This window comes from Prionailurus viverrinus, chromosome X (genome assembly GCF_022837055.1).
Source record: "Prionailurus viverrinus isolate Anna chromosome X, UM_Priviv_1.0, whole genome shotgun sequence".
Lineage (NCBI taxonomy): Eukaryota > Metazoa > Chordata > Mammalia > Carnivora > Felidae > Prionailurus > Prionailurus viverrinus.
Genome location: NC_062579.1, coordinates 75,322,110 through 75,394,198, shown reverse-complemented (window position 1 = coordinate 75,394,198; position 72,089 = coordinate 75,322,110). Strand labels below are relative to the sequence as shown.

Below are 72,089 nucleotides of genomic sequence, written 5' to 3'. Positions count from 1 at the left end.
TCACTCATCGTCTGGGAAATACAAATCAAAACCACCATGAGATACCACCTCACACCTGTAAGAATAGCTAACATTAACAACCCAGGCAACAATAGATGTTGGCAAAGAGGAAGAGAAAGAGGATCTCTTTTGCACTGCTGGTGGGAATGCAGACTGATACCTCCCCTCTGGAAAACAGTATGGAGGTTCCTCAAAAAATTAAAAATAGAACTACCTTATGATCCAGCAATTGCACTACTAGGTATTTATCCAAGGGATACAGGTATGCTGTTACAAAGGGACACATGCACACCAATGTTTATAGCAGCACTATCAACAATAGCCAAAGATGGAAGGAGCCCAAATGTCCATCAATGGATGAATGGGTAAAAACGAGTGGTACATATATACAATGGAGTATTACTTGGCAATCAAAAAGAATGAAATCTTGCCATTTGCAGCTACGTGTATGGAACTGGAGGGTATTATGCTAAGCAAAATTAGTCAGAAAGACAAATATTATGTGACTTCAGTCATATGAGTACTTTAAGACAGAGAACAGATGGCCATAAGGGAAGGGAAACAAAAATAATATAAAAACAGGGAGGGGGAAAAAACATAAGAGACTCTTAAATATGGAGAAGAGACAGAGGGTACTGGAGGGGTTATGGGTGGAGGGGATGGGCTAAATGGGCAAGGGGCCTTAAGGAATGTACACCTGAAATCTTTGTTGCACCATGTACTAACTAACTTAGATGTAAATTATATAAAATAAATATATAAAGTAAAAAAAAGTATTACACATCACTATTAAATTATTAGAGAATTGACTGACTATATATTTACACTTACTGGTGAGTCTTACATCTACATTCATACATTTTATGATGTTAATTAGCATTCTTTTATTTCTACTTGAATAGCTCACTTTAATGTTTCTTGTAAAACAGGTTAATCCAATTATTTCTGAGAAACGGAATATATACATGCATAGGAAAATACTGTTAGAATAGATGGTGAGTTTTATTTGCAGATGTTTCCCAAGGTTATTTTAAACGTTTATATTTTTTCTCACTTTTAGTTAATAATATGGTGTATATAGGGGCGCCTGGGTGGCGCAGTTGGTTAAGCGTCCGACTTCAGCCAGGTCACGATCTCGCGGTCCGGGAGTTCGAGCCCCACGTCAGGCTCTGGGCTGATGGCTCAGAGAGAGCCTGGAGCCTGTTTCCGATTCTGTGTCTCCCTCTCTCTCTGCCCCTCCCCCGTTCATGCTCTGTCTCTCTCTGTCCCAAATAAATAAATAAACGTTGAAAAAAAATTTTTTTTAAAAATAATATGGTGTATATATAAAACTTACATATAAACTCTTTGGGGTCCTGAATAATTTTTTAAAATGCAAAAGTCTCCTGAGACCAAAAGTTTGAGAACTGCTGCTCCAGGTGAATCTGAAGCATGCACGAGTTAGGTATCTGTGACATCCTCTAAGCCCTAGAGAAACAAGATCCTACACAAGATCCATGCCATGAGGTTGCAGGGACAGCAACTGGAGTAAGGATCAGAAGATCTATGAGTGCAAATGTCTGTGCCATTGCCATTATAGTGTGCACATAAGTTTGTTGTCTGGTATTCTAAGCCCCATAAAGACAATATATTATTACAAGAAACACAATGATAAATCTGCTGGGAAAGATGCTGGGGTAAGGGTCAGAAGAGTTTCCTAGGTCCTATAGCCAGAGGCATTGCCAATGACAAGACATTGAGTGAGTCAATTCCCTTTTACAGGTCCAAAGTAGGATGAGATCAGTTGGCCTTCCCAGTGGTCCTGGAGTGTTGTGAAGACCCACAAGATCCCAGCTAGGCAAGCACTTTTGCTTTCTCAGCAGGGTAGGAAGGAAGGGAAGAAGGAGCTCTGTTAAAGCCAAAGAATTATTTTAATTATGGATGAAACAGTTTAACAAAACAAAAGGAAAGTTACATTCAACTTTTACTCTGATATATTGATAGAAAGAAAGGAAGGAGCATTGAGGAGTGCAATGTCCCTATTAACTCTTATTACTAATGTTATTTATTGAGCTCCATTAATGCAAGTAGAATACAAAGGCCACCTAAAATAAGAATCCCCTTTCTTCTAGGGAATTAGGGAAAATCACCATTAACCAGGGAATGCTGCATGCTTTCTGTGAGTTTTCCACTTTATTATCACCAGGTTTTGAGAGGAAATTACGTTCTGACCATTCTTCTTTTCTCAGAGGTAATTTGTTTTTTTTAATCTTTTCCTTTGTCTCACGTTATTTTCAAGTCACTCCTCTTGAAGCAGTTGTTTTAAAGTTAGATGGGAGAGTTAATACGAGTATAATTGGCAAAAAAAAAATCCACATTTGGATTTTTTGCCTATTTTGGGAAACTGTGGGAAAAGGAGAAAAAAAATCTTAGGTTATTTTGCTATTTATTTATTTATTTGTTTATTTATTTATGTATTTATTTATAAGGTATAAGTGTTTTAGTTATTATTATTATTATTATTGCTGTATAGTTAATATACACTGTTATATTCATTTCAGGTTTAGAATATAGTGATTCAACACTTCCATACACCACCCAATGCTCATCACCACATGCACACTCCTAATCTCCATCACTTATTTCACCCATCCATCCACCCAACCCCCCTCAGATATCCATGATTTTTTTCTATGTTTCTTGGTTTGTCTCTCTCAACCTCTCTCTCTTTTTCCTTTGCTCATTTGTTTTGTTTCTTAAATTTGACACATAAGTGAAATCATATGGTATCTGTCTTTCTCTGATTGACTTATTTCATTTAGCATTACATATATACCACATCTTCTTTACCCATTCATCTACCCATGGACTGATTCCATAATGTGGCTTTTGTAAATAATGCTGCTATAAACACAGTGGTGCATGTATGCCTACAAATTAGTGCTTTTATTATCTTGGTGGTAGATATCCAGTAGTATGATTACTGGATCATATGTCCATTCTATTTTTAACTTTCTGAGGAATCTCTATAATCTCTATACTATTTTTTTTAACTTTTTTTTTTTAACGTTTACCTATCTTTGGGACAGAGAGAGACAGAGCATGAACGGGGGAGGGGCAGAGAGAGAGGGAGACACAGAATCGGAAACAGGCTCCAGGCTCTGAGCCATCAGCCCAGAGCCTGACGCGGGGCTCGAACTCACGGACCACGAGGTCGTGACCTGGCTGAAGTTGGACGCTTAACCGACTGCGCCACCCAGGCGCCCCTCTATACTATTTTTTACAGTGGCTGCCTCAGTTTGCATTCCTGCCAACAGTGCAGGAGGGTTCCTTTTCTCCACGCCTTTGTCAACACTTGTTGTTTCTTGTGTTTTTGATTTTAGTCATTCCGACAGATGTGAGGTGATATCTCATTGTAGTTTTGATTTGCATTTCCCTGATGATGGGTGATGTTGAGCATCTTTTTATGTGTCTGTTGGTTATCTGGATGTCTTCTCTGGATAAATGTTCATGTCTTCTGCTCATTTTTAAATTGGAATACTTTGGGGGTATTAAGTTGTGTAAGTTCCTTTTATATTTTGGATACTAACCCTTTATTAGTTATGTCATTTGCAAATATCGTTTCCCTTCAGGAGGTTGCCGTTTTGTTTTGTTGATTGTTTCTTTCACTGTACAGAAGATTTTTATTTTGCTATAGTCCCAACAGTCAATTTTGTTTTTGTTTTCCTTGCCTCAAAAGACATATAGAGAGAGATTTGTTATGGCCCATGTCAGAGAAATTATTTTCTGTGTTCTCTTGTAGAATGTTTATGGTTTCAGGTCTCACATTTAGGTGTTTAATCCATTTTGAGTTTATTTTTGTGTATAGTGTAAGAAAGTGGACCAGTTTCATTCTTTTCCATGTACCTAATCAGTTTCCCCAGCATCATTTGTTGTAGAGACTGAGTTTTTACCATTGGATAGTCTTTTCTGCTTTGTCAAAGATTAGTTGACCAAATAATTGTGGGTTTATTTCTGGGTTTTCTATTCTGTTCTAGTAATCTATGTGTTTATCTTTGTGCCAGTACCATACTGTTTTGATTACTACAGCTTTGTAATATAACTTGAAATCTGGAATTGTGAAATCTGGAATTCCAGCTTTGCTTTTCATTTTCAAAATTGCTTTGGCTATTCAGGGTCTTTTGTGGTTCCATGTAAATTTTGGGATTGTTTGTTGTAGTTCTGTGAAAAATTATATTGGTATTTTGATAGGGAATGCATTAAATGTGTAGATTTCTTTGAGTAGTACAGATATTTTGATAGTATTTGTTCTTCCAATCCATGATCATGGAATGTCTTCCCATTTCTTTGTGGTATCTTCAATTTCTTTCATCAATGTTTTAGTTTTCAGAGTACAGGTCTTTTCATGTCTTTTTAGGTTTATTCTTAGGTATCTTATTATTTTGGTGTAATTATAAATGAGATTGTTTTAATTTCTCTTTCTGCTGCTTCATTATTAATATATGGAGATGCAAAAGATTTCTGCACACTGATTTTGTATCCTATGACTGCACTGAATTAATTCATCAGTTCTGGTAGTTTTTTTTTTGCTGGAGTCTTTAGGGTTTTCTATGAGGTATCATGTCACCTGCAAATGGTGAAGGTTTTACTTCTTCCTTACCAATTTGGGTATTTTATTTATTTGTTTATTTATTTATTTAGTTAGTTAGTTAGTTGTTGTTGTTTTCTAATTGCTGTGGCTAGGACTTCCAATAGTATGCTGAATAAAAGTAGTGAAGATGGACATCTTTGTCTTATTCCTGACCTTAGGAGGAAAACTCTCAGTTTTTCCCCATTGAGGATGTCGTTCACCATGGGTTTTTCATATATGGTTTTTATTATGTTGAGGTATGTTCCCTTTAAACCTACTTTGTTGAGGGCTCTTACCATGAATGGTTGTTTACTTTGTCAAATGCTTTTTCTGTCTATTGACATGATCATATGGTTTTTATTTTTATTTTTTATTTATTTTTAGGGAGAGAGGATGGGAGAAAGGGATAGGGGGAACAAGAAAGAGAATCTCAAATAGGGCCACAGTCAGCGTGGGGCTCAATCCCATGACCCTGGGATCATGACCTGAGCCAAAATTAAGAGTTGGATGCTTTACCGACTGAGCCACCCAGGCACCCCTCATATGGGTTTTATCCTTTCTTTTATTGATGTGATGTATCATGCTGATTAATTTGCAAATATTGAACCAAACTTGCATCCCAGGAATAAATCCCACTCAATCTTGGTGAATGATTTTTTAAATGCATTGTTGGATTCTGTTTGCCAGTATTTTGTTGAGGATTTTTGCATCTATGTTCATCAGAGATATTGGACTACAGTTCCCTTTATTGTCATATCTTTATCTGGTTTTGATACCAGGGTGATACTGGCCCCATAGAATGAATTTACAAAATTCCCTTCTATTTTAGGGAATTGTTTGAGATGAATAGGTATTAACTCCTCATTAAATGTTTGGTAGAATTCACCTGTGAAGCCCTCTAGTCTTGGACTTCTGTTTGCTGGGAAATTATTTTTTTTACTAACTCAATCTCCTTGCTGGTAATTGGTCTGTTCAAATTTTCTATTTCTTCCTGCTTTGGTTTTTGTAGGTTATGTGTTTCTAGGAATTTATCCATTTTTTACATTGTCTAATTTGCTGGCATATGGTTCTTCATAATATTCTCTTACAATTGTTTGTAATTTCTGTGGTGTTGGCTGTTGTTTCTACTCTTCCATTTGTGATTTTGTTTATCTGAGTCCTCTCTCTTCTCTCTCTCTCTCTCTCTCTCTCTCTGATGAGTCTGACTATAGGTTTATCAATTTTGTTGATCTTTTCAAAGAACCAGCTCCTGGTTTCATTGATCTGTTCTTTTATTTTTGTAGTTTCTATATCATTTATTTCTGCTAATGATTTTTTGGATTTCTTTAGCGATATAATTGGATTCTTTATCTTTTGTGTGTCTATTACTATTTTGATTTCTGGTTACCATTTGTTTTATACATAACATCTTGTGCAAATAGTAGTCAGACCATTAAGCTGATGGTCACTTAATCTGAACTCATTCTTTATTCCTCTCCCCTCCATGTCTCAGATGTTTGGAATATTTTGCATCCTTTTATCTTATGAATCTCATGCATGATTTTTACAGAAATACTTTTACTGATTTTGTGTTGTTTTAATTTTCACACTCTCAATTATGGTGTTTCCTTTCCATTCAATGTCTACTGTACCACATTCAAAGAGTCCCCTTTAAGGGGCACCTGGGTAGCTCACTCAGTTAAACATAAGACTTGAGCTCAGGTCATGATCTTGTGGTTTCTGGGTTCAAGGCCCGTGTCAGGCTCTGTTCTGACAGCTCAGAGCCTGGAGCTACCTTCAGAGTCTGTCTCTCCCTCTCTCTCTGCCCCTCCCCTGCTCTCTTTCAAAAATAAATAAATATTAAAAAAATATAAAAAAAAAAACAGAGTCCCCTTTAATATTTCTTACAGTGCTAGTTTGCTCATCATGAACTCCTTTGGTTTTTGTTTGTTTGAGAAACTCTATCTCTCTTTCTATTTGAATGACAGCCTTGCTGGATACAGTATTCTTGGCTGTAGATTTCCCTTTCAGTACCTTGAATATATCATGCTACTCCTTTTTGGCCTGCAAAGTTTTTGCTGAAAAATCAGCTGATAGGTTTATGGAGCTTTTCTTTGTATGTAACTGTCATATTTTCTCTTGCAACCTTTAAAATTCTTTATCACTATTTTTTGCCATTTTAATTACTATGTGTCTTGGTATGTACCTCCTTAGGTTGGATTTGTTGGGAAATCTCTACCTGAATCTGAATCTCTGTTTCCTTCCCCAGATTTGGAAATTGTCAGCTATTATTTCTTCAAATACATATTCTGCCCCCTTTCTTTTTCTTCTCCTTCTGGGATCCTTATGATGAGAATGTTATTATTCTTGATGGAGTAACTAATTTCTCTGAGTCTGTTCTCATTATGCATTATATGTCTCTCATTTGTTTAGCTTGATTGCTTTCCATTACTCTATCTTCCAGGTCACTGTTATATTCCTTTGTTCCTGTGTGTTACTACTTATTCCATATATTTTATTTTTAATTTTACTTATTGAGTTCTTCATCTCTGATATGTTATGTCTTATCTCTGATGTCATTCACCTTTTTCTGAAGTCCAGTATCTTTATAATCATTACTTTAAATTCTCTATCAGGCATACCACTTATTCCTGGTTCACTTAGATCTCTTCCTGTGATTTTGTTGTGTTCTTTCATTTGGGACACATTTCTCTGTCTCATTTTATCTACCTCTCTGTCTGTTTCCCTGTGTTAGGAAAGTCAGCTATGTCTTCTGCTCTAGAAAGTAGTGGCTTTATGAAGAAGAGGTCCTGTAGGGCCTTGCAGTGCAGTGTCCCTTATTCACCATAACCTGGCACTTCAGTGTGTTTTGTGTCCTGATATTGCATCTGAGTCACTTTTCCTTTCAGTCCAGACTTCTGTACTGACTCCCTGCCTGTTATGGGCTGTGCTTGCTCTCTGTGTTGTTAGTGAGACCCAGGCAGGCCAGCTCTGAGGGGTTTTGACCACAGGAGGGCTGGAGAGCAGGACAGAGGTTTTAACAAAATTTTCACTGAGCTGCTAGACCTAGGCTTAATCCTTTGAGCACTGCTACAGTCAGGGGCATGGTGCACGTTAGTGGGAGTGGTGGCAGACATGGGTGTGCAATGCCTGAGCAAAGCATACATAGCATTAGCAAAATTTGTGCTGAGTCACTAGTCCTAGCCAGGATCCCCCAAATCATGATGGTTGCTGACACCTTGGCATGCAGAGGCAGGTGTTGTGCAGGGCACCCAGTGTTAAAAAGACTTGTGCTGAGCCCAAGGCCAAGGCCAGCAGGCTTGGAGTGGGTGAGTGCTCAGGCACACTGTTAGCAGGTTGGGTAACAAGTGTCTGTGCCTCCTGCAGGTGGCTCTGTGTTTATGCTGGGGAGCTGGGGAGGAAAATGGTGACTGCCAGCACCATTGTTCCAGGTAAAGTCCCCCAGCATGCTCTGAAACACTTATAAACAGATCACCCTCCAGTTTGCCCCAGTCGTTGTGCTATAGATTCTATGTTACCTCTTTTGGGCTGTGGTCTCTTTAAGGGTGGGGACCCAGGTATCACTGGCTTTCCAGGCTAGCTCAGTGATGAGTCAGCTGACTTTTAGAGCTCCAAGCTCCAAATCCTGCTGGTTATACAAACTCACAGAATTCATCCCCTGTGGTTTTCAAAGCCAGACATATTGGGGACTTGTTTTTCCCCTGTGGGCTTCCTGGGGCTTTCAGCTCTCCATGCCCCACAGCTCCCTCCCTCCAGCATGCAGCTCCTGGCCAGTTTCTGCCCTTCCTAAACCCTTTGATGTGGCTTCTTTTCTACATTTAGTTGTGAAGTTGTGGAGTCTTCAGATTGCTCTGCAGTTTATTTACTGGGATGTGAGTGATATCTAGTTGTAAGCATGGGATAAGTTGAGCTTACGGTCCTCTTACCCCACCATCTTCTGGACACCTTCATATTTTGTTGTTCAGTAGCATCTAATTTGTAGCCCATTCTTTGCACAATAAGTGAATTTCCCCATTTTTGTGATTCACCAGCCAGTAGATATCTACTGAGCATCCACCAGTGACAAAAGAGCAGTGAAAGATAACGTGATAAATGTAATACAAAATGTTTCAGGGTCATAAAAAATAATGATGTATCAGTTAGGCCTCCACTTATAGCTACATAACCTTGGGCAAACAACTTTGTTTCTAAAATAGTTTCCATTAGGGAATATAGATGAAAATGGTAAAATGAGATGCCATACATATAGTGCTTAGCATAGTACCTGGCATGTGGAAGATAATCAAGAAATCTGCTCTGCCCTCAACCTTGTTTTTTGTGATCTCATTGCTACATCTCCTGGTATTTGGGGAATATAAAATATGTCTCCCAGATTGAGTTAAGCACATTAACAGAATTGTCATTCTCCTAGGTTGTTTGAATATCTATGTTAATGATGCAGCATAGGCAGTATCAGCTAAGGTTTAAACCAGCCAGTACCTGGACCACAGAAAAACTCTACGTATATATAGGGAGAATTCATTGAGTGTTAAGAGCACAGTCATTGAAATTAAACAAAACTATATGGGAGTTCTGGCTGTCACTAATTAGCAATAACCTCTGAAAGTTTCCTTAACTTTGTTCAGCCTTAGTTTCTCCATCTATCAAATAAAGATAATAAATATATTAGAGATTTTGTAGTCAGGAAGGGAAATAAGCACACATTTACATTATATATAAACTTCACCATTTTTGTGTTGTAGGATGATTAGGGTGATATAAGTAGGGCAGGGATGAAAAAATCACCCATTTCCATGTAAAAGGTGTGTGTATATTCCTGTTTCCTGTTTTTGTACCCTCTTGGTCAGCAGCAGAGAAGCAAGAGAATTGAATGTTGGTTCTATCCTTCAAGTTACAGAAAGATAGAATCCTACAAAAGAAAAAAGCAAAATAATGATTTTACTAAACAAAACACCATGATGAAAGGCAGGAAACCTGGGTCCCAGGGCTATATTCACCACAATTTCACTTTATGATGAGAAAGTCACTCCACCACTCCTTACTTCCATCAGAAACACTAATATACTACCAGCTAGCCCTGAAGGTCATCGAGAAAAAGCATAATGAAGGGAAACTTGCTCTGCTTTATTCTAAAGTAATTACAAGGTTAGAATAATTAAGATTTATGCAAGTATATACAATTTAATAAAATAGAATAGAAAGCCCAGAAAGAGACCAAATTATATATAAGTTCTTATTATGATGAACGTGGCATTTCTTTTACAGTCTTGAGATATTTTATTTTATTTTATTTTTTTTACATTTATCATGGCATGAATTTATAGGGAATGGGTTCCAGCAGTTCAGGCTCCTTTCCATTGGTGCTCACAAAGTGTGCTTTTCTAGGTGGGGCAGGCTGGCACTTCAGTTGAACTCAAATACCTTTCTCTTTGGCTTCCTTCTTTTTCTGATCATTTTCCTTCATACGGTTCAGGAAGTTATTTCAGCTCTTTGAGTGCTTAATAGGCACCCTATGCACATTAATTCTCTTGTCAAGAATCTTGCATTTAACTTCTTTGTTTATGACAATGCCAATAGCATGCTGGATAACACTGTAGACTCTTCCAGTTTTGCCTGGGTGACATTTGTGGGGCATTCCATTTTGAATAGTGCCCATTCCCTTAATGTCCACAATATCGTATCACAGATTCATATGTATGTGGCCAAAGGAACAACTTCATGTTTTCTTTAAGCTTATTTATTTTATTTATTTTGAGAGAGAGAGAGAGAGAGAGGTGAAGTAAGAGAGACAGGGAGAATCCCAAGCAGGCTCCGTGCTGTCAGCACATAGCCCCACATGGGGCTCAATCCCATGAACCATGAGATCATGACCTGAGCCAAAACCAAGAGTCAGTCACTTAACCAACTGATCCACCAGGTGCCCTGACAACTCCATGCTTTCTAAAAGGCCTAGAGAACAGGAGCATCTGGGTGGCTCAGTCAGTTAAGAGCCCAACTTGGGCTCAGGTCCATGACTCAAGGTCCATGAGTTCGAGCCCCCTGTTGGCCTCTGTGCTGACAGCTTAGAGCCTGGAATCTGCTTTGGATTCTGTCCTCTCTCTGCCCCTCCCCACTCTTTCTCTCTCTCTCTCTCTCCCCTTTCTCACAAAAACAAATAAATATTAACAAAAAATAAAATTAAATTAAATAAAAGGCCTAGAGAACTTACAGTGGGTATCTCTCCTCTTTCCATTTGTGTTGGTCATTTGGCATATGGCTGGAAGATGGCAGTTCGAAAAGTGGCATTTTAAAATCATTGGGTAAAGAATGTTTAATTGTTTTATTAAATATTCAAAAGAAAGTAGTTAGATTTAATTCCTTACAGCATATTATGTAGGATATGTCAAATGATAAAAGTATTATTTAAAACAAAATATTAATTAAGATCCCAATATTTAATTTAAGGGGCACCTGGATGGCTCAGTTGGTTGAGCATTGGACTTAGGCTCAGGTCATGATCTCTTGGTTCATGAGTTTGAGCCCTGCATCGGGCTCCCTGCTATCAGTGCAGAGCCCACTTTGGATCCTCTGTCCCCTTCTCTCTCTGCTCTTCCTCCACTCATTCTCTCTCTCAAAAATAAATGTATTTTTTTAAAAAGATGCCAATATTTAATTTAAAAAAAGCAAACAAAACCTCTATTGTACCTATACATACAAAACATTTGGGAAGAAATTCACAATTGTAGTTTGAGTTGGTTTGTTTAATACATGAAATTTGCCTGATCAGTAATGTGATGTGTGAATGATTACTGAAGAAGGGAGCCACTCGAATTCAATGCATTGTTCCTATCACAGTTTGAAATATGTCAAAGACCATACATTTCACTCAAGAGATATTTGCATTTCTTGGTGGCAAAGGCTGTCCAAGAAACTAATATTTAGTTCTCAACTTACATTTTAAACATGAAGAAGTGAAAAAAAAAAGATGAAGAAGTGTTTTTTCAGTATCTACGGCCTTGCACTTCATTCATCCATTCAGTAAAGGAACATTCAGTTGACTAAGTGCTCAGTTTTTTTACACTGTAGAATTTTAGATAGTAAATGAAGATGTTATGGCAAGTATTAATAGTATTAATCAATAATGCCCCTTGATGCTGAAACCATATTATTGCCTTAATCAAAGAACGTAAAGAATGTCAGTTTCAGGGGAAAGAAGAGATGTCTTCATTAGTTACTTTTTATCCCAATCACAGAATAATCACAAATGTCTAGGGAGGTACAAGTTAACAAAAAGTCATAAGACATTCACCGATCAGTTGTTTCTGTGGCTGGTAAAATAAAGATAACACATAATGATTTTATTATCCTTTGCTTCTGACAAGATTTGATATGGTCACTTTTGTAGAAAGTCTGACGTCTGAATGTGGAATGATTCTTTGCATTGCCTAATATATTCAACAACCATCTACGAACTTCCACTTCCCTTGACCAACTCCCTCAGAGAACAAAGAAGCTTTTCTCTTCCCAATATATACTTATAGCGTTTGTGTCGATCAGGTTTTTTGAGTTCTGGCTGTTTTGTGAATGTATATATTCCTGTTAGCCTCCCAACACCTTGTAAGATTTTTTTTATAGTAGTTTTTATAGAAATGGATAAGCTGATTCTAAAGTTTATATGGAAAAGCAAAAATAAAAATAACCAAAATAACTGAAAAATAACAAAGTTTAAGGATTCACATTGCCTGACTTCAAGACATTATAAAGCTACAGTAATCAAGACAGTGTGGCACTGCAATCAAGATATACAAGTAGATCAATGAAACAGAATAAAGAGTCCAGAAACAGATCCATACATTCAAAGGACAACTGATTTTTTGACAAAGATGCAAAGACAACTCAAAAGAGAAAGAAGTCTTTTAGGCAAGTGATGCTGCAACAATTGGGTATCACTATGCCAAAATAAAGAACTTTATCCTATAACTTGGACCATACACAAAATCTCAAAATGGATCAGACCTAAATGTGAAACCTAAACTGTGAAGCTTTTAGAATATAGGATAAAATCTTTGTGATCTTGGTTAGGCAATGGTTTCTCCTATATAACAGCAAAATACAACTGGTAAAAAAATGTTCTTTATCAAAATTTAAAACTTCTACTCCTCAAAAGACACTCAAAAAATTTATTTATTTTAAGAAACAAAGCACAAGTGGGGAAGGGGCAGAGAGACAGAGAGAGAGAGAGAATCCCAAGCAGGTTCTGCACCATCAGCGCAGAGTCTGATGTGGGGCTCAAACTCACGAACCAGGAGATCATGACCTGAGCTGAAGTAGGACACTTTAATAGACTGAGACCCCAAGGGTTAATATCAAAAGACATTTTTAACAGTGAAAAAACAATCCATAGGCTGGGAAAAACTATTTGTTAAACATATATCTGTTAATAGACTTGTATTCAGTATATATAAAAACAACTCTTACAAATCAACACCAATAAAAATGAACAACCCAGTTAAAAAAAAAAAAGCAAAAGATTTACATAAACTTCACCTAATACATATAGATGACAAACATGCATATGAAAAGATGTTCCACACCACTGTCAATAGAGAAATGCAAATTAGAACTAAAAATAAGAAAGAAAACACAGGTGGGAAAGTCTTGGGTATCAGTCTGAGCAATATTTTTAGGGGTCTTTCTCCTTATTTTTGCAAGGAAAGCAAAAATAAAATAATGGGACTATATCAAACAAAAGCTTTTGCACAGCACAGGAGACCATCAACAAAACAAAAAGGCAACCTACTGAATGGGAAAAGACGTTTGCAAATGATATAACCAATAAGGGGTTAATATCCCAAATATATAAAGAACTCATACAATTCAATATTAAAAAAACCCAAAACACAATCTAGTTAAAAAATAGAGGAACTGAATAGACATTTCTCCAAAGAAGACATACAGATGGCCAACATGAAAAGTTGCTCAACAATACTGATCACTGGGGAAATGCAAATCAAAACCACAGTATCAGCTCACACTGGTCAGAATGGCTAGTATCAAAAAGGAGTAATAACATGTTGAGGATATGGATAAAAGGCAACCCTCTTGCGCTGTTGATGGGAATGCAAAATGGTACAGTCACTATAGAAAACAGTATGGAGGTTTCTCAAAAAATTTAAAATAGAACTATCATACAATCCAGCAATTCCACTTCTGGGTATTTATCTGAGGAAAATGACAACACTAATTCAAAAGGATATATGCACATCTATGTTCATTGCAGCATTCTTTAAAATAACCATGATATGAAAGTAATCTAAGCGTCCATCAATAGATGAATAAAAATGTGATATATATACAATAGAATATTACTCAGTCATACAAAAGAATGAAATCTTTCCAATCATGACACCATGCATAGATGGACCTAGAGAGTATTTTGTTAAGTGAAATAAGTCAGAGAAAGTCAAGTACTGTACAATTTCACTTATATGTGGAACGTAAAAAACAAATGAACAAACAAAACAGAAACAGACAAATAGATACAGAGAATAATCTGGTAGTTGCCAGAGGAGAGGGGGATAGAAGAGAGTGGGGAAAACAGGGGAAGGGGATTAAAAGGTACAAACTTCCAGTTATAAAATAAGACACAGGATATAAAGCACAGCATAGAGAATATAGCTAATAATATGTAACAACTTATATGGTGACAGATGATAGCTGGATTTTCTATGGTGATCACTTTGTAACATATATAAATGTTGAATCACTATATCATATACCTACAACTAGTATAATATTGTATGCCAACTATGCTTAAATTAAGAAAAAAAAAACTACAATGAGGGGCACCTGAGTGGCTCACTTGGTTAAGCATCTGATTCTTGATTTTGGCTCAAGTCATGATCCCACAGTTTTGTGAGTTTGAGCCCCATGTCAGGCTCTGTGCTGACACTGTGGAGCCTGGTTGTGATTCTCTCTCTCAGTCTGCCCCTCCCCTGCTTGCACTGTTTCTCTCTCACAATAAATAAATTTAAAAAAAAATAAAGAAAACTACAATGAGATACAGGTAAAATTAAAAAGACCAACCATACCAAGTGTTAAAAACTATGTGGAGGAATCAGAACCCTCACACACTGCTGCAGGAGTGTAAAATAAAACAGAACAACCACTTTGGAAAAATGTAAAACTTAAGTGTATACCTACTATATGATCAAGCCACTCCACTCCTAGGTATTTATTTACCCAAGAGAAAAGCAAAACACATGTTCATAAAAACAGTGTGTACAAATGCTCACAGCAGCTTTACTTGTAATAGCCCAAATCTGGAAACCACCTAAATCTCCATCAACAGGTAAATGGATAAATGGTGATATAGCCATATAGTAGACTCTTGGCAATAAAAAAGCAATGAACTAGTGATACACATAGTAACATGCATGGGTCTCAAGTCATTGTGCTGAAAGAAGCCACACACCCCTGCTCCCCCCCCAAAAAAAACATGCTGTATGGTTTCATTTATATAAAATTACAGAAAATGAAAACAATTCTATATTGTCAAAAGAAGGATCACTGGTTGCCTGGAGGCAGGGAGATATAGGGAAAGTTGGGAGGGACTAAAGTGGCATAAAGAAACTCTGGGGGGGTGGATGATGGATATGTTCACTATCTTGACTGTGGTGATAGTTTCACATGTGTATATGTATATCAAAATATATTAAATTGTATACTTTAAATATGTATGGATTAATGTAATGGATTATGTACCTCAATAAAGCTATAAATAAAAACCTTGTGGCAGATCTGCATAATACTAAATTGGAAAGATAATTATAAAGACAATGAGGCAAGCTGCAGAGTACTATACTCTTGCTTCTGCAAAAAACATGTGTGCATGTTATTAAAGACGATATACAATGGGGGCACCTGGGTGGCTCAGATGGTTAAGTATCCAACTCTTGATTTCAGCTCAGGTGATGATTTCTTGGTTTTGTGAGTTCAAGCCCCACTTTGGGCTCTTCATGCTGACCATGCAGAGCCTGCTAGGGATTATCCCTCTCTCTCTGCCCCTCCTCTGCTCACACTCTGTCTCTCTCAAAATAAATAAATAAACTTTAGAAAAAAGAGGATATGCGATGAAATATTAGGGCACTATGCACTAAATGTTAACACAGAAGAAACATTAAGTGATTCAAAAATGTTATAGAAGCATATTTATTGATATGGAAAGATGATCACAATTTACAGTTAGTGAGAGAAAAAGTAACAGCTTTTACAGTATGATCTTTAGTTTCTTAACTATTTAAAAGTCTAAAAGCATATAATCTAATATTTTCACATGCTGAGACATTTTCTTCAGCTTACACCAGTGGTTGTTAAATGCCTACCATAAGTTATCTGATGCAGGTAGAATAAGGGAAAAACGGTAACTCCTCTTACATTAAACAGCCTATAGCAACTCCTGCCTTCTTTACATGTTGAGTGCACATTCAGCAATGAATGTGTATGTGTACAGATATATGTGAGTGCTGTTAGTTATCTTTTTGTGTATATATGCCTTATTTTTGCAAACCAGATTACAAATTCAATGATTTTTTTTGCCATTTGAAGCCACAAACATATTTAAACAAATACTAATGAAGAACTTAGTATACTTATGATGAATTGGTTCACTATCTTCAGTAAAATGTTAAAAAGTTCCCCATCTACACAAGACAAAAATCAACAGATGTTTTCAGCATATGATACAATATTCATTTGGTATCTCAAAAATGGTATAGCTCAAAACTAGAGACTGTCACAGGTAATATCATGTTAAAGATGTAATTTATAACGTACACACTGTAATAATCAAAACATTATGCAAGGGCCTATAGGGACAGCCTTTTAGAGTCTGAAGATTGTTCAGTGTTCACTTTTATTTCTGGCTCATTTTACATTGTTTCAATAATTCCTTTAACCTCACGGAAAATGGCCATCAGTGTATTATAATTCATGTGATCAACAACTACAATTGAGCCCTTTCTGATATGCTCCTTTATGTTAATAAATATGGCCACAGCACTAACGAGATTGGCTTTTGCCTCCTTCTGGTTAAAGATGAGTTTTAATGCTGCTAATGTCTTTGTATTGATCATGTCTCTGGCTGCAGTTGGATTTTCAGACATATTCACAAGTACTTTTAAAACAAGATTTCTGGTTTTACGATTTCCCAGGGACAGCAAGTGGAAAAGTTGTGAAAAGTAATTGGCAACAATGTGGTGATGGTCAGAATCAGTAGTCAGTTGTCCTAGTATCTTTAATCCAGATTGTTGTCCAGGTGAATTCAAGGGAAAAGACATGGTTTCCTTACACATATGCTTAACATGTAATTCAACCTTGCGTTGTCTCTCATCCCCAGAAGGAGGATTCAGAGTAATGACAGCCTTTTTTCTGATTTCAGAGGAAGGAAAACTGAGCAAGCTTTCAATAAGCGTCACTACACCCACCTCATTAATAAACTCTTGGGCAAAGGGATGAACCTTAATGATCCCCATTGCAATTTGAGCTATTTTATGAATGAGAGGATCAGTAGTTGACTTAAGTAAGGTAACAAGTTTTTCAAATTCCTCAGAATCCATATAGCATTCCATTTTGCAAGGGCAAGCAAATGGCTTAATCCCATTCACTTCCCTAATCCTGATTTGGCGTCTAATCTCCTCTATGGTCTGGATGCAAGGGCTAGAACCGAATGGATACTCAGGGACAGGCTGTGAGCATGAAGTAGTGCTCCTAGAAGGGCATGTTGTTGCCACAGGTAAAGAATGGGTATTTTCCTCAGCTGAGGCCAGGACAATATATGAAGGAGGCTTTGTCTCAAATGGGACTTGGGATCTAAATCCTAACACTGCTGGAGTTACAGCAGGGGCTTTGGGCCAGATAGTTACCTCAGACCAGTCCTTGGGCCTATTTTTTTCATTAATTTCATCCACAGGCTGGGGCCTAACTATCCTGCTCACAGGTCTAGGATTAGGGTCATAACTAGTTTCATCTCCATCCCAAAACCAGTTCCCAATAACATTTTCTTCCTCTTCCTCCTCAGCCCCTGGCCTAGCTTTGCAGCTGGCCCCGGCCACAGATTCCAACTTTTCAGCATAGGACAGAGGATCAATACCAGGTTTACCTTCATCCTTAGCATTAGAATGATTATTGGCCTCTTCTCCACTCCAAAACCAGGAACCAACATTGGCTTCTTCTCCACTCCAAAACCAGGAATCAATACCAGCCTTATGTTTACAGGTGGACCCAGACTCAGCATTAGCCTCAGCCACAGAACAAATCCCAGATACTTTAGTGGCCTCATCTTCAGCTTTGGGACTAAAATATGCCAGGCCTCTTTCCTTTATCTCAGGAACACTCCTGTTCTTATACCTTGCCTTCATCGCTGCTGTTGCATCAGCTTGAGACTCTGTCTTGGCTACTGCTTTGTCCTGGGTCTTAGCTACAGGTCTGACTATGCCAGTAGTCTCCCTCTTTGCTTCAACTTGCACACCAGCCCTTTTTTGAGCTTTGCCTTTGTTTCTAGTCTCCTTCTTAGCCCCAGTCATGGTTAAAGATCAGTTATATAGATAGCTCTATACAGTCTTGGCCTTGGTTTTCAATGTGTCCCAGGTCAATGTCTTAACACTCTTTCACTGGATCAGACATAAACTTTGTGGCAAGTCAGTCGTCAGCCCAGCAGTCACACAGTCCCCTTTCCAAACACAGAACCTCTGTCAACAATACAGAGAAAAGACAGAGGCACTTAGTCTGAGCAAAGATGATAGTTCCTGAGTGCAGACTTGTTGAAGGTGATGATCTGCCACTACAAGGCCACTACAGCCACCACTGGAGATGGACCTGAGGTGGAAGAAGAAAACAAACTTTAAGTCTCTTCCAACTGTGCTTCACTATGCATAGAGCCACACATGATATGAGAGAATAGAAATGGATTGTGAGGTAGAATAGTAGAAAACTCTATTCCCTCATTTTATCCCTTCCACACTCCCACACTCATGCCCAACAATATCCTACCCGGGCACAAACGCACTCTTTTCTCTACAACACATAGGAGCAGGGATGATGGAAAAGTTTGCTGAAAGTGAAAGAGGCTAAGAAACATCCAGGCTCTTTGGTATACTATATGCTACAGGTCTATCCAGGTAGGTCTCACACCAACCTGTACTGATCTGGTGCGATTTCCTCCTCCTTCCTTACTTCTAGGATCAAAAGCCCTATAGCCAATTCACAGGCAGACTTTTGAACAAAAATACAGGAGAGTTGGAATTGAGCATTTGGTAGACAGACATTTACTCTGGATTGTAAACCAAGTGTCTGTCTTTCCAAATCTAGAACTTTGGTTATATAACATTTCTGGTCTCTTTGGTCCTCCTCATGGCTTCCTACCCCATTTCCTGGGTATCTATCAATTACCCTGTAGGCACAATACTGGCTTCATTTATCCTCATTTTCTATACCCAAATGTGAGGATAGAGGTTATCTGTAAAGTTGGAAGACAATGGCTCCAAGATATGTTTTAGGCTTGCCAATAGCCTATTTACATCCCCAATCATTACACATGCTCATGCTCACACTCACCTTGAATCGAAATGAATAGTTTGCGTCTTTTTTTCTTAATTCAAAGTGAACAACTATCTACATATTTCTACAGGAACCTATAAAGGAACAAACTTAAGAATAGATAAAAAGACAAAAGAGAAACCAGAAGAGATTGAGCTAGCCCAACAGCCATCACAAACATTATAATACAGACTTTTGTTTATTTAAGGCCATGTTAAATGTCTCCCACCTGTCTGATCCTACCAAATGATTCCACATCAATTCCCCCCAAGACCTGCAACTTGTCTAATTATACTTCCTTCCAATTTTGAATTTGGTTATTTTCCCAGCAGAGACTACACCTCTTTTCCTGAACAAAATATGAAATGCAACAGTAGATAGTGAGCAACTGTATTTTGAAAGCAGTCAGTGAAGATAACAGGACTATTATTTTAATACCATCTTTGCATGCCCCTACCCTTCCACTTTCCCCATGCAAACATATATCCTACCTCACTGCCACCTATTTCAGCCAGCCCACACAGCAGAGGTCCTCAGGAAATTCTATCCTTTACACCAAAGAACAGTTCTTTAGCTGGAGAAGAGTCACACCCTGCAAAACAAAGAGGAACATTCAGCAAAACGCCAAGAGAATATGTTGACAATCGTAGGAAAATATCAGGTTAATAAGACAGATACCCAGAATTCAGGTCCTGACACTACCTTTTGAAGAATCAGGAAACAAGTAAATAAATGACATAGGCTCTAAAATGACCCTTCAGAAAATACTCCCCTCTATTCTGACCCACCATTCCCACACCTCAACATATTAAGTGGGCTGGGATGTTGAGAAAAATGATCCTGAAGGAGAAAGGTGGATTAATACCACACTATTTTTTTATACCACACTATTTCTTTAGAAGGACCCTTCCTGTTAAAGGTGATCTACTCCTTACTGTCATTTCCTTGCATTTAATTGACTGCAAGATATAAACATGGAAGGCAATAAAGCTGCTGTATTAAGAGGTGGGTAAACATTTCATTTTGATGTCTTCATAATCTACCCACTCAAATGTCCTCTTGCTAAATGTGCCAGATCTACCCTGCAAAGATTTTGGCATCAACCAAGCGCCTATGAGAAGGGACAGCACCCAGGGCGAGAGGCCCAACAGACCCCTTTACAGAATCAAGAGCTGGAATAGCAGACGCCACCGGCCCAGCACATCCGCCAATTGAGCACAGAGCTCCTAAGCCCCATCCCCGCTCTCGCCCCGGCCGGCCTCTCCAGGTGCCCCCCACCCCAGCTCCCGCTCCGCCATTTCTTCCGCAGCAGGCTCCCCCCACAGCTCTCTCCCGGCACAGCACCGTCGAGGGCGGGTCATGGGCGCCTGGAAAGCTGGCTGCGGAGTGGCTGGCGCAGTTCGCCTCCGCAGGATCCGAGGCAGCCTCTCCCGCCAGCCCCCATGCCCTGGGCCCGGCCCGCACCGGTCACTGCCTCTCCTCACCAGGGGTCCCGCGGCGCTGCGCACCTCTGTCACGGACAGGGTACGACCCGGTCGCCTCCCCCTTGCCAGGCTGCCAGAGGCTGGGGTCCGGGCAGGCTGTAAGCCGGGCGACAGTGGGGGTCCCCCCACCCCTCCCCACGACAACCCACTTGCCTTCACAGGCTCAAGGTGCAGGTCGTTGTCCTCCCCCTCTTCTCGGAGCTCCTCACTCGGACTCCCACCACCTAGCGTGCTGTCAGAATCGCAAAAAGGCGTCCCGCCCCCCCCCCCCCGCGCTGCAGCACCAAACTGGGCAGGGGCTGCGCAGGATGCGGCACGAACCGCTCTCAGCAAGGGTGTCGGGAAGGGGGGCGGAGGGATACAGCACGAATGGGCTAGACGCCCCCTCCCTGGCCCACCCTAGTTCCGACCCACGGGGGGCGGGGCCAGGAGGTGCGCCAGCCTAAGGGGCGGGCTCACAGCAGCCCGCCTCTGCAGACCTCCGAGGCGACCACCCCCTCATTGCTGGCACCGCAATAAAAGGGACCTGGGGACGACTGCCAGTGGGGGCTAGGATCCCTAGTTCAGGGTGGTGGTGGTGGTAGTGTGCTGCAGGCAGCAGCGGATGGATATCAACCGTCCTTCGGTTTGTGAGAATCCCCAGCCTGTTCAGTGTCTGCCCGCCTCCAACCCCCCCCACCCAAGCCTGCCCGCCGCCCACCCCCCCACCCAATCCAGCCCGCCCTCCTTCCTGGAGGCTGATGGGCTAGGGGCTGTGAGAACAGCAGGATGAGAGGGGAGAGGCGACTTGAGGCCAGACCACCTGGCCCTCCTGGAGTCCTTCTTTCATTGTTTCACGGAGCCCGGAGAGGAGGAAGTGGGAGGGGGCTCTCTCATGGAGGCCTCACCACTGAGCCTTTTCTAAAGAGAGGCAGACCTGCACCTCTAACCTGAGAAAACCAACCACTGCTCTGTGCCCACCCTTTCTGCCACACTGCTTCCCACCCCCACCCCTCATTCAAACTGGTAATATGCTTTGCCATTTCGCAGTCCCCACAGTTGCCCAAGAAGGAGGGCCTTTCCCTGTCAGGATTTGCACTGGGTCATAGGATCTTTCCTGTCTGTTGCCCCATGGTCCGGTGTCAGGATAGTCCTGGCTCCTTTTCCACTATCCTATCTATCAAGTCTTCGCTTGTAGTCATGTCCAAGCTCTCATGATCTTTGGCAATGTGGATATGTGGCAGGGATTAGAACCACCTTGGATCTCAGCCACTTGCCATACACACTTGCCTAGTTTATCCATTAGAGCTGTTAACATATTAAGCTTACTTATTTTTATTCCCCAATACTTATAAATTCTGCATCATATCTGAGTCTGGTTCTGATGCTTGCTTTGTATTCTCAAACTGTGCTTTTTCTTGCCTTTTAGCATGGCTTATAGTTTTGTGTTGAAAGCTGAATATTATGCATTAGGTGATAGGAACTGAAGTGAACAGTCCTTTAGTGAGAAGTTTTAAAGTTAAGCTGGTTAGCAGTTGGGCTGTGGGTAGTTTGCTGTAGCTTTCGGTGCTATGGTCTTCAAATTCGTCTAGTGTCTGTCTTTATTTTTACCTCCCCTCTAAACTCTGGGCTTCCCTAATTACTCCTTGCAGAGAGTCTACATCTTGCAGCTCTTTTAACTATACTCTACTGTTATGACAATGGAGGCTTGTTAGCAATGTGACAACGTGTGGAGGAGAGCAAGTGTTCTATAATCTTATGATTAAATTCCAGTGTTTTGTGGACCTGTGTCCCTAAGCTATGACCTTCACAAGTGTTTCTTAGTGTCTTTGTCTTCCTTATGTGAGAATGAAAGTCTAGAATGGACTCAATAGGTGGAATGCCTTTTCCTCAGCTGGGGTAAAGTTCAGGGAAAGGCTTTTCCACTGGAAAGTAGACCTTTATCTTGGAGAAGGTTCTGGGTCTATTTCCCCCTCCTAGAGCCATGTGGTGATCTTTCTGAAATGATTACTTGTGAGAACCTGCTGGACTTCCTAGAGGTAAAGCCCACTAAATTTCTAAGCCAGCACGTCCCCATGGGGTTTCTTACTCTCAAACTATTCCACACTCATTACCTAGAAATTTGTCAAAATTACTATTTTTATGTTTATGTTTCTATCAGTTTCTGCTCTAAGTAGAGAGAGAGGCTGTGACTCTCCAGATTTGTCTTTTCTCCAGAATTTGGGGTGATTATTTGCCCTGTGACCTCAGTTCTTTGATGGGTCTAAGATAAATCATTGCTTCTCAGTTTGTTCAGCTTTTTTTTTCTGTTTAGAAATACAGGAAGAATGACTTCTAAACTCTTTACATGTCCTAACTGAATCTGGAAATATGGCTTATGGATTTTAATAGGGTAGCTAAAGACCAGTGAACACAGTGTTTGTACTCTTCCTTTCAGCTATATATTAGATCTGGGAATTAAGTTGCCCTTGAAAACCAAGCTGCTCCATAAATATTGGCTCTTTTCCCTCCCAGGTATAGAATATTTATGTGGCTCCCTGAATCTGGCATCTCAGCCCCCAAATTCATAACTTGGGAGTGCAGATTAGAGTTCATACTTCCAGATTCAAAGTTCCTGGTGGTGAACTCTGAGCAACTGTGACTCAACCCTGGGAGAAAAAAGTCATCTCTGTTACCATCACCACCAAGAAGCAGATTACTATACTACTAGGTGCTTGCTTAGACTAGAATGGCCAGTTTCCGAGTCCTGGAAGCAGGTTCCAAAAGGAGGCTCTACTGGAGCACCTGGGTGGCTCAGTCAGTTAAGCGTCTGACTTCGGCTCAAGTTATGATCTCGAAGTTCATGAGTTCAAGTCCCGTGTCAGGGTGGGTGCTGACAGCTCAGAGCCTGGAGCCTGCTTCAGATTCTGTGTCTCCCTCTCTCTGCCCCTTGCCTGCTTACACACACACTCTCTCTCAAAAAGTAAATTAAATTATAATTTTATTTTTTAATAAAAATTTTTTAAAAATTTAAAAAACGGAGTCTCTCCTTTGGAACATGGCCAGACTTCAGAGCCAGGCAGTCCAGAACTTGAATAGAGAGTTTTTTACTATTAATTATTTGTGTCACTTTGGAAAAGGTACTTAATGTTTTTATCTGTGTTAATTCATGTCTCAGAAGAGGCTGGTTAAAACTACTTCACAGGATTCTTGTGCACACTAAATTAGGAAGTATCTGATATTCTGAAATACCTGCAGGTTATCAGGTCTTTCTAGTTCCTTTTAAAATTGTGATCTAGCCATATTATGAGGTGGGCTGGGGAAAGTAGAAAAGAGTAGATGAGAACTCCATGGTAGCTTTTCGTGGTCATAAATGATAAGAAATTGCCACTGTGCTCTTTGTCTCTGTAACGTCAGTACTTTGTATACTATGTTGCTTACCATGGCCCTTTACAAAAATAATGTCATTTTTGCATAAGGTATGTCCCCCCTCTCCTTGTAGTCATATAGCACAGGGAGGCTGATCCCTTTTCCAGGGGTAAGTCAACTTGCTCCAGGGGTAATCCATCCCCTTGGTACTCTCTGGTTCAGGAAGGGGTGGCGATATAACGGTACTCATTGAGGCATTAGAAGATTGCAAAAGGACTTCTGAGCAAAGTGTCCTCACTCATTAGAAAAGGCCATCAGGAAACAGTCTCCTTAACCCTGGGTTCTCAGGGCCCTCTTGGTTCCCTCCCGGCACCTCAGACCAAAGCGAATACTTTTGTCCCTTGTACTGCAAATGGCACAAAGGAACAATTAAGAAGTCCTGTCCTTGTAAAACATTCCACTTGAGGTGTTGACAGCTAGATGACCTTGAAAGGGCAGGAGGGAATGTTACAAGAAAATAACTATGTTGTTCCCTAATGGGTGACTACACAAAGGAACATTTTTAGAATTAGGTAATGCCCAGAAACATAGATAACGCACACTACAAGGAATTTGCTAAAAAATATAATGCTACGCTTGTTACAATAAAGTGGCCAGTCTAACACACTGCTGTTGTCTGTGTCCATTTATTTATTTATTTTTTTCGCCGATGCTGTTCATCCTTTGGGAACCCCTGGACCTGCTGGGGCTGGACCTCGGCACCAATGTGGCCTGAGTGCAGGGAAAGTGGAGAAGGGCTTGGACAAGGGTGAAGCACCTGAAAGTGAGTGCTTCCTAAAACTGTGTCCTTATCTCATTCTAGTGCTGGCCCTGACTTGGAAGAATGTGTTGAGAGATGGAGATAGAAAGTTAGGGCCTTGAAACTCTCCAGAGAACCTGGGAACATTTTAAAGATGAGATCCCATTGAAAGTTGCTCTTTTGAAACTGGGCGCACAGTAGATGGTCAGTGAGTGATAACAGTTCAGCTGTACTATAAGAAGATACCTTTCTTTCATTCATGACTGGATTGATGACAAATCTGCTCTAATTTTATCCTCAGGCAGCAACATTTTAAGTCAAGTGATATTTGAATGGGCCCTGATATTCATTACTTGAGATAGCCCATAATATTTATCCAGAAAAGGAGCATAAACAAAAGGGCCATGTGAGTAAAAAATTGATGGATGATCCTGGCCCCTACAAGTCATACCCAAGGGGTGATCAGAACAGAGATAATCATCCTTATACTTAGGGACACACACACACACACACACACACACACACACACACACCACACTTACCCTGCCTCTTTCCTGAGATTGAAAAAATCCACAGGTGTTAACTGGTAAGTATCTGCTTCAGGTTGCACATGGGACTTAGGCGGTATCCAGTGAGGCCACAGTATGAAGTTCCCCAAATATAAATGTGGTACTCCCAACAGGAATTCTAGGCTGAGGGAGCTCTAATGAGAAAAAATATACAGAAATTATAGAGAACTTTAAAAATAGTTTAAATTGCATGCACTTGCCACAAAAACACATGCTGATTTTTTCACCCATAATACACTGGTAGGTTCTGCCTTCTTCATTTTTAACTTGTTTATATATGATAAATAGGATCAGAGACAGATATTAATCTATCGGTGGCTGCTAAAAATAGAGACGTGTAACATCATTGTTCCAACATCAGTTATTTGACACCAATTACCTGGAGTTAGCACCAGACTCCACAGGTTTAAAGGTGCAGTCCCCAACAATACTGCCCCACTTCAGATCAGATGCCAGTTACGAGTCATGGGAACCACTCATACTTCTGAGTGACCAGTTATAAATTCAGGATTTCCCATGATCTCCTCAGGTTTGATAATTTAGCAGAACAACTCACAGAACTCACTAAAAGTTCTATACCTAGGATTATAGTTTTATTATAAAGAATACACACAGGACAAGGTGTGGAAGGTTCTTAGACACACAGCTTCCATGCCCTCTTCCCATGGATTTAGGCCATATCAACCTCCCTGGATATCAGTGCATTTACCAGTCAGGAAGCCCCACTGATCCCTGAGTTTTCATTGGGGTTTCCTTATGTAGACATGATCCATTAAATCACTGGCCATGTGACTGAACCCAAAATTCAGACCTCCCCTCTTTGAGAGTTCCAGCTGGCCTAAAGTTCCAAATCTAGTCACATGGTTGGTCCTACTGGTGACCAGACCACAATCTGAAGCCAAAATCACTTTGTTATTATAACAAAGACACTCCTGTCGCTCACTAAATTTGTTAAGTTTTTTGAAGCTCTGTGCCAGAAACCAGGGACAAAGTTTAAATATATTCTTTCTTATGCCACACTATGTTTGAGGTATTCTCGTTTGTCAAATTCTAAAAACACACAGACAATAGAAAACAGAGCTTGAGGGGAAAGACTATAACCTGAATATTGAACCCAATACATGTATTACCAGAATTCTGGAGAGTGGAGGGAAGGGGATAATAACAAAGCAGGCAAGAAGTAAGAGAGGAAGAGGTAGTCCTAGGTCTCAATCTCTGTAATTTTATCTCACATGCCTTCTGCTCAATCCTAGCTTTTAAATGTAAAAAGGTGGGCCTGAAATATTATTATGACATGATTTCAACTCTATACTGAGTACAAAAATAAGGATATGAGAAGGCTTAGTTAGGAAAACTCATTACTTCCTGGTGACACTTCCTAAACTATCCAGTGGAGGCATGGGTGGGGGGGCATTCAAATAGAAAGAGGTTAAGTATTTACCAAGGGCTGGTACCTAGGATGAGACCAAAGAAGCCCTAAGAAGGGAGCAGAGAACACAGTGCAAGGAAGAAAGCAAAGTGTCTACAGAGGGAATCATGTGAGATCAAGAGTTTCTGTCAGTGATTCCCAGAAAGAACCTCTTCTGAGGCCCAGGACAACAGTGGGAGGGAGGCTCAGATCAAAAAGAAACTTTTGTGTTCCTAGAGGGAAGGAGCTGCTGCCTGGGGCTAAGATCCAAGGATCCTCTTGGGAGAGGAGAAACTTGATGGTTTCCTAATGAGAAATCCCATGTGAAGGGCACAAAGCCCCTAGGTTCCCTCTCCTGAGTCTGTTCCCTTCCCCATTCCTTAGAGCTTCTCAGATTGGGGTTTATTCTACTCTTGCATCTGTTGGAAGCTGGAACCTTGGAATATAAGGCAGATATATCCCTGCCTCCTTTTCCCCCACCATCCCCCCAAATTTGGTCTGGTCTCAGTCATCCCCAACATTTGGAAGACAGACAGAGTGAATGCCAACTAGGTGAGAGGAAAGGAGTGCAGCTCATGGTTCCCATTGTTGAGGAATTTTTTTTTCCCTCTAACCTTCAAGATTTTTCTAGCTGGAGTAAGAATTAAATTGATGAGACAGATCAAATTAAATAAAAATAAAATGAAATAAGATTTAAATTCATACATATAGGGAACTCACACAGACAGGAGATTCCAAAGACAGGTAAAATGAGGTAATTTGCCATACCCAACTAAGAAGACAGGTAGGGATTTGGGACTTCAAAGGGAAGGAAAGCAATTCAAAAAAGAATGAATATTTGGTAACCAAATATGGGAGTACATACACAAACAATAGGACATACAAAGGAATTTTAACAGATACTTTGCTAAATTCCTCCCTGTCAACCACCCCTAGTTCGTATACTGTGGTTATCTATGGAAGTAGTTGTCTTCCTGCAGCAGGTCCTCAACCTAAATTTTCCTCAGGCAATTAGTGGAGGAGGTCAAAGTTTCCTCCTGAGCCTTTTGGCCAATTGTTTTCAGTTCCAATTAATCTGCATGCCAAAATGGCATATTTTGGGGCAGCCTGCCCTAGTTCCCAATACCATTGTCACAATCCAGCGCCTCAGGAGTTCAGGAATTGTCACTTCACCGTTTCCTTTCTCTGGTCTCCCCTGAAACCAACTCCCTCCTTGTGTCCACCTCCCTTACTCGACACATAGTAACAAAGCCACACACAGCTGGGCTGGGCGGGGAGCCTGGGAGTGAGGGAGGGGTTTTCAGAAGGCAGAAGCAGAGACCCAGTAAGGTCCGAGGCACTTCTTGCACCAGGACTTATTCTCAGCCACCACATCCCATGGATGACATTTCCCAGCCTCGCACCCACCTCCTCCAACAGCAACCGCTGCTTCTCTACACGTTTGCCTCCTGAAGGATGACTTCCTGCCTCTTGAGTTCCTGGGCAAAAGACTGACCCCGGCTAAGACGCTGGCAATAGGCTGAGGGGTTGTGCCCTCTACCAACAAATGCTGTAATTGCGCTCGCCTGAGAGATCCGTTTTCAGGTTAGTGCAGCATGGAGAGACACCCACCCACTCAGCCCAATATTCTACCACTCCTCCCACGGCCGTCTGTCAGTCGTCAGGTGTATATCCTTCCTGTCCGCTTTCAGTACGACACACCTCTGTGCTTGCGCAAGAGAGAGCATGGTCACGTGACCCACCACTAGCTTCACGTGACCGTGTAGTCGGTCGGTCTGCCGCATCCCTGCATCATGGATGGCAGAATCTTCTGCTCCTGAGGTTGAGATGCTTGCTAGAAGAATCTGACGCTCCAGGTGAAGATAGAGAGCTTAAGGAAGGCTGGATTTAGAGCCGGAGCTTCCAGCGCTAGCGCTAGGCCTGGGCCTTGCTCTTTAGGAGCGCAGGGCTGGCGAGGAATACTCGATGAGAAAGGAGTTTGAAGAGGAAGTGATTTTTATTAATCTGTGTGATACTCGGGCGACATATTAACACACACACACGCACACACACACACACACACACACACACAGAACCTGTCTTAAAAAATATTGATAAGTAAAACAAACATTCAAATTACCATGTCCACTACAAGGATGATTTCTGTTAACACTTGTGGTTTGTGAAGGTGGGCAAAACTGGCACTTTGTCCTACTTCCATAAACTGTGCATATCAGAATCAAGTGGGGAAAAAACATGTTGCACGGTCAGAAAAATTATACAAAACTTGAGTAAAGACAACATGGGTGCTGGATATTATTCTAGTAGTGCTGGGCTTCATTCTCTATTGAGCAAGTTTTCAACCCTGAGAGCCCAATGTTAACTTGTAGATATTTTGTCTAACGGATATGGAAATGATTTACGTTCAGTGGACAGATAACATCAATGGTTACAACGTATTGCCCTTAGAATACTAACTAGTTTTGTATTTAACCTAGAAATTTTATCCTAACATTTACTATTTTTCTGTGTATTAAACTTAATATACATATATTTTGTTTATATTATTATATTGTGTATGTGATATATACATATCTCCTTTAACCATTTTCATATTCTTAGCAGTTCCTTAATTGTGTTGAAAAAATCACATAAACATTTCTAATTCACAAGTTATATTACTTTTTCAAAAATTAGCATCCTCAGACAAAACATTTTCACCATGTCTAAAAATAATATGACGTTTCCTGCAAGTCTGGGACCAACTCTGTCCCTGACTTATACAATTCTTCTGTCTGATGGTATGGCATAATCTATTTACTTATTATTATGGAAAAGACACACAAAGTGAAACTTAATCCTTTTAACCATTTTAAAGTGTACAATTCAGTGTGGTGTTAAGTATATTCACAATGCTGTGCAAGCACCACTATTTTGAGTGTTGTTATTCTAAAAGGAAACATGATCTTTTGAGTGTAACTATCATGTGAAAACATTACCATCTTTGTACACTCAAAAGACTACTATAAACTTAGTAACCTTGATAATTTTTTGAAGCATTTCATTAAAGTTAGTCTTTCAGAAGTCTCATTACTTTCCAACTTTTCTAAATGTTATTATCTCTAAACATTTTTTAACACTGATAGCTCAATCTTTTCATGTAACTGTGTCTGTTCCAATATGTCCACATATAACTTGAGGCACTAGATACAAGCATATTAAAAGGAAAAACCCTTAGTAATTTTTGTATCTCCCCAATGATTGTCTCTGAAAAGTCTTTTACTATGTTATTTTATTCCAGACTATTGAATGTATGAAGTTTCTTAGGCATATTGAAGTTACATAGAAATTATGTGTATTTACACACAAGATTTTAAAATGGGATCCAATTTTCCAGATATCACAATCTTCTGTTTCACTTGACATTAAAGCATCAGTATAATTTCATGCCAATAAATAATTTTTTTAAAGCTGCATAATTTCCTTAATACCTTCCTTGGACTAGGAACACAAAGGAAATATTATTCCTGACTCAATTTGTGTGCCATTGTACTCTTTCACTCTTTAGGTGGCAATGAAGCAACAACAGTACTAGGATTTGTAAAATGTGCAGATTTGGCTGACTTAGTTCTCCAAGCTGGCCTCATTCCAACTGCATCCCTCACTAAATTTGTCTTAACCTATTCCAGGCAGATAGGCTAAATCCATGCTACTAGGACAGGTTTCCCAATCATGCACATTTATTCACACTTTTCTTCCCACTCCTCACTTCAGAGAATGACCTAATGGTTTGTCTTATCCTACACTAGTTTAAGTGGGTCCCTCTTTGTTGAAGCATTTCTCAGATACCACCAGCACACAGTAATCTCTCCTTTCTCAAACTCTAGGAATGGGATTTTCCAATGAGGGTGTTTGTCATACTACTAGTTATCTGTATTTGTAAGTGTGCACAATGTATCTGTACCTGGATTTCAAACTGAAGGGTCACTTTTGCCAATTTTCACATAGACCTTTATTGAAAACACAGACTTGAATAGAGAACCATATGTTTAAACAACAAATAGCAGGGTAGCTTACATAGGCGACTCAGTTCACTGGAAGCTCAATACCAAAAAAGATATTGCAATCTGGACAGCAAGACAAATATCAACAAATATTTTTTCAGCTCTAATATTCATTTGGCATCCACAAAATGATCCAGCTCAAACCAAGGATTGGACAAAGTTAACATCAGCATTAAAATATAAGTTACAACATAAAACCAGACTGTGAAAACCAAAGCACTACTCAGGGCTCTTTGGGAACATAAGGCTGATCAAAGGCAGGTGGTTATTCACACTAGCTTTGTCGTCCCATCTCAGGATCATTTTGATTGTCTATTTGGACTTGTAGTTCCTTAGCTAACTTCTCAAATTCATGGAATGCAGAAATAAGTGGCTCAAGATTGAAATCATCATCAATTAAAGACATAGTTCCATTTTTTATAATATTACTGATATTCTGAAACATTTTAATAACAATTTGAATATTATCATTTGTCTCTTCTATGTTAAAGAGACCCACAAATATTGATAGAGCTTTGGCACTGAATAGTTTTTTTGCCACAACAGGATTTTCGGACAAATTCAATAGCATTTTTAGAACATGAAACTTTGTTCTTGCATTGCCTGTGGTTAATAAAGAGAAAAACCCAGACATATAATTGGCAACCAGTGTGTGATAGTCAGTAGTTGTAGTCAGGTGTCTAAGCATCCTTAATCCAAGCAGCTGCTCAGGAGAACTCACACTATGAGCAAGGGTTTCTTCACACACTTGACATATGAATGTCTCAATCATGTTTAGATTTGGGTAAGGTGGAGCCATGTGAATCATATTTTCCAAAAAACTTGTCCTAACTCGGGAGGAGGGATAATTGAGCAAGGTTTCAATAAGTGAGACAACACCTGAATCCCGAATGAAATCTCGGGTAAATTGAGAAGCACTTCTCATACCCATTGCGATTTTAGATATTTCATGAATAAAAGGATCTCGGATTTTGTCCATTAATAGAAGGAGTTCTTCAAATTCTCCAGTACCAATTTTAAGCTCACATTGTATGCAGCTGCAGGACCAACTCTCAGGTGCTACACTCTCCCTGGCCTTAAGATGCTCCCGAATTTCCCTGACTGACCTGTAGGATGGATCATAATGAAATGGGAACTCAGGTTCAGGCTGATCAGACTGAAGCAAAGATTCCTGTCCTTCCCCTTCTGGGGAAAATTCCAAATTCTTGGGCTTTCCCTCAAACATGTCAGAGAATACAGATGCTGCTTCTTCAGGAATTCTAAAGGAGCTTGGGGATGGGAAGCCAACCCCATGACAAGGACCAGGTTTGAATTCAACAGTGACCTCTTCCCAGGTTTGGGGCCTGGATGATGCTTTAAGTTCCTCTTCAGCTGAATCTCTGAACCTGGAACTAGCCTTATACACAGGACTGGGATTTAGATCAAAGCAGGCCTCATCCCTATCCCAGAACCAGGACCCAAATATGGCCTCTTCTTCAGACTCTGGCCTGGCCTCTTCTCTGGCCACAGCCCCCAAATTGGACTTTTCCTCAGTCCAGAGCAAGGATCCACCAATGGCCCCCTCCTCAGACCTTGGTGTAGATTCACAGATGGCCAAAGCCCCAGCCTCCATACTGGCCTCTTTTTCTGCCCAGAGCCAGGACCCAATAATGACTTCCTCTTCAAACCTGGGCTCTTGTTTGACCCTACCACTGTTATTAACATCTTTCTGGCCCTTGGGCTTCAAGACAGTATTAGGCTCTTCCTGGTCTCTGGTCCTGAATCTACCATTGGCCTCTTCTCCAGGCAAAAACCAGGACTCCTTAGAGTACTCATCTTCAGACTCAGACTCAAAAAAGTCCTCTCTCTTTGTCCTAAGCTTGGACCTCATAGTTTCCTCATCCCTGACTCTGGGCTTGAACAAGTTATTGGTATTTTCTCCAGCCCACAAGCAAAATGGATTGCCAGACTCCTCCTCAGACCCAGACCAAGAATCAACATAGGGATCTTGCTTGGATCTGGGCCTGGACCTGGGGTTAGGCTGATGTTTAGCCCTATGCCTGGATCTGGTATTGGCCTCTTCCCTGGGCCACGATCTGATACTGGCCTCTTCTCCAGCCCAGAAAGAGGACATTGTAGAGGTCTCATCTGCTGACCAGAATCCAGACTCGTTAGAGGCTTCCTCTCTGGCCCGGTGCCTAGGATAGCACCAAGACCCCATATTAACTTCCTCCCCTGATCCAAACCAGGGTTGAATTCCTGTCTGAACCTGGGAGCCAGGAAACGTCTCAGTGTCCACACCGACCAGTTCCCTATCCACAGATAGGGCCATAGGTTTAGCAACTGGCCTAGACTCAGTACTGACGAGTGGCCAGGCTACAGCACTGGTCTGGGCCAACCCCTCTGTTTGCAACATTGCCTCAGCCCCAAACTCAGTCTGGGGCCAAGCTTGGGCTTCATCTTTGGGCTTTGCCCCAGGGATTGCCTTGGCCTCGGTCTTAGGACGTGCTCCCCCTACTGTCCTGGCTTCAGCTTTGGGCCTTGCCCCAACCACTGACTGGGACTCAATTTTGGCCCTTGTCCCAGCCATTCCCTGGGACTCAGTTTTAGGCCTTGACCCAGCCATTGCCTGGGACTCAGTTTTAGGCCTTGCCCCAGCCATTGCCTGGGATTCAGTTTTGGGCCTTGCCCCAGGCATAGACTTTGACTCAGTTTTGGGCCTTGCTCCAGGCATTACCTGTGCCTGGGTCCTAACCTTGGGTCTGACCACCATTGGGACTTCATTCTCTCTTTCAGCCCCACCCCCAACCTCTTCTCCAGCCTTCTTTTCAGGCTTTGCCCGGGCAGCAGGTTCAATCTCAGCCCCAGTCATGGTGTAAGTTACAGAGGAGGCCCAGTTAAGTACCCCTACCCCAGTCTCAGCCTCTACCACAGATCTCTCACAGTTTTGTATCTTCACACTGTGATCTTTCAGTGATTCACGTGATATAGTTGGAAACAAGAGTTAGAGTCAATCACCAGTCCAGCAGTCAATTGATCTGCTTCCAAAGCCCAGCCTCAGTCAATATCACAAAGCGCAGAAGAGGCACAACCAAGCTGGGGGATGATGGATGCTCCCAGGTGGGTGCAGACCTGTTGAGGGTGGTGGTCAGCAGCAATTCCAACACCACCAGAGATGCCACTGGAGGTAGATCTAAGGAAAGAGAATGACATAGGGCTTTGAATCTCTTCAAATTGCATCACTCCATGCAGAGATTTACACAGAGACTGGACCTTGAATGCTTAGCGAACAGATGGAAAGTCTCTTCATCGCCCTCATTTCACCCACGTTTTACCCCAGATTTTGCCACATTACTTTGCCTGCTACAAAACAGGTGTGAAATTGGTGAGTGTTGGCAATGGGAGAGGCTTAGGAGCCCCCAGACTACCCTAGTCATTCTTGGGCCAGTGTTGATCTCCACTTCCCCACTCAAGTTTGCACCCAATCTCATACCAACCTGCAAGGATATGGTGCAATTTCCCCCTCCTTGCTTTGTTTCAGTGGTATTAAGCTCTACATCAGAGAGCAGGCAGTCCTACGGAGAAGTAAACATACAGGAGACAATGAAGTCTGAGTGCCTTGTTGACAGACTGACACACTGACCCCTGATGTAAACATCTGTTTAATTTGTCTAATTTTTTCCTATCTAATGGTCCCTTCTTTCTGGTTGTCTCCTCCCATTCATGGCCCAATCCGTAACTACACTAATATGCCTAATACCTCCTGCAGGAAATGAGGAAAAGATGCTGTGACAGTGTGCAAATATGGCAGAGGGTAGGAGAGGTGGATCAAACACACCCAAGTGGATCAAAGACACCTGCTATTGATCTTACTCTGCCACTATCCCCTGCATTGCTGTCCTTTATACCAACCTCCAGAGATTCGGGCCAGTATATTCCTCCTTCCCTTCCTTACAGAAGTGAGCAGCTTTAAAGCAGGCCTATGGACAAACAGATGAAAAGGCATGACAGTCAGGAGACCATGGCAGCAACTGAGTTCTGGGTGGACCCACAAACACCAAGGATAGGAGTCCACATATTATTTGCCTTTCAACATTTAAAGTCCTCTTGGTAGAATGTTCTCTATTACTTAAGCTCTCAGTTTCAGGGTTGCAGACAACGACATCTTCTCTTGACGTCACACTTTCACATGCCTCCCTTCTCCAATTCTGAGGATTCACCACTAGGTGCACCACATCCCACTGTCTTGCGCAGCATAAATTGGGGGAAGGGTGCCCCTACGTATATTCTAGAAAACAGGTTGTGCAGTGACACTTGTAATTATGACTTTTGTCTCACCCTCACCTCCTAGCTCATCTTTTCCTGCCACCAATTTCGGGTGGAGGTGAAGGAGAAAGGCAAAGGAAGGACTTAGAAGGCTAGTAAAAAGGGGAAATTTGGAAGGTACTCTTGGATGCGCCTGACCTGTTCTGATCGCAGTCACCCCACCCCGATTTGGGTCTCCACTCAATGGTTGCTGCTCATTTCCCCCCTGCACCCCCAGCCCCACATACCTCCAGAAATCCAGGTCATTGTCCTGCTCTTCCTTTTTCTCAAGCCTCTCCTCTACAGATGCACCCTACGGGATGAAACCACCAGACCTACCTCGCAGAGAGAAAACTTTCGAATCAACCAGGAGCCTGTGCTAAGGGACAGCACCCAGGGTCCGGGGGCCAATAGGCCCCTTTACAGAATTAAGGCCCGGAACAGCCGACGCCACCGAACCCAGGCTCCTGCCAGTTGGGCAAATAACTCGAACGCCACCCCCCACCCGCTCTCGCCCCGGCCGGCCTCTCCAGGTGCCCCCCACCCCAGCTCCCGCTCCGCCATTTCTTCCGCAGCAGGCTCCCCCCACAGCTCTCTCCCGGCACAGCACCGTCGAGGGCGGGTCATGGGCGCCTGGAAAGCTGGCTGCGGAGTGGCTGGCGCAGTTCGCCTCCGCAGGATCCGAGGCAGCCTCTCCCGCCAGCCCCCATGCCCTGGGCCCGGCCCGCACCGGTCACTGCCTCTCCTCACCAGGGGTCCCGCGGCGCTGCGCACCTCTGTCACGGACAGGGTACGACCCGGTCGCCTCCCCCTTGCCAGGCTGCCAGAGGCTGGGGTCCGGGCAGGCTGTAAGCCGGGCGACAGTGGGGGTCCCCCCACCCCTCCCCACGACAACCCACTTGCCTTCACAGGCTCAAGGTGCAGGTCGTTGTCCTCCCCCTCTTCTCGGAGCTCCTCACTCGGACTCCCACCACCTAGCGTGCTGTCAGAATCGCAAAAAGGCGTCCCGCCCCCCCCCCCCCCCCCCCGCGCTGCAGCACCAAACTGGGCAGGGGCTGCGCAGGATGCGGCACGAACCGCTCTCAGCAAGGGTGTCGGGAAGGGGGGCGGAGGGATACAGCACGAATGGGCTAGACGCCCCCTCCCTGGCCCACCCTAGTTCCGACCCACGGGGGGCGGGGCCAGGAGGTGCGCCAGCCTAAGGGGCGGGCTCACAGCAGCCCGCCTCTGCAGACCTCCGAGGCGACCACCCCCTCATTGCTGGCACCGCAATAAAAGGGACCTGGGGACGACTGCCAGTGGGGGCTAGGATCCCTAGTTCAGGGTGGTGGTGGTGGTAGTGTGCTGCAGGCAGCAGCGGATGGATATCAACCGTCCTTCGGTTTGTGAGAATCCCCAGCCTGTTCAGTGTCTGCCCGCCTCCAACCCCCCCCACCCAAGCCTGCCCGCCGCCCACCCCCCCACCCAATCCAGCCCGCCCTCCTTCCTGGAGGCTGATGGGCTAGGGGCTGTGAGAACAGCAGGATGAGAGGGGAGAGGCGACTTGAGGCCAGACCACCTGGCCCTCCTGGAGTCCTTCTTTCATTGTTTCACGGAGCCCGGAGAGGAGGAAGTGGGAGGGGGCTCTCTCATGGAGGCCTCACCACTGAGCCTTTTCTAAAGAGAGGCAGACCTGCACCTCTAACCTGAGAAAACCAACCACTGCTCTGTGCCCACCCTTTCTGCCACACTGCTTCCCACCCCCACCCCTCATTCAAACTGGTAATATGCTTTGCCATTTCGCAGTCCCCACAGTTGCCCAAGAAGGAGGGCCTTTCCCTGTCAGGATTTGCACTGGGTCATAGGATCTTTCCTGTCTGTTGCCCCATGGTCCGGTGTCAGGATAGTCCTGGCTCCTTTTCCACTATCCTATCTATCAAGTCTTCGCTTGTAGTCATGTCCAAGCTCTCATGATCTTTGGCAATGTGGATATGTGGCAGGGATTAGAACCAGCTTGGATGCCATGCACATCTGCCTGCACATCTATCTAGTTTCCCCAGACATTCTTTGGAGAAGGCCCCATCATGTACCCACTTGTACAAGACAGAAGCCTGGTGGTTCTTGAATCCTCTGACTCCCTTAACCCTACATCCTTCCTCTAGTCTTGAGCCCTTCCTTTCTGTGCTCCATAGGGCAAACAGAGAAACCGTGTTTAAGCATAATTGTGGTTGAGCACAGACCTGTTGGTGCCCATTGTAAAACTTTTAAACTCAATTAAATGGCACTTTCACTGTGGTAGGTTGAATAAAGTTCCCTCAGTGATATCTGCATCCTATTCTCCAGAACCTGTAAACATGTGATGTTAAGGGCAAAAAGAATTAAGATTGCTGATGCAATTAAGATTGCTAACCAGCTGACTTTAATAATAAGAATATGCTGGGTATTCCTGGCCTTTGTAATTGCAAGGGTACATCTTATGTGGAAGAGGCAAGCAGAGAGTCAGTGTGACAGTGAAATAGCATGAGAAAGACAGGACAGGCCTTTGCTGGCTTTGAAGATTAAACAAAGCCATGGTCCGAGGAAGGCAGGCAGCTCCCAGAAGCTGGAATAGGCAAAGAGACAGATTCTTCCCAGGGTTCCTCAGAAAAATGAAGCCCTGCCGTCATTGTAGACGAGTGAGACCTTTTTTGTATTCCCAACATACAGGACTGTAAGATTATATATTTGTGTTATTTTAAGCTGCCAAGATTGTGGTAATGTGTTATAGTAGCGGTAGGAACTGAATTTACTTACCATCATGATGGTCCATTCTCCTTATCCTTCTTTATTTGTGCCTCAACCCCTGGGAGGATCACTTTGGGAGCTCATTTCTTACCACTATAACCACCCTCTCTAGCAATCTCCTGTCTCTGTTTTCCATATAAGATTTATGCAAGGGCCTTTGAGGTTCATCTTGGAACAAATCCCCATTTGCTGAAAATCACTTACATTTTTGAGGATGAAAAGGGAACCATATTCTTACTATGACCTTTCATATATTTTTATTTCAGCTTTTATTTTAGATAAATATGTATTATATGTATTATAACTTCAATATTAGGTGACAGGAAAAAAATCTGGAGATGATTATATACAGCATCTGGACTGACAACAGATGTCAATTATCAGAGGAGGGCCACTTTATGTAAGTATGTATGTATGTATGTATGTATTTAATATAATTTATTGTCAAGTTGGTTCCACTTTAAAAAAATATTTATTTTTGAGAAAGAAAGAGATAGTGTGGGGGTGGGGTACAGAGAGAGAGGGAGATGGAGAATCTGAAGTGGGTTCTGTGCTGATAGCAGAGTGTGATGTGGGGCCTGAACTCATGAACCTTGAGATCATGACCTGAGAAGAAGCTGGATGCTTAACCAACTAAGCCACCGAGGTCCCCCAGAGGAGGGCCAGTTTTACTGTACTGTTTAAATGGCTTTAAGCTGAATTGTGGATCATTTTCCTTATTCCACAGTATACTATCTTGGGTGAATGCCAGGCTTGAAGAAGTGTCTGAGCTCTGCTGGGATCTGTGGGTGTGTGTGAATCTTCCTGCCTCCCTGAACTATTCTTTCACTTTGTTAAAGTCTCTGGTGCCTTTCATTCATTCAAGAAATACATATGAATACCTTTTTTATCCTAAGGACTGGAGATACAGTAGAAACAAAAGTGAAAGAAATCTCTGTTTTGTGGAAGCCACATTTACTTGTAGTGTATGTCTTATGCAGTTTCTTATCCTAAAAGTTTACAGGTATATTCAAAATCATACAAGCATAAGCTTCTCAGATAAGTGTGGATGCGGTGGAATCTTGATTCCAAGATCTTTGTGACAGAGGGGTGGATCTACCAACAGCTGAGAGATTTTGCTGTAAGACATTTAAATGCCCGTTGAACAATATATTGTAAATTCATTTATAGAACAGCCACTATTACTCATTAACACTTATTGAACTGAGAGGGGCCTTATTTTAAGATATTTATGCATATTAACTTACAACAATAGTGGACAATAGGGACTACTATCAAAATATACTATTACTACCTTCATATAACAGGTGAGGAAACCAGCTGAAATTGGTTAAATTTCATCTGTAACGTCAGAAAACAAGAAAAAAAGATTAAAAGATTAAAGGATACTGACCTATGTCTAATTGCCAAACAATATTTAGTTTACCCTACAATGGATTACCGTCTAACACATTTCAACAGCCATGGTTCTACTACCCAGTGACTGCACTAACACCTGTGTTTACCCAACTTGCCCCTGAAATCTAAATTTCAGAATCAAATAACCACCAATTGTTAAGCCCGAGATATAGAAGCAACTGTGCTGATTCATTATAACTACAGCTCTGTCCCCAGCCCCACCCCCACTTCCTACAAACATACAGGTAAACTTTCACATGTTCACCAGGCCTGGTCTATTCCTTGTCCATCTCAATCATTATGGACAATGACTTTTTTTTTTTTTGTCCATTTAGCTTAACTTGGCTCTTTTTGTTGTTTTAATTTGCAATTTTATAATGACATACAATGTTGAGCATCTTTTCATATGCTTATTTGCCATCTTTATAGCTTTCTCGGTCAGTTGTTCAGATCATTGCCCATTTTTAATGTGGTTGATAGTTTTCTTATTGTAATTTTAAGAGTTCTTTGTATATTTTGGATACCAGGTTTCTAGTAGATGTCTGTCTTACAAAGCTTTTCCTCTCAATCTTTGGCTTGTCTTTTCATTATATAAACAGAATGTTTTGCAGAGAAGATTTATTTTTAATGGAAGTCCAAATTAGCGATATATTCTTTCATGGATCACACTTTTTTTGTTGTATCTAAACAGAGTCATCTAGACTTTCACTTCAGCTTCTAAGAGTTTTAGAGTTTTTCATTTTACCTTTAGCTCTGTGATATAATTTGAGTTAATATTTTTGAAAGATGTAAGATTTGTGTCTAGATTCACTTTTTTTTTGCTTGTAGATACCAGTTGTTTCAGCGCCATTTGTAGAAAATAGTATACTTTCTCCAATGAGTTACTTTTACTCCTTTGTCAACAACCAGTTAACTATATTTGTGTGGATCTATTTCTGGCCTCTGTCTTCTGTTGCACAGATCTACTTGTCTTTTCTTTTGGCAATACCACATTGTCTGGATTACTGTAGTTTTATGGACTGTACTGAAATTGGGTAATGTCTGTCCTCTGCCTTTGTTCTCTTTCAGTATTTTGTTTGCTTCTTGATCTTTTGCCTTTCCATATAAACTTTAGAATCAGTTTGCTGATATCCACAAAATGACTGGTAGGAATTTTGATTGGCATTGTATTGAATCTATAGATTATGTTGGGAAGAATTGACATCTTGAAAATATTGAGCCTTCTTATTCATGCTTATGGAATATTTTCCCATTTATTTAGATCTTCTTTGATTTCTTTCATCAGTATTTTGTATTTTTCCCCAAATAAATTTTGTACATATTTTTAAATATTTATATGTAAATATTTCATTTTTGGTGTTAATATAAATGGTATTATGTTTTTAATTTCAAATTCCATTGTTCATTGCTGGTATATAAGAAAAAAAATTGAGGTTTGTAAATTAACCCTGTATCCTGCAACATGGCTTCAATTGCTCACTAGTTCAACAGCTTTTTTCTTGATTATTTGAGATTTTCTATAGAGACAATCATGTCATCTGGGAAGAAGTATAGTTTTAATGCTTCCTTCCACATTTGTATACTTTTATTTCCTTTTTTTCTCTTATTGCATTAGCTGGGACTTCCAGTGTGATATTAAAGAAGAATGGTGAGTAGGGATATCCTTTCCTTGTTTCTGTTCTTAACAGAAAGCATCTCACCCTTATGTTAGCTGTAAATTTCTTGTAGATACTCCTTATTAAGCTTAAAGAATTTTCCTCTATTCCTAGTTTTCTGAGTTTTTATCATAAATGGGTATTGAATTTTGCCAAATGTTTTATTCTGTTCTATTGATATGATCATATCATTTCTGTTCTTTAGCCTTTGATGTCATTGATCACATTAATTTATTTTCAAAAGTTGAATCAGTCTTGCATACTTGGAATAAATTATACTAGGCTGTGGTGTATATTCTTTTTATACATTGCTAGGTTTTACTGGCTAATATTTTGTAAGGATTTTTACACCTATCTGAATGAAATATATTGGTCTATAGTTTTCCCTTTTTGTAAGGTATTTGCCTGGTTTTGGTATTAGGATAATGCTGGTCTCAGAATTTGGGGGGGAATTATTCCCTCAACTTCTATTTTCTTTGAAAGATTAGATAAAATTGGTATAATTACTTCCTTAAATATTTGGTAGAATTCACCAGTAAACCTGACCCTGGTTCTTTATCTTTTGGAAGGTTGTTAAGTATTGATTCAACTTCTTTGATAGTTATAGGATTATGCAGATTATCTATTTATCCTTGTGTTATTTTTGGTAGATTATGTCTTTTAATGAATTGTTGCAATTCTTCTATGTCATCAGTGTTTTGGACAAAACATTGATAACTATTCCTTCATTATCCTTTTAATGTCCATAGAAACATTTGTGGTAATAATTTATCTTTCTCTCTTTTTTCGTAAGCTGCCTAGTGACTTATAAATGTTATTAATCTTTAAAGAACCAACTTTTGGTTTTATTGAGTTTCTCTCTTGATTTCCTGTTTTCATATCAATGATTTCTGGTCTAATTTTTATTATCATTTTCTTCTGCTTACTTTAGCTTTAGTTTGCTCTTATTTCTTTAGTTGCCTAAGTGGAAGCTTCAATTATTGATTTTAAGATCCTTTTTATTTTTTAATATATTCAATGCTATGAATTTCTCTCTAGGCATTATTTGCTGCATCCTACAATTTTGATAAAATATATTTTCATAATTTTTTTCAAAATATTTTAGTTTCCCTTGAGAGGTCTTTGACCCATGTGTTATTCAGAAGTGTGTTGATTAATATCCAAGTATTTGGGAGGAGTTAAGATGGCAGAGAAGTAGGGGGACTGGAATTTCCCTCTTCCCTCAAACACAGCTATATAGAGGTCAGATCACTTGGAACACCCAGGAAATCAATCTGCAGAGTGGTAGAATGATCTCCACAGGTGGAGAGAGACAGCTTGGTGGGATTGAGATGCATGTATGTGACTTGGGGGAGATAAAACAGCGTAGGCATGGAGGGGAGGTAACCCCTTCTGTGGAGAGACAAAAGGGAGAGAAAGACAATGGGGCTGTGAAATTGCGGTACTGAGTTAACACAAGAGGAAAACCTCTCCAGACCACGGACTGAGGAATGAGAAATACAGAAAGTGCCAGGTTCTATTTTGCAAACAGCTTTAGGAACTTAAGCTCAGAGGTTTCAAAAGTGTGTGACTTTCTCTGGACCAGAGCATACCATGTGTGCACACCATTGGGGGAAAGAACCAACCTTGGGGCACTGTAGTGATCTCAGGGGCACACTGGGAGAGAATAGTCGCCTTCCTTGAGTAATGTGGGAAGAGGATTAATTGCCTCCCCAAGGAAAAAAGACCCTGCAGGTGCCAGCCAAAGGCCTTAATTGGTAGGGCTGAGTGGCACTACATCAGAAAAGGGTCCGCATGTCACAGGGCACTTTAAGACACTGTTTTTTTTTAATTTTTTAATGTTTATTTATATTTGAGACAGAGAGAGAGTGTGAGCAGAGGAGGGACAGAGAGAGAGGGAGACACAGAATCTGAAGCAGGCTCCAGGCTCTGAACTTTCAGTACAGAGCCTGATGTGGGGCTTGAACCCACAAACCACAAGATTATGACCTGAGCCGAAGTTGGATGCTTAACTGACTGAGCCACCCAGGTGCCCCAAGACATTGGGTTTTAATCTGAGCTGAGTGCCAAGAAGGCGCAGGAGAAGGCCTTGGCCCTGGACCAAGGCAAGCCAACTGCCTGTGCTATTCTGTGAGGGCTGCCTGAACAGCGTGGTTTGAGATACCCAGTCCAGGGAAGGAGAGATTGGGGTGTCACCATTTTTCTCTCCAACACCAATACAGTGAGGCTTCAGGGAGCAGCACAGTGACCCCCAGTGGAGGCAGGACCCACTTATACCAAACCCCGCCCCTCCATGCCTGGCAACTGCTTATTTACTGCAGGAAGACTGACCCAACACAGCTTGCCTTGCCTCCAAACCAGCACAGCCACAGGTCCCAGACACCAAGAGTCAACTATTTTTTTGTTTTTATCTGTCTGTTTTTTCTTCTTTTCTTTACTTTTTCTTTCTACCCCCTTCTTCTTTTTTTTTTTTTCTTTTGGAATCAGGCTCATAGTTTCTGATTCGTTTCTCTGGATTTAGCCTTATAGTTCTTTTAGCTCTCTGTTTTGTCTTCTTTTCTCCCCTTTCATTTTTCTCTTTGCATGGGATCACACTTTCCCCCAACCTTGTTTCATTTTTTTTTTCCAGGATTACTTCAACAAACAAATCAAAGCACACCTGGGTGAAGGTCCAAACACTCCACCACTACAAAAAAGGAGAAGCTTTGCATAAGACTGACCAGTGGGATAGAATAGTCAAAATGCAACAACAGAGTGCATGCAACACACTCCAGAAACACTTCCTTAAGTGCCAGACCTTGGACAGTGTATGACCTCTTTTTCATACAGTAGTACTTGCAGGTGCAGGACACATAACAAGATATTAAAACATGTAAAAGACAGAAACCTAGCCAAAATGATGAAATGGAAGAGCTCTCCTCAAAAATAAAAATTCAGGAAGAAATGACAGCAAGACAATTGTTCAAAACAGATATAAACAATATATCTGAATAAGAATTTAGAAAAACAGTCATAATACTAATACCTGGGCTTGAAAAAAACATAGAAGACAGCAGAGAATCTATTGCTGCAGAGATCAAAGGCCTAAGAAATAGTCATGATGAATTAAGGAGCTGAAAAAAGGGAAAGGGAATTACTAGATTACAAGGGGAGAATTTGAGAATTAAGTTATTCAATGAAATGAAAAAAATATCCATATCATAGGAGTTCAGAAGAAGAAGAGCAAGAGAAAGGGGCAGAAGGTTTATCTGAACAAATTATAGCTGAGAACTGCTCTAATCTGGGAAAAGACTCAGGCATCCAAGTCCAAGAGGCACAGAGAACTCCCTTCAAAATCAGCAAAAACAGGTCAACACCATGCATATCATAGTGAAACTGTCAAAATAAAAGATAAAGATAATTTTGAAAGCAGCTAGGGACAAATGGTCCTTGACCTACAAGGGTATGCATATAAGGGTAGTGGCAGACTTGTCCACTGAAATTTTACAGGCCAGAAGGGAGTGGCAGGAAATATTCAATGTGCTGAATAGGAAAAATATGCAGCCAAGAATCCTTTTTCCAGCAAGGCTGTCATTCAGAATAGAAGGAAAGATAAAGGCTTTCCCAGACAAACAAAAACTTAAAAAGTTCATGAAATTAAACCAGTCCTGCAGGAGATCCTAAGGGGGACTCTGTGAGTGGAAAGCAGCAAAGACTACAAAGGACTAGAGGCATCACCAGAAACAGGAAACCTACAGATAACACAATGGCGCTAAATCCATACCTTTCCATAATCACTCTGAATGTAAATTTGTTAATTATTTGTAAATTTGTAAAATTTGTTAATGTTAATTTGTCAATTAATGACAAATATAAACAAAATGTGTAGATAATAATACTGTAATTTTAGGGGACTTTATTACTCCATCTACAACACTGGACAGATCATCTGGGCAGAAAATCAATAAAGAAACAACAGCTCTAAATGACACATTGGACAAGATAGACTAATAGATATATTCAGAACTTTTCATCTTAAGCAGAAGAATATGCATTCTTCTCAAGTGCACATGGAACATTCTCCAAAATAAATCACATACTGGGTAACAGCCCTCAACAAGTATAAAAAAGATTGAGATTATACCATGCATATTTTCAGATCACAGCACTATGAAACTTGAAATAAACCACAAGAAAAAATTTTCAAAGCCCCCAAATACATGGAGGTTAAAGAATACTCTACCAAAGAACGAATGGGTCAACCAGAAAATTAAAGAAGAAATTAAAAAAATACATGGAAGCAAATGAAAATGAAAACACAACAGTCCAAACCATTTGGGGTGCAGCAAAGACAGTCCTAAAAGGAAAATACATTGCAATTCAGGCATATATAAAGAAGCAATAAAGGTCCCAAATGCACAACCCAACCTTACACCTAAAGGACCTAGAAAGGCAGCAGCAAAGAAATCCCAAAGCGAGAAGAAGAATAGAAATAGTAACGATTGGAGCAGAAATAAACAATATAGAATAAAAAAAAAAGAGTAGAATAGATCAAGAGTCTAAGAGCTGGTTTTTTGAAAGAATAAACAAAATTGATAAATGCCTATCCAAAAGAAAAGAGAGAGAGAGGACCCAGATAGCTAAAATCACAAATGAAAGAGGCGAGATCATAACCAACACCACAGAAATACAATCATTAGACAATACTATGAAAAATTATATGACAACAAACTGGACAATCTGGAAGAAATAGACAAATCCCTAGAAATGCACACATTACCAAAACTCAAAGAGGAAGAAATAAAAAATTTGAACAGGTGCATAACCAGTGAAGAAATTGAATCAGTTATCAAAAATCTCCCAAAAAATAAGAGTCCTGAGCCAGATGGATTCACAGGGGAATTCTACCTGAACTTTAAAGCAGAATAAATACCTATTCTTCTCAAACTGCTCCAAAAAGTAGAAACAGAAGGGGAACTCCTAGACTCATTCTATGAAGCCAGCATTACCTTGATTGCAAAACCAAAGACTCCAATAAAAAGGAGAATTACATTTGCAAATATCTTCTCCCATTCTGTAGGTTGCCCAAATGTCCATCGATGGATGACTAGATAAAAAAAAATGTGGTATACATATACAATGGAGTATTACTTGGCAATCAAAAAGAATGAAATCTTGCCCTTTGCAACTACATGGATGGAGCTGGAGGGTATTATGCTAAGTGAAATTAGTCAGTCAGAGAAAGACAAAAATCATATGACTTCACTCATATGAGGACTTTAAGAGACAAAAGAGATGAACATAATGGAAGGGAAACAAAAATAATATAGAAAGAGGGAGGAGGACAAAGTGTAAGAGACTCATAAACGTGGAGAACAAACTGAGGGTTACTGGAGGGGTTTTGGGAGGGGGGGATGGGCTACATGGGTAAGAGGCATTAAGGAATCTACTCCTGAAATCATTGTTTCACTATATGCTAACTAATTTGGATGTAAATTTTTAAAAATAAACAATAAAATAATTTTTTTAAAGGAGAATTACAGTCCAAAATCCCTGAGGAACATGGATGCAAAAATTCTTAACATGATACAAACAAATTGAATTCAACAGTACATTAAAAGAATTATTCACCATGGTCAAGTGGGATTCATTCATGGGCTGCAGAGCTGGTTCAGTATTCATAAATCAATGAACGTGATACATCACATTAATAGAAGGTAGGATAAGAACCATATGATCCTGTTAATAGATGCAGGAAAAGCATTTGACAAAATACAATATCCTGTCTTAAAAAATTTTTTTTAGGGGCACCTGAGTGGCTCAGTTGGTTAAGTGTCCAACTTGGGCTCAGGTCATGATTTCCCTGTCTGTGAGTCCCAGCCCCACATCAGGCTCTGTGCTGACAGCTCAGAGCCTGGAGCTTGCTTCAGATTCTGTGTCTCCCCCTCTCTCTGACCCTCTCCTGCTTGCACTCTGTCTCTCTTTCACTCTCAAAAATAAATAAAAAAATTATTTTTAAAAAATAAGTAGAAAAATTTAAATGTTTTTATTTTTGAGAGAGAGAGAGAGAGAGAACATGAGTGGGGGAGGGTCAGAAAGAGAGGGAGACACAGAATCTGAAGCAGGCTCCAGGCTCTGAGTTGTCAGCACAGAGCATGACTCGGTGCTTGGACTCACGAACCATGAGATCATGACCTGAGCCAAAGTCAGACGCTTAACCAACTCAGCCACCCAGGCACCCATACAGCATCCTTTCTTAATTGTTCAAGAAAGTTAGGACATAAGGGACATATCTTAATATCATAAAAGCCATATTGGAAAGGCCCACAGCTAATATCCTCAATGGGGAAAAACAGAGCTTTCCCCCTGAGATCAGGAACATGACAGGAATGTCCACGCTCACCACTGTTGTTTACCATAGTGTTGGAAATCCTAGACTTAGCAATCAGACAACAAAACAAAATAAAAGACATCCAAATCAGCCAAGAAGTTAAACTTTCACTCTTCACAGATGACATGATACTCTACATGGAAAACCTGAAAGATTCCACCACAACACTGCTAGAGCTGACACAGGATTTCAGTAAAGTTGCAGGATATAAAAACAATGTACAGAAATTGATCATATTTGTATACACCAATAATGAAGCAACAGAAAAAGATAACAGAGAATCAATCCCATTTACAATTGCATGAAAAGCCATAAAATACCTAGGAATAAACCTAAACAAACAGGTCAAAGATGTGTACGCTGAAAACTATACAAAGCTTATGAAAGAAATTGAAAAAAGACACAAAGAAATGCAAAAAACATTACATGCTCATGGATTGGAAGAACAAATACTGTTCACATGTTAATACTACCCATAGGAATCTACACATTCAATGCAATCCAAATCAAAATAGCACCAGCATTCTTCACAGAGCTAGAATAAACAATCCTAAAATTTGTATGGAAATGCAAAAGACCCTGAATAGCCAAAGTAATGTTCAAAAAGAAAACAAAAGCTCAGGCATCACAATCCCAGACGTTAGCCTGTATTACAAAGCAGCAATCATCAAGACAGTATGGTATTGGCACAAAAACAGACACATAGATCAATGGTATAGAATACAGAACTCAGAAATGGACTCACAAATATATGGCCAACTAATCTTTGACAAAGCAGGAAAGAGGATCCAATGCAAAAAAGACAGTCTTTTTAGCAAATTATGCTGGGAGGACTGGACAGCAACTTGCAGAAGAATGAAACTGGACCACTTTCTTAAACCATCCACAAAAATAAACTCACAATGGATGAAAGACCTACCTGTGAGACAGGAAACCATCAAAATCCTACAGGAGAAAACAGGCAGCAACCTCCTTGACCTCACCTGCAGCAACTTCTTACTTGGCATGTCTCCAGAGGCAAGGGAAATAAAAGCAAAAATGAAGTATTTGGACATCATAAAGATAAAAAAAACTGCATAGCAAAGGAAGCAATTAATAAAAGAGGCAACTGACAGAATGAGAGAAGATATTTGCAAATGTCATATAGGATAAAGTATTAGTATAGATCAAAAATCTATAAAGAACTTACCAAACTCAACACCCAAAAAACAAATCATCCAGTGACGAAACGGGCAGAAGACATGAATAGACAGACAGTTTTTCAAAGAAGACAACCAGATAGCAAACACACACATGAAAAGATGCTGAAACTCGCTTATCATCAGGGAAATACAAATCAAAACCACAATGAGATACCACCTCATACCTGTCAGAATGGCCAAAATTAACAACCCAGGAAATAACAGAAGTTTGTGAGAATGTGGAGAAAGGGGAACCCATTTGCACTGTTGGTGGGAATGAAAACTGGCACTGCCACTCTAGAATACAGTATGGAGGTTAATCAAAAAATTAAAAATAGAATTATCCTATGACCCACAATTGCACTACTACACTACTAGGAATTTATCCAAAGAATATAAGAGTGCTGAATCGTAGGGGCACATGCAACCCAACGTTTATAGCAGTGCTATCAACAATAGCCAAATTATGAGAAGAGCCCAAATGTCCATCGACTGATGAATGGATAAAAAAGATGTAGTGTGTATATATATATATATATATATATATATATATATATGCAATGGAATACTACTCCGTGATGAAAAAGAATGAAATCTGCCATTTGCAACAATGTGGATGTAACTAGAGGGTATTATATTAAATGAAATAAGTCAGGCAGAGAAAGACAGATATCACATGATTTCACTCTTATGTGGAATTTGAGAAACTTAACAGAAGACCATGGGAGAATGGAAGGAAAAAAATAGTTACAGAGAGGGAGGCAAACCATAAGAGACTCTTAAATACAGAGAACAAACCAAGGGCTGATAGGGGTGGAGAAAATCAGTGATGGGTGAAGGTGTGCACTTGCTGAGATAAGCACTAGGTATTATATATAAGTGATGAATCACTGGATTCTACTCCTGAAGCCAAGAGTATACTGTATGTTAACTAAGTTGTGAATAAAAAAAATCTCCAAGTATTTTAGGGTTTTGCAGTTATTTTTCTGTAATTCATTTCTAGTTTAATTCCATTATGATCTGAGAGCACAGTTTGAATGGTGTCTATTTTTTTTTTTTAATTTTAAGGTGTGCTTTATGTCCCAGGATGTGTTCTATTTTGGTGAATGTTCCATGTGAGCTTGAAAAGAATGTGTATTCTGCTGTTTGGGATGAAGTATTTTTAAAATGTTAATTAAGTGCTTTTTATTGATAGTGCTGTTCAGTTCAAGTTGTTTCTTATGGATTTTCTACCTACTGAACCTGTCAATTACTTATAGGGGTATCGAGTCTCCAACTATAATAGTGGATTTGTCTCTTTTTCCTTGAAATTTTATCAGTTTTTGCCTCATGTATTTCTTCACTCTGTTGTTATGTGCACATAGAGTAGGGATTGTTATGTCTTCCTTGAAAAAGTGAGCCTCTTATCATTATGTAATACCCACCCCCCTTTATTCTGTTAATGTTTCATGCTCTGAATTCTGCTTTGTCTGAAATTAATATAGTAACTCCAGCTATCATTTGTTTAATTCTATTTTTTAAATTTTTTTTATTATTCAATTATATTCTATTTTTATTCTATCCATGTCTTTATATTTAAAGTGTGTTTTAGACTACATGTAATTGAATCTTATTTTTTCTAACTGATCCTGGAAGTTTCTTTCAATTGGTTTATTTAGACCACTGACATCTAAAGTGATCATTGATATCATTGGATTAATATCTACATATTTGTTACTGTTTTCTATGTTGTCTTTTTCTTTGTTTCTTTTTCTCTTTTTCTGCCTTCTGCTTTAAATTTGTTTTAATGTTTATTTTTGAGAGAGAGAGACAGACAGAGCGCGAGTGGGGGAGAGGCAGAGAGAGAGGGAGACACAGAATCCGAAGCAGGCTCCAGGCTCTGAGCTGTCAGCACAGAGCCCAATGCAGGGCTTGAAGCCATTAACCATGAGATCATGACCTGAGCCAAATTCAGACACTTAACTTATTGAGCCACCCAGGTGCCCCATCTGCCTCCCGCTTTAAATTGTACATTTTATATCATTTTCTCTCTTCGCTTAGTATATCAATGATAGTTCTGTTTTTACTTTTAGTGGTTGCCCTAGTGTTTGCAATATACATTTACAGTGTATCCAATTTCACTTTCAAATAATACAACTACTTCACAGGTAGTGCATGTATTTTCAATTCCTCCCTCTTACCCCTATAACATTGCTGTCATTCATTTCACTTGTCCATAGGCTGTAATAACCACACACACTGTTGATATTATTTTGAACAATCTGCTATCTGTTAAATCAATTAAGAATAAAAAGAATTGTTCACTTTACCTTAGTTTATTCCTTTTCTAATAATACTTTTTTAATTATATATATTTCAGTTAGATAATATACAGAGAAATATTGGCTTCAGAAGTAGAATTCAGTGATTCATCACTTGCATAAAACACCCGGTGCTCATCATAACTGGTGCGCTTCTTCATACCCATCACCTACGTAGCCCATCTCCTCCCACCACCACCTCCCTCCAGCAACCTTCAGTTTGTTCTCTATCATTAAGAGTCTCTTGTGGTTTGTTTCCCTTTCTTCTCTCCCCCCTCTTCCCATATGTTCATCTGACTTGTTTCTTAAATTCCATGTATGAGTGAAATCATATGGTATTTGTCTTAATCTAATTGACATATTTCACTTAGTGTAATACATTCTAGCTCCACCCACATCATTGAAAACAGCAAGATTTCACTTTTTTGATGATTAAGTAATATTGCATTGTGTATGTGTGTATATATATACATATATATATATATATATCACATTTTCTTTATCCATTCAACAGTGTACATTTGGGCACTTTACATAGTTTGGCTATTGTTGATAATGCTGCTATAAACATTGGGGTGCATGTACCTCTTTGAATCTGCTTTTTTGTACCCTTTGGCTAAATACCTAATAGTGCAATTGCTGGATACTAGGGTAGTTCTACTTTTAGTTTTTTAAGGAAACTCCATACTGTTGTCCAGTGTGGCTGCACGAGTTTGCATTCCCACCAACAGTGCAAGACGGTTCCCCTTTTTCCTCATCCTCACTAATACCTGTTGTTTCTTGTGTTGTTAATTTTAGCTATTCTGACAGGTGTGAGATGTTATCTCAATGTGGTTTTTATTTGTATTTCCCTGATGATAAGCGATGTTGAACATCTTTTCATGTGTATGTTAGCCATCTGGATGTCTTTGGAAAAGCATCTATCTTCTCATTTCTTAACTCCATTGTTTGTTTTCTGGGTGTTGAGTTTGATAAGTTCTTTACAGCTTTTGGATACTAAACGTTTTTCAGATATGTCGTTTGCAAATATCTTTTCCCATTCCATCGGCTGCCTTTTAATTTTTTTTTTGATTGTTTCTTTTGCTGTGCAGGAGCTTTTTATCTTGATATATTCAATATTTCATGTTTGTTTTTGTTTCCCTTGCTTTCAGTGATGTGTCTAGTAAGAAGTTGCTCTGCTGAGGTCAAAGAGGTTGCTGCCTGTTTTCTCCTCAAGGATTTTGATGGTTTCCTGTCTTAAATTTAGGTCTTTCATCCATTTTGAATTTATTTTTCTGGATGGTGTAGGAAAGTGGTTCAGTTTCATTCTTCTGCATGTTGCTGCCCAGTTTTCCCAACACCATTTGCTGAAGAGACTATTTTTCTTCCATTGGATATTCTTTCCTGCTTTGCTGAAGTTGACCATATAGTTGTGGGTCCATTTCTGGGTTTTCTATTTTGTTCCATTGATCTATGTGTCTGTTTTTGTGTCAGTACCATAATGTCTTGATGGTGACAGCTTTGTTCTATAGCTTGAAACTTGGCCATTTGCAATGTCGTGGATGGAGCCAGAAGGTATTCTGCTAAGCAAGATAAGTCAAATAGAGAAAGACAAATACCATATGGTTTCACTCATATGTGGAATTTGAGAAACAAACAGCTGAACATATGTGAAGGAGGGGAGGAGGAGACAGGGAAACAAACCACAGGAGACTCTTAATGATAGAGAATACACTGAGGGTTGATGGAGGAAGGTGGGTGGGGGATGGGCTAGATGGGTGATGGGATTAAGAAAGCACATGTAGGGGCGCCTGGGTGGCGCAGTCGGTTAAGCGTCCGACTTCAGCCAGGTCACGATCTCGCGGTCCGGGAGTTCGAGGCCCGCGTCAGGCTCTGGGCTGATGGCTCAGAGCCTGGAGCCTGTTTCCGATTCTGTGTCTCCCTCTCTCTCTGCCTCTCCCCCGTTCATGCTCTGTCTCTCTCTGTCCCAAAAATAAATAAACGTTGAAAAAAAAAATTAAAAAAAAAAAGAAAGCACATGTAATGAGCACTGGGTGTTGTATGTAAGTGATGAATCACTGAATTCTACTCCTGAAACCAATATTGCACTGTATGTTGGATAACTAAAATTTAAATTAAAAAAAATTCCTGATCTGATAAGTCCAAAATTCCTACCGTATCTAAATCTGGTTCTGATACTTGCTCTGTCTTTTGATGCAGTGGATTTTTGTTTTTGTTTTTGTTTTGTTTTGTTTTTTGTTTTTTGGCTTTTGGTATGCCTTGAAACTGACAGACAATATGGGCTAAGGAAACTGACATAAATAGGCCTTTGGTGTGAGGTTTTATGTTTATATGGATAGAAGTTAGACTGTGTATACTGTTTGCAGTTGCTGTGTATGTCAGAGGCTAAATTTTCTTCTGATGTCCTTGTTTTTATCTCCCCTGTTACCTTTGTGTTTCCTTAGAGACTTTTTTTTAACAGAAATATGAGGTTGGGAAGGCATGTTTGTACTGTATGTGATACAAATGATGCACTTACAAGGATATAACATTTAGTTTTTATCTTAATTTTTTAAATTTTTTAACGTAAGTTCTATGCCCAATATGGGTCTTGAACTCACTACTCCAAGATCAAGAGTCCCATGCTCTACTGACTGAGCCAGCCAGGCATCCCTTTTATCTTAATATTTAAAGAGAAATATGCAAACATGATTGTCCATGTTTCTAAAATTTTATTCCATGGAATAGGTCAGCCAGATGTTAATGGGTGTTCCACTTTTAACATCATCTAATGAAACTGGGAAATGTTGTTATAGAAGGCCCTGAAATATTTTGGTTGAAATGATGCAAAGGACTTATGAATAGAAATTAAAGGGGAAGGGAATTTTTTTTTTCAGGATTAAAACAAAACTGATGGGAGAACAAGTAGCTGTAAGTAGGAGGGTTATTATAATTTGAATATACTACGGCTGCTTTACCTCCATAAAGTCAGAAATTGCATCAAAAGGGGGCGCCTGGGTGGCTCAGTCAGTTAAGCGTCCGACTGCAGCTCAGGTCATGATCTCACAGTCTGTGAGTTCAAGCCCCGCGTCAGGCTCTGTGCTGACAGCTCAGAGCCTGGAGCTTGCTTCAGATTCTGTGTCTCCCTCTCTCTCTGCCCCTCCCCTGCTCATGCTCTGTCTCTGTCTCAAAAATAAATTAAAACTTTAAAAAAAAAAAGAAATTTCATCAAAAGAAAGATGGATTATCAACTGATGAATGGATAAAGAAATTGTGGCTTATATACACAATGGAATACTACTTGGCAATGAGAAGGAATGAAATATGGCCTTTTGTAGCAACGTGGACGGAACTGGAGAGTGTTATGCTAAGTGAAATAAGTCCTACAGAGAAAGACAGATACCATATGTTTTCACTCTTATGTGGATCCTGAGAAACTTAACAGAAGACCTTGGGGGAGGGGAAGGAAAAATAAAAGAGAGGAAGGGAGCCAAACCATAAGAGACTCTTAAAAACTGAGAATAAACTGAGGGTTTATGAGGGGAGGGAGGGAGGGGAAAGTGGGTGATGGACATTGAAGAGAGCACCTGTTGGGATGAGCACTGGGTGTTGTATGGAAACCAATTTGACAGTAAGTTTCATAATAAAAAAAAAGAAAGATGGATTAGAAATGGACTTCCTGATGAGGGTGTGAGAGGAAAATATTAAATTATTATTTTGAGAGCATCTAATATTCAACTTTGGACACAATATAGGAAAAGCAGAAAACCATTTAAAGATGCTTTATGTGTCTTGCTTCTTAGAGCTGTGAGGCGTGTGACCCTTTGAATTTCTTTCTCACTCCAGAATTCCATGAAGCTAGGACTGTGGACCCAAGGATGACTTTAGATATTTTTTTTTCTTAAATAAGGCCTGGGATATACACTTTCTTTAGTTTTAATCTGCTGTTCCTTTAGATATTTTTTTTTCTGAAATAAGGCCTGGGATATACACTTTCTTTAGTTTTAATCTGGTGTTACTATACATGAGCCCTATTGAAAGGTGTAGGGGAAATGGGAAGCGTTCTATGGTTCTATTATTAGGTTTAAGTGTTTTAGTGAGCCTGGTTGTGATCTTTATAAGTGCTTCTCAGATTTTGTTTTTCCATTTTAGGTGAGACAGGAAGTTTACAGTGGGCAAGATTTGTGTATTTTCCTCTCATCTGTGACCTCACAAGCATTTTGTACCTTTTTTCCTCCCAAGGTAAGACAGGAATGTTAGATGGGGCTGGAATTGAAAAAATGCCGTTCCCCAGGTGAAGTAATGCTCTTCTAGACTTTTACCATTCATAGTAGGTAGTTATGGAGAATGCTGTGAGTACATTTCAGAATGGTTACTCTTCCTTTCCTTCTGCTGTATCTGTGAGGGAGTACTTCTTGGCTCTTCACCATGAGAATTGAATGGTTTCTCTGAAGGTGAAATCAACAAAAGCCTAACTAACACTATGACACACAGAATATCTCACCCTTCTTCTGGTCCGCACTCAGCTTTTAGTAATTTATCAAAATTACCATTTTAAACATTCCTACCAGTTTATGGCTCCTGTGGATTCTACTTCAGGGGAGCAAATCTCAACTGTGATTTTGAATTTGTCTGTTTTTCCAGATATTGTGGTGGTGATGGTTTAACCTATGAACTTGGTGTTTTGATGAGTCCCAGAAAATCCATATAGTTTTAGTTTGTTCAGCTTTACTTGTTATAAGTTTGGGAGTGATGACTTCCAAGCCCTTTATATATTGCAACTGAAACAAAAATTCCAGATACAGTATTTTTAAATTTATGCTATTTGAAGATAAAGTGAGTGTTATATTTTCTTAAGTATCCACAGGTTTTCAAGGTCTGTACCAAATATTCTAGAATTCACTCAGGTGACCATGCTTAGTGAAAGAGAGCAAAAACTATAACTGGACTGAAACAAATAAAAGTATATAAGTGAAATGTGCCATTTAGCAACAGAAATTTGCCACAAGGATGTTTATCACAGAATTGTTGGGGCACCTGGGTGGATCAGTTACTTAAGTGCTCAGGTCATGATTTCACAGTTTGTGATTTTGAGCACCACATCAGGCTCACTGTCATCAGCACAGAACCCACTTCAGATCCTATTTCCTCCTTTCTCTCCGTCTCTCTCCCTCTCATCCACTCTCTCTCACTCTCTCAAAATAAAGAAAAACTTTCTAAAAAAAAAGAACTGTTTATAATAGGTAAATAGATATAACCTAAACACATGGGTATAAGAAATTTCTTAATTATGACAAGCTCAGAAGATAGAATGCTATGCCAACAATAAATGGAAGTGTCTGTTTCAGAAACATCTTGTCAGCATTGGCTGTTATCCCACTTTTATTTTTGTCAATATTCCAGGTAAAAACTGGAATCCTATTATTTTGATTTGGATTTCTACAATTGTGCATGAACATATCAGTCAGATCATCCTACATTATGTAGCAGTAACAAATAACTCCCAAATCTCAGTAACTTAAAACAACAAAAATAGATTTCTTTTTATTTTATTTTATTTTTTATTTTTTAAAATTTACATCCAAATTAGTTACCATATAGTGCAACAATGATTTCAGGAGTAGATTCCTTAGTGCCCCTTACCCAAAAAATAGATTTCTTGTTCACACTACATATCCAACACATGTTGGTTGGGGGCTCTGCTAGGCTTAGAAAGACCAAAGTGTGAGATTCCCCTTTCTCCACATCCTTGCCAACACCTGGAAAACAGTATGGAGTTTCCTCAAAAAGTTAACAATAGAACTATCCTAAGACCCAGCAACTAAACTACTAGGTATTTACCCAAAGAATACAAAAATACTAATTCGAAGGAATAAATGCACCCTAATGTTTACAGCAGCATTATCTACAATAGCCAAATTATGGAAAGAGCCCAGATGTCCATCAACTGATGAATGGATAAAGATGTGATATATATATATATAATTACTTAGCTATAAAGAAGAATGAAATCTTGCCATTTGAAAGGACATGGATGGAGCTAGTATTATACTAAGTATATACTAAGTATATATTATACTAAGTATATACTAAGCAAAATAAGTCAGTCAGAGAAAGACAAATACCACATGATTTCACTCATATGTGGAATTTAAGAAACAAAGCAGGTGCACCTGGGTGGCTCCATTGGTTGAGTGCCTGACTCTTTGATTTTGGCTCAGGTCATGATCCCAGGGTCGTGAGATTGAGCCCCATGTCAGGCTCAGCACTGACTGTGGAGTCTGCTTAAGACTCTCTCTCTCTGCCCCTCTCTCCCGCTCATAGCCTTTCTCTCTAAAAATAATAATAAAAAGAACAAAGGCAAATGATCATGGGGGGGAAAGAGAGAGGCAAATGAAGAAATAGACCCATAACTGTAGAGAACAAACTGATGGTTACCAGAGGGGAGGTGGCTGGGTGGATGGGTTACATAGGTGATGGGGTAAAGGAGTACACTTCTGATGAGCACCGGGTGTTGTATGGAAGTGTTGAATCACCATATTATGCACCTGAAACTATTATTATTATATGTTAACTAACTCTATTTAAATAAAAAACTTTAAAAAATAAACTGATGAAATAGTCACTATATATAACATTACTTATTACCATGGAATAGGCAGACAGATCATGAGAAATCATACAGTGGCTATTAAAAGTTTCCCCCCCAGAATTGACAAAAATCTTTCTGTTCCACTTTATCGGTTAAAGCAAGGTATGTGGCCATAGCTGTATTTAAAAGGAGTGGGAAGTTCAAGCCTGTGTTTGGAAAATTAAACAGCAGGAAATCTTGGTGAACAACACTGATAACTAAAAAGGGTCTCAAATCTTGCCATTGAGTACTTCAAGTTCAGTTCATTTCCTATGAACTGAACTACTTACTATTTGCTTACTTACTTATCCATTGGGTTTTTCACTCCATTGGTTTGTAACATTTCTTTGCAAATTCTGAAAACTAGTCTATAAATTGCATCTATCTTCTAACTAGTGTTTCCATTATATGCTGTATTTTCACTTGTATATAGTATTTTGCAACAGCTTTATTGAGATACAATTCTTATGCCACACAATTCACCAGTTTAAGGTGTAAACTCAAAAACTTTTAATATATTAAGAGTAGTGAATTCATCATCAAAATCAACTTTGTAACATTTTCATTACCCCAAGAATATATCCTTCAGCTCTTAGCTGTCAGACTCCATTGCCCCTACTCCCAAACCAGAGTCCACAACTAGTCTACTTTCTGTTCTGGATGGTTCATATAAATGGAATCATATAATAGTTATTTGCTGTTGGCTTCTCTCACTTATCATGTTGTAACATGATCAGTACTTCATTGTTTTGCTGCTAAAAATTATTCCACTGTAGGAATATGCCACATTTTATTTAATTTTAATTGATGGGCATTTTGGTTGTTTCCACTTATTGTCTACTATGACCAATGCTGCTACAAACATCTGTGCACAGTTTGCATGGATATATGCATCCATTTCCATTTCTTTTGGATGTATATCTAAGAGTAGAATTGCTGGAACATATGGTCACCATTTGAAGAAATATCAGACTGCTTACCAAAACAACTGCCCCATTTTACATTTCCACTAGTAATGTATGAGGATTCCAATATCTCTATATCCTTGCCAGTACTTACTATTATGTCTTCACATCCTAGTGGATGTGAAGCAGCATCTACTTATGTTTTTTTTTTTATTTGTTTTTCCTGGTGGCTGATGATGTTGAGCCTCTTTTAATGCAATATCCTCCTTGGAGAAACATCTATCTGCATCCTTTGACCATTTTATCATTAGGTTAATTATCTTTTTATTTTTTAGTTGTCCTTATATTATTATGTTGGGACATTTTTTTATTCTAGATTCAAGCCCCTTACCAAATATATGATTTGCAAAATGTTTACTCATTCTGTGGGTTCACTTTTCACTTACTTGATCGTATCTTTTGAAGCACAAAATGTTTTAATTTTGATTATGTCCAGTTTGCCTATTCTTTCTTTTGTTGTGTTTGTGATATTATATGTGAGAAACTATTGCCTAACCCAAGGTAACATATAATCATACCTATTTTTTCCTCTAAGAGTTTTATAGTTTTAGGTCTTATATTTAAGTTTTTGATCAATTTCAAGTTTTTATATATTGTGTGACATAGGGATACAAATTAATTCTTTTTCATGTGTCTAACCAGTTTTCCCAACACCATTTGTTGAAAAGACAATTCTCACCCCACTGTATGGTCCTCTCACCATTGTCAAAACTCAGTAAATGTGAAGACTTTTTTCTGAAGTTTCAATTCTATTTGATGTGTGTGTGTGTGTGTGTGTGTGTGTGTGTGTGTGTGTGTCACAGGCAGTCTTGATTGCTGTAGCTTTGTAGTAAGTACCAAAATCCAATAGTGTGAGTCTTCCAACTTTGTTCTATTTAAGGTTTGTTTTGGAAATTCTGGATCCCTTGAATTTTCATATAAACTTTGAAGCAACTTGTGAGTTCCTGAGGGAAAAAAAAGGAGGCTGTAATTTGGTAAGGATTTCATTGACTCTGTAGATCAATTTGGCTAGTATTTTTTAACGTTTATTTATTTTGAGAGAAAGAATGAGCGCATGTGAGTGGGGGGAGGGGCAGAGAGAGAGAGAGAGAGAGAGAGAGAGAGAGAATCCCAAGCAGGGATGCTCCATATGGAGCCTGATGCAGGGCTCAATCCCATGAACCATGAGATCATGACCTGAGTCAAAATCAAGAGTTGGATGCTCAATGAACTGAGCTACCCAGGCATCCCTGGTTAGTACTGTTACCTTAAAAATTTTGAGTTTTCCCATCCATGAACATAGGGTATCTTTCCATGTGTTTAGGTCTTTTTAAATTCCTTTCAATATTTTGTATTTTCAGTGTATAAATTTTACACTTATTTTTGACTTAAAAATTTTTTTCTGATGCTTTTATATAGTTGTTTTTAAAATTTTTTGTTGATTTGCTCATTACTACTGTATAGAAATACAAATTATTTTTGCATATTTGTATTTTATCATGAAAATTTGCTGAACTTACTAGTTTTAATAGTTTTTTTAGTAGATTTCTTAGAATTTTCTATATATAAGATTAATTCACCAGCAAATGTTAATGGTATTATGAATCATGTTTGATATTGATTTATTTTTTAAACATTATTTTTTAATGTTTATTTTGAGAGAGAGACAGAGAGACAGAGAGAGAGAGACAGAGGGGGAGAGAGAGAGAGAGAGAGAGAGAGAGAGAGAGAGAGAGAGAGAATCCCAAACCAACTCTGTAGTGCAGAGCCTGATGTGGGGCTCGATCCCACAAACCATGAGATCATTATCTGAGCTGAAATCAAGAGTCAGATGCTTAACCAACTGAGCCACTAGGTACCCCTGAATCATGTTAACATTATCATTCAGCTTTATCAAACTTTTTTTCAAATGTACCCACTGATTTCTATCTAACCTGCAATGCAATTTTCTCTCACCAAGAATATAGGTTAAGAAAAGTCTCTAATATATTCTCCTAGTACTTTTATATTTCAAAATTTGCATTTAAATCTTTGAACCAATTACAGTTCATTTTGGGGGAATACATTTTGTTATTTTTTCCCAAATAGGTCACACTTGACCAAATGCCATTAACTTATTATGGTAAAATATACATACATAATATTTATCACGTTAACCATTATTAGGTGTATATTTCAGTTGCATTAAATACATTCACAATGGTTTGTAACCATCACTACTATTTATACAAAGCATTCTCATCATTCACAACAAAAACACCATGCCCAATAAACAATAACTCCCCTTTTCCTCCTCCCCTAAGCCCCTACTACTACTACTAACTACTATTTTACTTTATGTCTCCATAAATTTGCCCATTCTAGGTACCTCACACAAGTGGAAATATGTATTTGCACTTTTGTGCCTGCCTTACCAATAAGCATAATTTCTTAACATCAATCTATGGTGTAGTATATATCAGAATTTCATTCCTTCTTGTGGCTAATTAAAATTCTCATTGAATGTATTTATCAAATATTGTGTACCCATTCATCTGCCAATGAACACTTAGGTTGTTTACACCTTTTAGCTATTGTGAATAATAGTGCAAAAACACTGATATAGACATATCTATTTAAGTAAGTCCTTCCAATTACTTTGGGTATATAGCTAGGGGTGAAATTGCTGGGTCATATGGTAGTTCTATCTGTAACCATGTAAGAAGCTGCCAATCTGTTTTCCACACTGACCACACTATTTTACATTCCCACCAGCAATGTACAAGGGCTCTAGTTTCTCCACATCCTTGCTAACACTTGCTATGTTCCATGTTTATTTATTGGAAGAAGAAACACTGTTAAAATGTCTGTAGTACCCAAAGCAATCAACATGTTTAATGCAATCTCTATCAAAATATCACCAGTATTTTCCTTTCTTTAAAACATTATAGTTTTCCTAGTAGGTATAAAATGGTTTTTCATTGTGGTTTTGATTTGCATTTTACTAATGCCTGAAAATGTTAAACATCTTTTCATGTGCTTATTAACCATTTGTATACCTTCTTGGGAGAAATGTCTACTTAAGTCCTTTACCCGTTCTTAATTGGGTTATTTAATTTCTTGTTATTTAGTTTTAGGCATTCTTTACATGTTCTGGATATTAATCACTTTTCAAATATATCAATTCCAAATATTTTCTCCCATTCATGTTATCTGTTCACTTCTTTGATAGTATATTCTGATGTACAAAGGTTGTTAATTTTGATGAAGTCCAATTTATCTATTTTTGTTGTTGTTGTCTGTGCCGTTTGATGTCATGTCCATGAAATCATCATCAAATTCAATGCCATGAAGTTTTCCTCAAATGTTTTCTTATGAGAGTTTTATAGTTTATTTTTTTAAGAGAGTTTTACCTTGTAGTTTTATCTCTTTTTTTTTTTAACGTTTATTTATCTTTGAGACAGAGAGAGACAGAGCATGAATGGGGGAGGGTCAGAGAGAGGGAGACACAGAATCTGAAACAGGCTCCAGGCTCTGAGCTGTCAGCACAGAGCCCGACGTGGGGCTCGAACTCACGGACCGCGAGATCATGACCTGAGCTGAAGTCAGCCGCTTAACGGACTGAACCACCCAGGCGCCCCTAGTTTTATCTCTTAAATTAGGTCATGAATTCATCTTGAGTTATTTTTTGTATATGGTGTAAGATAAGGGTCCAACTTCTGTATTTTGCATATGGATATTCAGTTTCCCTGCATCATTTATTGAAGACTGTCTTTTCTCCATTGACAGGTCTGGCACCCTTGTTGAAAACCAACTGACTACTGATTTTTTGTTTACTTCTGGGGTCTCTCTACTTTATTCCACTGGCCTATGTATTCTTATGCAAGTACAATACTGTTTTAATTGCTGTAGCTTTGTATTAAGTTTTGAAGTTGAGAAGTGTGAATCCTCCAACTTAACTTTTTTTCTTTTTCAAGACTTTTATGATTATCAAGAACCCATTCCAATTCTGTATAAATTTGAGGATCAGGTTTTCCATTTCTGTGAAGAAGGCTGAATTTTTGTTGCATTGAATTTGTAGATCATTTTGGATACTGTTGACATCTTAACAATGCTAAGTCTTTGTAACCATGGACATACAGTGTCTTTCCATTTATTTAAGCCTTCTAAAATTTCTTTCAGAAATATTTTATAGCTTTCAGCATACAAATCTTTCACCTCTCTGGTTAGATATACTGTAAAATATTTAATTATTTTAGATGCTATTGTAAATGTAATTGATTTCTTATTTCCTTTTGGATAGTTTATTCCTGTTGTATAGAAACACAAATGAATTTTTAGTGTTGTCCTTGTGCCCTGCAACTTTGCTAAATTGGATTATTAGCTCTAATGGCTGTCTTTTGGATTATTTGTGTCTATATGTATTAAAAAAATCATACCAGCAGTAAATACAGATAATACTACTTTTTTCTTTCCAATTAGTATGTTTTTTTTTTATTTTTATTTTTTCTTATAGAATAGCTCTGGATAGAACTTCTATTACAATGGCGAATAGCAGCAATAAAATTTGGCAGTCTTATCTTGTTCTTGATCTTAGAGGAAACCTAAGTCTTTCACCACCAAGTACCATGTTAGCTGTGGAATTTTCACAACTACCTGTTATCATGATGAGGAATTTTCTATTTCTAGGTTTCTGAGTTTTTATTATTAAAGGGTACTGGATTTTGTCAAATGATTTTTCTTTGTCAACTGAGATAATAATGTTTTCTTCTATTATTTCTATGAATGTAATGTATTACATTGATTGATTTTCTTATGTTGAAACATCCTTAAATTCCCAGGACAAATCCCATATAGTTATGCTGAAAAATCTGTTTAATATGTTGTTGGATTTTATTTGCTTTTGTGTTGAGGATATTTGTGTTATATTTATAAAATGTATTAGTTTTTATTTTTTCTTGTAATATCTTTATCTGAATTTGATATCAGGGTAGTGCTGGCCTCACAGAAAGAGTTTTAGAAAGCACTTCTCCAATTTCTTGGAAGAATTTGAGAATTCTTGGTGTTAATATTTCATCGAATACTTAATAGAATTCACTGGTGAAAGTATTTGCTCCAGGACTTTCTTTTTGGGAGACTTTTGATTACTGATTCAATCTTTGTTTTAGGTCTTTTGAGAATTTTTTATTATGGTAAAAATACATAACATAAAATTTAGCATCTTAACTATTTTCAAGTGTACAGTTCAGTAGGGTTAAATATATTCACATTATTGTGAAGAGATCTCCAGAAAATTTTCATCTTGCAAATCTGAAACTCTATACTGATTAAATAATTCCCCTCTCCCCAGCCCATGGAAACCACCATTCTACTTTCTGTAGCTATGACTTGACTACTTTAGATACATTATGTGGGCAGAATCATACATATTTATTTTTAATGTAACTGGCTAATTTTACTTAGCATAATGTCATCAATGTTACTTTTATGTTGAAGCATATGACAGGATTTCTCTCCTATTTAATGTCGAATAATATTCCATTGTATGCACACACACATTTTGTTTATCCATTCATCCTTCAGTAGACATTTTAATTGCTGCTACCTCTTGGTTATTGTGACTAGTGCTGCCATGAACATGAGCATGCAGATAGCTCTTCAAAACTTTGCTGTCAATTATTTCAGATATATACCCAGCAGTAAGATTGTTAGATAATATGGTCATTCTATTTTAAAATTTTTGAGGACCCTCCCTACTGTTTTCCACAATGGTTTCACTATTTCAATACCACTAACAGATCTTAAGTGCTCCAAATTTTCCATATCCTTGCCAAAACTTGTTGTTATCTGATTTTTATTTTATAATAGCCATCCTAATAGGTGTAAGGTAGTATCACATTGTGGTTTTGATTTACATTTTTCTGATGATTAGTAATGTGGACCATCTTTGCATGTGCTTGTTGGTCATTTGTATATCTTCTTTGGCGAAAAGTATATTCAAGCTCATTGCCCATTTTTAAATCAAGTTGTTTGACTTTTTGTTATTGAGTTACAGTTCTTTATAAATTCTAAACATTTATCTGGGAATGCAAGCTGGTGCAGCCACTTTGGAAAGCAGTATGGAATTCCTCAAAAAACTAAAAATAGAACTACCCTATGACCCAGAAATTGCACTACTAGGCATTTATCCAAGGGATACAGGTGTGCTGTTTTGAAGGGACACATGAACCCCCATGTTTATAGCAGCACTATCAACAACAACCAAAGTATGGAAAGAGCCCAAATGTCCATCGATGGATGAATGGATAAAGAAGGTGTGGTATATATATATACTAAGGAGTATACTCGGCAATCAAAAATAATGAAATCTTGCCATTTGCAACTACACGGATGGAACTGGAGGGTATTATGCTAAGTGAAGTTAGTCAGAGAAAGACAAAAATCATATGACTTCAATAATATGAGGACTTTCAGAGACAAAACAGATGAACATAAGGGGAGGGAAACAAAAATAATATAAAAACAGGGAGGGGGACAAAACAGAAGAGACTCATAAATATGGAGAATAAACTGAGGGTTACTGGAGGGGTTGTGGGAGGGGGGATGGGCTAAATGGGTAAGGGGCATTAAGGAATCTACTCCTGAAATCATTGTTTCACTACATGCTAACTAATTTGGATGTACATTTTTAAAAATTAAAATAAAAAAGTTCTAAATATTTATCCATTATTAGGCACATAATAATTTTCAATTATCTTCTCCCCTTCATAGGGTACCTTTCATTCTGTTGATCATGCTCTTTGATTCACAAAAGTTTTTTAATGTTTGATGTAGTCCCATTTGTCTACTTTACCTTTTGTTCCTTGTACTTTTGGTGTTATATTGAAGAAATAATTGCCAAGTCCAATTTATAAAGATTTTTCCTTCTGTTTTATGTAAGAGTTCTATAATTTGGGTTCTTGCATTTAGGTCTTTAATCTATTTTGAGTTATTTTTTGTATATGGTACAAGAGAAGGGCCCCAATTTCTTTTGGATATAGATACCCAGCTTTCCCATCATCATATCTGGTTTTATGTTTGTTTGTTTTGTTTTGTATTTCTTTTTTGTATTTTCTTCCATTTGTATTGGTCTCTTTTTATTTCTTTTGGTAATCGCTTCCATAATTAAATACTTCCATTTGTAGGTGATGAAATGTGTAAGGAATCCACTTCAAATGTTGGCACAGCTATACTTATGGCCTTTCCCTTTACTTGAACTCAGAAGTAAGACTTTTTGTTCTTGTTTTTTATATTCCAGTCCCAGAAGTAGTTTTCACTGTAGAAATTATCTGCAGGCAGTCTTGTGCTTTCTAGCAATAGTCTACAACCAGGCTCTAGCTTCTCCAAGACACTACACAGGATGGATTTAAATATGTATTAAACTAAGAGGAATTCTTTCAAATGAGTTTAAATGCATTTCATTATTATAAACCTACATGACTTTCTTTTTTCTTAAAAACAATGCTTTTCTAAGTAAATCAAGGTCAAAATAAATGAAGAGCTCAAGATGACATCAATCCTATTTGTTTAAATCCCAGCGTTGTGTGGATGAAGAGCAGCAGCCAGTTATGACAACAGGCGATACATCCAAAGCAATAGCCAAATTCCTTAACATTTTTCCATTTCTAAACCATCCTTAAAGAAAATCATATTTGTGGTTACACCATCCTCAAAATAGTCCAGCAGAGCAACCACGCCATCTGGATTCGTATTTTCACCAATAAAGAACTGGTAGTTTTTGAAATTAGCAAGGATGAGGGTGGGTGATGGGTATTGAGGAGGGCACCTGTTGGGATGAGCACTGGGTGTTGAATGGAAACCAATTTGACAATAAATTTCATATTTTAAAAATAAATAAATTAAAAATTAAAAAAATAAAACTTAAAAAAAAAGAAATTAGCAAGGATGTGCTTGATTTGTTCTGTGGCCCTTGTTATATAAGGTTTTATTCTTTCTGGCCTCTGTTCTTCAAGTTTGCCTTTGTTGATTTCATGTAATCTTCAATTTACTTCTTGTAGGCTTCTTTTGTGAAGCTGTTTTCCTGAAAGTTATGTCTCACTGTGCTTTTGGTACATTTGCATTTGGTGCCGTTATCAGAGGCATTTCCACTGATGAGCAAGTCACCAATGTTACCCTCTGTCCTACTGACCATCCTCCCCTCCACCTCCAGGCACAGCCCATCTATGATCTGCAGATCATATAGATGTCAGAGAACATCTCATCATGGCTAATGAGGTTCCAGTAGATGATTACGACTCTGGCTGGAGAAAGATGAGGTTGGCGCTAGCTTTACAGGAACTGGGAGCTCTGAGCTGGTGGTATAGCAGGAGTGGCACTAGTGGGAGGGGGAGCAGGTGGAAAAGCTCCCATCACCACTTGTTTACAAGACAGCCCTTTCACCATTAAATGGTCTTGGCACCTTTGTTAAATATAATTTAACCATATATACAAAAATATATTGCTAGGATCTTTATTCTATTCCACTGCTCTTTTTGTCTGTCTTTATGACAGTACACTCTTTGGATAACTGTAACTTTGTAATATTTTAAAGTCAGGCCTCCAAACTGGTTCTTTTTCAAAATTGTTTTGGCTATCTGAGATCCATTAAGATTCTATATGAATTTTGGGATGTTTTCTTCATTTCTGAAAAAGGTATGTTGGGACTGTGATAGGGATTGTGTTGAATCAGTAGAGAGAGCACTTTGGGTAGTATGGTCATCTTAATAATATTAAACCTTCAAATCCATAAACATAGGATGTCTTTCCTTTTATTTGTGTCTTCTAAAACTTTTTTTCAGCAAAAAAACCCCACAAAACTTCTTTCAGCAATATTTTCTTGTTTTCAGTGTACAAGTCTTTCACTTCCATAGTTAGGTTTATTTCTAAGTATTGTATGGCTTTGATGCTATTGTAAATGAAATTGTTTTCTTAATTTCCTTTTTGGATTGTCCACAGTTCATTTACAGGAACACAACTGATATTTAATTTTTGATTTTGCATCCTTCAACTTTCCTGAATTCATTCTTTGGTTCTATCAGTGTGTGTGTGTGTGTGTGTGTGTGTGTACACAAAATCTTTAGCATTTTCTACATATAAAATCAAATCATTTGCAAACAGATAATTTTACTTATTTCTTAAAGTTTTTATTTAAATTCCAGTTAGTTAACATACAGTGTAATATTAGTTTAAGGTGGACAACATAGTGATTCAACACTTCCATACAACACCCAGTGCTCATCATAAGTGTACTCCTTAATCCCCATTACCTATTTAACTCATCTCCCCCCACCTCCCCTCTGGTAACCATCAGTTTGTTCTCTATAGCTAAGATTGTTTCTTGGTTTGCCTCTCTCTCCCTTTTTTTTCCCTTTGCTCATTTGGCTCACTAGCCCCATCCATGTCCTTACAAATGGCAAGATTTCATTCTTTTTATGGCTGAATAATATTCTAGTGTATACATATATCACATTTTCTTATCCATTCATCAGTTGATGGGCATTTGGGCTCTTTCAATAATTTGGCTATTGTAGAGAATATAATGCTGCTATAAACATAGGGGTTCATGTATCCCTTGGAATTAGTGTTTTTGTTTTTTGGGTAAATACCTCATAATACAATTGCTGGATCTTAGGGTAGTTCTATTTTTAACTTTTTGAGGAACCTCTATACTGTCTTCTACACTGGCTGCATTAGTTTGTATTCCCACCAACAGTGCAGGAGGGTTTCCCTTTCTTCACATACTCACCAAAACATGTTGTTCTTGTGTTGTTGATTTTAGCCATTTTAAAAATATGAGGTGATATCTCATTGTAGTTTTGATTTGTATCCCTGATGATCAGTGATGTTCAGCATCTTTTCATGTGCCTATTGGCCATCTGTATGTAATTTTTGGAAAAATGTCTATTTATGTCTTCTACCCATTTTTTAACTTGGATTATTCATTTTTCCGTGTTGAGTTTTATACATTGTTTGTATATTTTGGATACTAACCCTTTATTAGGTATGTCCTTTCCAAATATATTCTCCCATTCAGTAGGTTGTCTTTTACTTTTGTTGACTGTTTGCTGTGCATAAGCTTTTTGTTTTGAATACGTCCCAGTAGTTTATTTTTGGTTTTGTTTCCCTTGCATCAGGAGACATATCCAGAAAGAAGTTGCTATGGGAGATGTCAAAGAGGTTACTGCCTGTGTCCTCCTCTAGGATTTTTATGGTTTCAAGTTTCACACATAGGTCTTTAAACCGTTTTGAATTTATTCTTGTGTATGGTGTGAGAAAGTGGTCCAGTGTTTTTGTTTTCATTCATATTTAAATATTTTCTAATTTTCTTTGTAATTTCTTTTTTGACCGATTTGTTTGATGTTGTTTAATTTCTGCAATTTGTGAATTTTCCAGTTTTCTTTATCTGATTTCTAAATTCATGCCATATTGTTGAAGAAGTTATTTTGTATATGTATCTTTTCAAATCTACAAAGACTTGTTTTATGTCTTAACATGTGGTCTTTCTTGGAGAATGTCCTATGTGTACTTGAGAATAATGTGTATTCTTTTTTGTTGGGTTGAGTGTTCTGTAAACGTTGATTAGGTCTAGTTGGTTTATTATGTTGTTCAAGTTTTTTTTATTTCCTTACTCATCTTCTGCCTACTTTATCCACACATTATGGAAAATGATGTATTAAAGTCTTCAACTGTTATTGTACAACTATTTCTCCCTACAATTCTGTCAATGTTTGCTTCTACAATTCTGTCAATGTTTGCTTCATAAAGTGTCTACTAGGTATGTAAATGTTTATACGTGTTATGTCCTCTTTCTGTATTGACACTTTATTAATATAAAATGTCCTTCTCTGTTGTCTATAACCTTTTAAAATCTCAGTCTATTGTTTCTGGTATTGGTATAGCCAACACAGTATTCTATTGTTTACTATTTATATAGAATTTTTTTTCCATCCTTTACTTTTTAATCTTCTCTTTGGAGCTAAAATGAGTCTCTTGCGTAGAGTATATAGTTGCATCATGTTTTTTAAATCTCTTCTGCAAATGTATTTATTTTGATTGAAATATTTTATCCATTTACACTTAAAGTAATTATTGATAGGATAGACTTACTTTTGCCGTTATGTTATTTATTATAAGCCTTATAGCTTTTGCATCCCTCATTTCCTTCATTATTGCCTTCTTTTATATTTAATTAATTTTTTAAAAATACTTAATTACCTTCTCATTTTCCTCTGGATATATTGTATAGATATTTTCTTTATGACTATGGGAATTACATTTAATATTGTAAAGTCATAACAATATCTGAATTCATCCCAACTGAACTCTAGTAGTCTACAAAAGTTACTTCCATACACTTCCATTGCCCCTCTTTCTGCTATTGTTATCACAGATCATATCTTTATACATTCTGTACCCAAAAGCATAGCTCAATTATTGCTTTTTTTATACTCTTGTATTTAAGTTCAAGTTGGTTAATATAAAATGTAATATTAGTTTCAGGTGCAGAAGTTAGTAATTCATCATTTGCATACAACACCCAGTGCTCATCACAACTACTGCCCTCCTTAATACTCATCACCCATTTAACCCATTCCCTGACCCATCTCTTCTCCAGCAACCCTCAGTTTTTTCTCTATAGTATACAGTTTGTTTTCTGGTTTGTCTCTCTCTTCTTTCCCCCTATATTCATCTATTTTGTTTCTTAAATTCCACATATAAGTAAAATCATACGGTATTTGTCTTTCTCTGACAACACTTATTTCACTTAGTAGCAAAGTAAATTAAAAAAAAAAAAAACCTAAAAGGCAACCTTTGGAATGGGAGAAGATGTTTGCAAATGACATATCTGATGAATGGCTAGTGCCCCAAATATATAAAGAACTTATTAAACTCAACACCCCCCCCCCCAAAAAAAACCAAATTTCTGCTCCTTTCTATCTCTCTTCTCATGGAATTCCCACAATTGTTTATGTTGGTCTATTGTTCAGCTTTGTGGTGCCCCACAGGTCTCTCAGGCTGTGTTCACTTTTCATTTTTTCTTCCTATTTATCAGACTCAATAACTTCCATTGACCTTACTTCAAATTAACTGATTCATTTTACTGCTTGCTCAAATCTGCTGAACCTCTCAAGAGTATTTTTCACTTCAGTCATTTTAACTTTCAAGTCCAAAATTCCCTTTTGGTTCCTTTGTATTATTTCCCTTAACTGATATCCTCATTTCATTCATCCATTATTTCTCTTTCTTTGTCTATGACTTCTGTTAGCTTTAAAGTCTTTGTCTATTATGTGTGACACTTGTGCTTCCTCAGGTATGTTTCCTGTAGATTTATTTTGTTCTGTTGAATGAGTCACATTCTCATGTTTCTTTGTATGCCTTATGATCTTTTGCTGAAAGCCGAACACTTGAATCTTATGATGTGGTAACTCTGGAAATCACAATCTCTTTCCGATATCCAGGATTTTACTGGTTTTTATGTTATTATTGCAGGGTGTCTCTTTGCTGGAAATCAGGCTGAGGTGAAATTTGAGATCTTCTTGGGGCTTTTCTGAGACTATGTCTTTCCTTGGGCATGCACTATGGCTTTCTAAATTATCCTGTACATGCATTTGTTTTTTAATGCCTCCCCCCCACCAAAAAAAGCTGCAGGTCCATCTCCTCTACATACTTTGGAACCCACCTTAGCTGGTAGGTGTGAAACAATTACCAGCCTTGGTGCCTACACCTCAGTGAGCAGAAATTATCAAAAATCAGAACACAAACCCCAATCCTTAGAGGACAATGTCCTTATTGTCCACCCTGGCTCCAGCGAGTCATGCTTCAAATGCATGTTGCTGTCCCATAGTTTCCTGCCATGGGCCTGGAGATTGGAGAATTAGTAGCTGAAATTGACTGATAATATCCATCATTTGTCAGCTAAGCTTTCCCCTGAAAGTAGCAATAGTTCAAATAGAATCCATGGTTCTAATATAGTCACTTCAGATAATTTTTACAAGTAAAGCTATTTTCTAGGTGGAGAGATGGTTTCATGGCCCTTTCTACAACACAATCTTTCCTGACACTACTCCCCAAATACTGTTTTTGAACAATCCATCTTTTTCCCACAGAGTTGTCTTGCCATCTTTATTATATATAAACTCTCTGTATCTATTTTGGCCAGTTTCTGACTTCTAGTCTGTTCTATAGTTCTACTTTTAACTCATCACCAAATTATCTAATTATTGTAGTTTCATAATTAACACACACATAAACACACACACACACACACACACACACACACACATTCAAGTTAGTTAAAACAGTGTAGTCTTGGTTTCAGGAGTAGAATCCAGAGATTCCTCTATCACACATGACACTGTGTTCTCACCCCAAAAAGTACCCTCCTTAATACTCATCACCCTTTTAATCCATCCCCCACCCACCTTCCCTCTAGCAACGCTCAGTTTGTTCTCTGTATTTAAGAGTCTCTTATGGTTTGCCTCCCTATTTTATCTTATTTTTTCTTCCCTTCCCCTATGTTAATCTCTTGTGTTTCTCGAATTCCACATGAGTGAAATCATATAATATCTGTCCTTCTCTAACTTATTTTGCTTAGCATAATACCCTCAAGTTCCATCCATGTTGTTGACAAGATATCATTTTTTTCATTGCCAAATAGTATTCCACTGTGTGTGTGTGTGTGTGTGTGTGTGTCCCACATCTTTATCCATTCATCAGTCAATGAACATTTGGGCTCTTTCCATAATTTGGCTAT

At 38.9% G+C, this 72,089-nt stretch overlaps 2 protein-coding genes and 1 pseudogene across 4 annotated transcripts; all 3 read right to left on the bottom strand.

The window, feature by feature from the left end:
* Positions 1–15,783: 15,783 nt before the first annotated feature.
* On the bottom strand, positions 15,784–28,390 carry GPRASP3 (G protein-coupled receptor associated sorting protein family member 3). The gene is made up of 4 exons (XM_047843323.1): positions 28,178–28,390; positions 25,336–25,496; positions 19,675–19,775; positions 15,784–18,463 (listed from the first exon to the last, which is right to left on the bottom strand). Exon 4 carries the CDS (start codon positions 18,169–18,171, stop codon positions 16,519–16,521), a length of 1,653 nt encoding a protein of 550 aa, XP_047699279.1. The 5' UTR covers positions 18,172–18,463; positions 19,675–19,775; positions 25,336–25,496; positions 28,178–28,390; the 3' UTR covers positions 15,784–16,518.
* A 2,347-nt stretch (positions 28,391–30,737) lies between these two features.
* On the bottom strand, positions 30,738–35,582 carry LOC125157097 (G-protein coupled receptor-associated sorting protein 2-like). Of its 3 annotated transcripts, XM_047843317.1 has the most exons (4): positions 35,346–35,582; positions 34,705–34,772; positions 34,290–34,367; positions 30,738–33,985 (listed from the first exon to the last, which is right to left on the bottom strand). In XM_047843317.1, the coding sequence occupies exon 4, from the start codon at positions 33,662–33,664 to the stop codon at positions 31,088–31,090; it is 2,577 nt and encodes an 858-aa protein (XP_047699273.1). In that variant the 5' UTR covers positions 33,665–33,985; positions 34,290–34,367; positions 34,705–34,772; positions 35,346–35,582; the 3' UTR covers positions 30,738–31,087. The 3 variants fall into 3 exon arrangements, with proteins under 3 accessions (XP_047699273.1, XP_047699275.1, XP_047699274.1); XM_047843319.1 differs by lacking the exon at positions 34,290–34,367; XM_047843318.1 differs by lacking the exon at positions 35,346–35,582 and having other exon boundaries at positions 34,705–35,287.
* Positions 35,583–65,944: 30,362 nt separating this feature from the next.
* LOC125157106 (translationally-controlled tumor protein-like) lies at positions 65,945–66,583 on the bottom strand (annotated as a pseudogene).
* Positions 66,584–72,089: the final 5,506 nt, after the last annotated feature.

Excerpts from the sequence above, each read along its gene's own strand:
- GPRASP3 (XM_047843323.1), bottom strand. The coding sequence starts at position 18,171 with ATGACTGGGGCTAAGAAGGAGACTAGAAACAAAGGCAAAGCTCAAAAA.
- LOC125157097 (XM_047843317.1), bottom strand. The coding sequence starts at position 33,664 with ATGACTGGGGCTGAGATTGAACCTGCTGCCCGGGCAAAGCCTGAAAAG.